This window comes from Aedes albopictus, chromosome 3 (genome assembly GCF_035046485.1).
Source record: "Aedes albopictus strain Foshan chromosome 3, AalbF5, whole genome shotgun sequence".
NCBI lineage: Eukaryota > Metazoa > Arthropoda > Insecta > Diptera > Culicidae > Aedes > Aedes albopictus.
This window is the reverse complement of record NC_085138.1, coordinates 229,258,595-229,330,683: the sequence shown is the minus strand read 5'-3', so window position 1 is coordinate 229,330,683 and position 72,089 is coordinate 229,258,595. Positions and strand designations below refer to the sequence as shown.

General features: G+C 39.9%; 1 protein-coding gene across 1 annotated transcript; it reads right to left on the bottom strand.

The window, feature by feature from the left end:
• Positions 1–32,523: 32,523 nt before the first annotated feature.
• On the bottom strand, positions 32,524–49,970 carry LOC109405767 (trypsin-7-like). Its single transcript, XM_062857820.1, has 4 exons — positions 49,893–49,970; positions 38,952–39,139; positions 32,755–33,151; positions 32,524–32,698 (listed from the first exon to the last, which is right to left on the bottom strand). The coding sequence occupies exons 1-4, from the start codon at positions 49,968–49,970 to the stop codon at positions 32,552–32,554; spliced, it is 810 nt and encodes a 269-aa protein (XP_062713804.1). The 3' UTR covers positions 32,524–32,551.
• Positions 49,971–72,089: the final 22,119 nt, after the last annotated feature.

The following is a 72,089-nucleotide window of genomic DNA, read 5'->3' as shown; positions in this document are numbered from 1 at the left end:
TGGTCGCGTGGTTGGCCACTACTGTCAGCACCAGGCTAATGCTGAGTCCAAAAAGCGAGCTTTTTTTCCTATTGAAATCCCAGCAGAGCGGACACAGATCAACCACCGGATAAAATGCCGTCCCGGGATTCTCGTGATAACGAAAAAAGATAAGTCACAGTTTTCGATCTACGGACAACGTTTATTCTCGTCAAAAGACTAGTATGGACTAAGGCATCAAAACAATAACAAACATTCAATACTCATCAGCAGTTATGCGTATGCGTCTGAGACCTTTACTTTATTCGGCAAACTTTTAGATTAAACTACAGTCTAAAAGTCCTTCAAACATCATTTCTTGATAGCATCCCGAGCAGAAGGGCATACCTTACAAATACCATGCGAAGAGCAACATGTGCTCTAATACCTACCTTGTTATTGCTGCGTTATTGTACGAAATGTTATGAACATCACAATGACAGTTGGAGGTTTTTGAGCAGAGTTTGGTATTGATGTAGTATTTGTTAGTTTAGCAGTGAGAATAACCGAAGAACAAGATTGAAATTTTAGGTATGCATTCATTATTGAAATAACAAGACTTGTTATTTATACAAAATTTTAGTATTCATTTTTGTTATTTTGCCTCTTATTACCACCTAATAAAGGGCATATCAAGGTATGGTAGTATTTAAGATAAATACCTTGATATGTTATTCACTTGTTATTTTCTTCTGCTCGGGATGCTTCTGGACTGAGATAGAAGCAAGTGAGTATAACTTTTCTCTAGTGATATTCCCAACACTGCATATAGAACCATCGCTCTTATTGGCGATGTGTACCTAGTGCATTCGGTGTGTGGATGATGTTTTCTAGACCACAGCTTCTTTGGTGCATTCACCACCAGCCCGAATTTTGCTGCTGCGCGTTTCAGGCAGGTCCATGTCATCCGCAAAGCACACCAATTGACCGGATTTTGTGGAAATCATACTCCGGCTGTTGAGCCCGGCTCGTCGCATTACACATTCCAGAGTGATGTTGAAGAGCAGACATGAGAGCCCGTCACATTGTCGCAGTCCCCTGCGAGATTCGAATGAGCAGGATAGTTCGCCCGAATCCCTTACGCAGTTTTGTACGCCCTCCATCGTTGCTTTCATCAGTCTGGTCAGCTTCCCAGAAAACTCATTTACGTCCATGATTTTCCAAAGCTCTGTACGGTATCGACCGTATGCCGCCTTGAAGTCGATGAACATGTGATGCGTTGGAACCTGCTATTCACGGCATTTTTAGAGGATTTGCCGTACGGTAAAGATCTTGTCAGCTGTCGACCGGCCGTCGATGAAGTCGGCTTGATAACTTGAAGATGATCTGGGATAGCACTTTGTAGGCAGCACTCAAAACTAGTCTTCGCTCTGAAGTTCTCACACACCAAATTGTCGCCTTTCTTGTGAATGGGGTAGATTACCCCTTCCTTCCACTCCTCCGGTAGCTGTTCGGTTTCCAAGATCCTGACTATCAGCCGGTGCAGACAAGTGCCTAACTTTTCTGGACCCATCTTTATGAGTTTAGCTACGATACCATCCTTACCAGCTGCTTTGTTGGATTCGACGATTCCAAAAGTAGACTTTACAAATATTGTCTAAGTGAGAGAAAGACAAATTGGAGTGAAATTTGCGGTAAAGTTACTCGTCCTCTCGGTAAGACTCGAACTCACGACTCCTACTCACCAGACAGGTGCGTTACTTAGTAGTTTAAATTTTATGCAGGAACCGGGAAATTCTAGGTTTGTCCTCAATAGAGTTCATAATTTCTAAAAGAGTTCAGCTATATTTGTTCGCGAACATACGCTCCCAAGACGGGCAGCAGCATCCACAGCTGCGCAATCCACTCCAACCATCGCATCGGAACCGTCACCAAGCATCGTCACGAGGCACGCACACTCACCCGAGCCGACGGGACAGCTGCGACTAACAGCGAGAGAGTGAGCGCCGTGAGATCCTGCCGTGAGTGCAGTAGCGAACCCCACCGCCGCAGCCGTCGTCATCGTCATCATCATCATAGACTCTCGTCGTCGTTGCCTTGCAGGTAGCGTGCTGATGATGGTTGTTCCACACATGTCGCGTGGGTTCTACGCGCGTGTAGAACTTTCCACGTGGTTCTGGAATACCACTTTTTTGGTATATATATGCGACCCGTTCCTAGAGGCGAGTCAGTTGCAATTTTGATGTCAATAAGTGATAAGCGTTCGCGTGGCTTAAAACAACGCGAAGTGAAAGAGTGTAAATAGTAACAGAGAAAGAGAATAAAGTATTAAGTGTAGTGTAAAAGTGACCCAGTGTGTAATCCCTCCCAGTCCGAAATTCCCGTTCTCTTTCCGCTGTGCTATACCCATTACAGTCCAGTGTTCTGCGCCTAAAACTCTTGTGTTCATTGCCGAACACAAATTGGTCCTTCGAGCCGGATCGAGATCCGGTAGTGTGTGAAAGCGTGCCGCGTGGCTTGAACAACGCGGTAGTGTGTCGTTTAAAAAGCGTACCGCGTGGCTTCGACAGCGCGGCAGTGCGTAGTTTAGAAGCGTGCACGTGGCTTCAACAACGTGCTGTGCAGTGAAGAGCGTGGACGTGGCTTCGACAACGTCCGTATCCGTGTCGGTCCGCGAGTGTAAACCGCGTCGTCGCGTAGTGACTTCATCCGTCGTTCCGGAATTCGTGTGGTGCCGATTCCATCCGGTCCGACAAGCGCGTCGATTTTCGTAGTAGCCCGAGTGAGTCCGCCGTCGCGTAGTGCTAGCTTCCGTCACTCCGGACATTCTATGATAGTGTTCCACCCGTTGTGACAAGCGCGTCGGTTCCCAGCCAATAGCTGATTGATTCCATCGTCGCGTAGTGTTTTGTGTCCGTCGCTTCGGAATCTTCAAGTGTTTTTTTTTTCATCCGTGGCGACACACGCATCGATTTTGACGATCGTATCCGGTGAAGCGAAGTTTCCTGTTTGTCACCGTAGTGTTGAGTGTTGCTGCCACCGCTTCGGATTCCGTGTGCTACCTCCCATCCATTGCAACAAAAGCGACGAAATTCCTGTCCACATCCCCGTGTTACTGACCCGTGAAGGATTACATCAGGATGCCACCCAAACGAACACCGGTGAAGAAGGTGCCTGATTCTGCCGAGTGTGAAGACCAGCTTGGGGCGCTAGTCCACAACCGTGGATTAGCTCAACGCAACGTGAACCGAATCCTAACCACCCTCAAGCAGGCCGAAGAGGAAAAAAGAGAGCCAACCCCAGCCCAAGTTAAAGTGTTTCAACGGAGTGTTGAGACCGAAAAAGCCGAGTACATCAGGTTGCACCAGGAAATTGTGGCCCAGTCCCCAGCCGACAAGCGCGATGAGCAAGACGATCCCTACCTGCAATTCATGCACCTGTACGAGGAGGTGTCTGTGCTGCTCGAGAGCTGGAACGAGAAGCTAACTGTGCCGCCAACTCAGCAGCCACCATGTGTCACCACTCCCCAGCCTATCATCGTGCAATCACAATCCTTTGGTGCTCCATTGCCTACCTTCGATGGCCGTTATGAAGCATGGCCACGCTTCAAGGCCATGTTTCAGGATCTGATGCAGCGCTCAACAGATTCGGACGCGGTGAAGCTATACCACCTGGAAAACTCGTTGATGGGAGACGCCACCGGCGTAATCGACCTCGAAACGTTGCAGGATAACGACTACCAGCGCGCATGGGATATCCTGGAGCAGAGGTTTGGCAATAAGCGGCTAATCCTGGAGTCTCACATTTTGGGCCTCCTAAACATGAAAAAGATGACTAAGAAGTCGTCGAAGGACCTCCGCAGGCTCATCGATGAATGCACCCGCCACGTGGAGAACCTCTGCAAGCTTGGTCAACCGCTTTCAGGAATGTCGGAGCTGCTCGTGGTGACCGTACTCACTCACGCATTGGATGACCAGACCCGTGAGTTGTGGGAAGCTTCAATTGACCAAACGGAGCTTCCAGAGTACGAGCAGACTATCAAATTCCTGAAGCATCGCTGTGTCATCCAGGAGAGATGCGAGGAGAGTGCAACCACCACATCCACAAGCACCAAGGTCTCCAACCAGAAGCCGCCTGCATCTAAGTTCGTGCCTTCCATGACGTCAAATGCAGCGTTAGTGTCGTCGTTGTATATGTGCGACTTTTGTGCCGGACAGCATCAAAACTTCAAGTGTTCTATGTTCCAGAAGCTGTCCGTGAATCAGCGCCATGCCAGAGTCAAGCAGCTAAACCTATGTTTTAATTGTTTAAGAAAGGGCCATCGTTGCATAGCGTGTTCCAGTAGCAAGTCGTGCAAGAAGTGTTCAAAGAGGCATCACACGTTGCTGCACTTCGAACGCAGGGGGAATCCAGTAAAGCGTGCGAATACAAGGAAGCCTTCTGAAGCCATTCCAGTATGTACCACCCTAGTAAGCAGTTTAGCAGGCAAGGACTTCCAACCAGTGCGGAAGTTAGTGAAAAACATCGACGATTATCCACCGAAGGGTAGGCGGATAAGCAGCTTCATCCAGAATCCTGAGCAAGTTTACCGGTCGCGAGTAAGGCCACCGCCTTCCTTTGAGGGACAGCAGCAGCCAACAACCAGTGGAATTGGAACTGCATTCCAACGGGCGGGAGTATGTTCGCGAACATACGCTCCCAAGAAGGGCAGCAGCATCCACAGCTGCGCAATCCACTCCAACCATCGCATCGGAACCGTCACCAAGCATCGTCACGAGGCACGCACACTCACCCGAGCCGACGGGACAGCTGCGACTAACAGCGAGAGAGTGAGCGCCGTGAGATCCTGCCGTGAGTGCAGTAGCGAACCCCACCGCCGCAGCCGTCGTCATCGTCATCATCATCATAGACTCTCGTCGTCGTTGCCTTGCAGGTAGCGTGCTGATGATGGTTGTTCCACACATGTCGCGTGGGTTCTACGCGCGTGTAGAACTTTCCACGTGGTTCTGGAATACCACTTTTTTGGTATATATATGCGACCCGCTCCTAGAGGCGAGTCAGTTGCAATTTTGATGTCAATAAGTGATAAGCGTTCGCGTGGCTTAAAACAACGCGAAGTGAAAGAGTGTAAATAGTAACAGAGAAAGAGAATAAAGTATTAAGTGTAGTGTAAAAGTGACCCAGTGTGTAATCCCTCCCAGTCCGAAATTCCCGTTCTCTTTCCGCTGTGCTATACCCATTACAGTCCAGTGTTCTGCGCCTAAAACTCTTGTGTTCATTGCCGAACAATATTTTCTTATGAATGTTTTGTAGATATTATTTTAAAAAAAAAACAAAACAAAATAACGCACGCCTAAGTAAAAATTCTTAATCTTCCAGAAATTTGTCACCGTTACCAGCACCACGTTGGTTATGTAGATTAGGCGACCTATTTTTAACGTATTGTGTACAATACATAACCTCGGAATTTTTAGTTGAACCTGAATTTAGGCAAACCACTGCATCTTCAAGTCTTCTCATGGTGTAGCCATCTTTCACAACTTTATCTCTCTTTCGGCTCTTAGATGCCAATCTCCCGCACTCTCGCGGCCTACGAACAACAAGTGTGCGCGTATTGTTTTTAGAATGTTGATATTGACGGACCCGGTTTAGGGTGGTGTTTCGAATCCAGTTTGACTTTCTATGCTGCAGAGTTGTAACTTGTTCGGTAGGTTAGTTGGTTAAGGCGCCGGACTAGCAATAACGGAGTCGTGGGTTCGAATCCCACCAAAACAAGTGGTAAATTTTTTCACCAATTTATCTCTCAATTTGCCAATTAAACGTACTTTGCCTAAAAATACTTCAAGTTTGTACGTTCTGGAGAATTTCCTGGAGGATTTTTTTTTATTTTTATGTCTGTGCATTTTAGCTACTGCTAATTGGCTTCTTTAGCGGTGTTGAGATTTTTCCATGTTCTGAATCTGCATGCAAACTGAGCCGAAATCCAAATTTTCATGAATGTTGGTGCCCGGGAACCTATTTAAAAATCAGTTTGAAGTTTGTATGGGAGCGATTTGTCGAATCACCCCTAGTCGCATTTTGTACTGGGCAGAGCTGTCAAGCAGTTGCCCAGCTGTCAAAAGGTGATTTCGAAAAATCTTTTCGAAATTGATTGATACCAAAACAAAGTTCTAAGAATCTGAAAAAAATCATAGTGGTTCAGTAAAAGGTGCTCTTTCGTATAGAATCAAAAAATCAATACATTTTTCTTAAATTAAAAACAAAATTCTACACTATTTCCCGGAGAAGTTCCTGGAGGAATTTTTGTAGGAGTTCTCGCAACAATTTCTGGATGATTTTTTTGGGGGAATCTCTAGAGGAACTCTGAGGGAAATTCCTGACAAAATACCCTGAGAAATTCTTGGAGGAATTTCCGGAGAAATTTTTTAGAGGAATTTCCGGAGAAATCCTCGAAAAAAATTCTGAAGAAATCCCTGGGGAAATCCTTGGAAAAAATCGTGCAGAAATCCCTGAAAAAATCTTTGAAGAAGTTTCTGGAGAATTTTTTTAACGGAATTCCTAGAGGAATCCCTGCTGCAATACTTGGAGGAATTCCTCAAAAAAATCTAGAACGTATTCCTAGAGAAAATCCTGGAAGAACTTTTTAAGGATTTTCTGGAGAAATTCCTGGATTCAATGCTCACATAATTTATGATGAAATTCCTTGATCTAATCCAGGTGAAATTACTGGAGGAATCACTGGAGAAATTCCTGGAGAAATTCCTAAAGAAATTCCTGAAGGAATACCTGAAGAAATTCCTGGAGGAAATCCTCGAGGAGACTCTGGAAAAATTCCTGGATGAAATCCTGGAGGAATTCCTGCATGATTTCTGAAGGTATCCCAGGAAGGATTCCTGAAGCAATCCCAGGAGAAACTCCTGGATGAGTCCCTGAAGCAATTATTGGAGGAATATCTGGTAGAATTCCTGGAGAAATCGCTGAAAAAGTCCTGGATAAATCTCTGCAAGAATCCAAGAAGGAATCCCTGGAAAATTTTCTAGAAGAATGCCTAGGAGAATTCCTGGTGGAATCCTGGGAGAATTCCCTTGAAGTAATTCCTTGAGAAATCATTGGAGGAATTCCTGGAGAAATCTGGAAAAAAATCCCTTGGAGATTTGCTGGACAAATTTATGAAGGAATTCCTGATGGAATTCTTGAAAGAATCCCGGACAAATTTACTGGAGTAATACCTGGAGGAAGCCCTCAAAGAATGCATTGAGATACCCCTGGAAGATGGCTTGGAGGAATCTCTGAAAAATATCTTGTAAGAATTGTTGAAAGGATCCCTGGAAAATATCCTAGATGAATTTCTAAATAAATTCGTGGACGAATCTCTTAAGGGTTTCGTAGAGGACTACCAGGAATAATTCCTGAGGAAATCGCAGATGGAATTTTCTGAGAAATTCTAGAGGAATCCTTAGAAAAGTTCCTGGAGAAACTCCAAAAGGAATCCCGGAAGCAATTTCAAGAGGAATTCCTGAGGTTATCCCTAAACATTTCCTGAAGGAAGTACTGTATTAATTCTTGAAGGAGTTCCTTAAAGAATGCAAAGAAGAATTCCTGAAGGAATCCCAAGAAGAGTTCGTGGAAGAATCTTTGGAAGAATATTTAAAATAAGTTTTTCCAGAAAGAATCACAGAAGGAATTTCCGAGTTAGGTCCTGAAAAAAATCTTGGACGAATCCCAGGAGGATATCCTAGAGAAATGCATGTAGGGATTAATTGAGGAATCTCTAGAAATACTCCTGGAGGAATCTCTAGAGGCATTTTTGGACGAATTATTGTTGGAATCTTTGGATGGATTCCCAAAAAATGTTTTGTACAATGTCTTAAGGAATTCCTGGATTAATTTCTAGCTTATATCTGGAAAAATTCCCTGTAAGGGTTTCTGGAAGATACTCCTATTGAAACATTTCGAATTATTCCATATAGAATTGTAGGAGCAATCTCTAGTGGAATTCTTGAAGGAATATATGGAGTAATCCCTGAAGAAATCTCTGAAGGAACACTTGCAGAAATACCTAAAAAAAATCTTTTGACATTCCTTTGGGAATCCCTAGAGAAATTCCTGGAAGAATCCTCGAAAAAAAAAAGATCTGGAACAATCACTGGAGGCGGCCAGGGAGGGCCACGCCAACCTCACCTGACCACCGGTCAACCAACTTCAGGTCTTCAAAATTTCTGCTCTACAAGTTTATTATAAAAACGTAGTCCTGAATGTTATAAAGAGTCTTTTCATTGTTGACATAGTTTTGTCGATGGCCACTGCAGGATTACAATTCCACAAAATTGATTACAAAATTACCTAATAAAGCTGGAACCTCCATCCTGGAAATAAAACTTGGAATTGAGCACTAAAACCTTAATATCAAGGGGCACATTAGAATTCAAGACCTCAATTATTTTAGGCCGAAAATTTAAACACAAAATTTAAAAAAAAAGCAAATCTTAGTATATTGCCGAATTAAATAACAATTAATATACCAACTGAATAACATGCTCTTCCTACATATGGTGACGTAATAGTTATCATCTCCCTCGTTCTTAAATTAAAATTTGTATTAAACATCCTCTAATTACAGCTTACAGATAACAAAGACAATTTTATTCTGTCTACCATCCAAGTAATGGTAAGCCTCTTTTTGCTCATAGTCATACAACCGCAAACAATAGAGTCATTTGAATGTGTCACCGAAAGCTTTCTCATCTGTTTATTGTTTCCACTTTCTGCGGTTCGGAGTACCCCAGAAAGGCGAATAATTGTCATCCTTTTCGCTGCCGAAACCAGCAACCGAAACCCACTCGCGAAAAACCTCATCCTGAGCTGCGAGGTCCCCCAACAGAGGCAACGAAAGTGACTTGCCATGCCATGCCATCCTGTCCTGGAAACTGACGACGTAAATGGCGCGAAAACGGGGAACGTGCGCGTTTGTGTGAGTATGTGAGCGTTGAAAGCAAAACCAATTATTCAGTTGGCAGTTTTCGGTTAGATTGCAAACTTTATAGTAAATTGGAATTTTATTGCGAATCCGCTCCCCGTCGCGAGACATACAATCCAACTGAATCGCATTTTGAATATGGGGAGCTTGTTCAAAAACTGTCCCAAACAGAAGAATGTGTTGCGATGTTACTCAACAAAATGTAAAAAACAGACATTTCAAAAAAATACTACTCTACAAAATAACTTAAAGTAAATTTAAAGAGTTTAATTTACTAGCATTTTATAGCTCTTTATTATTGATATTTTTCGGAGAACGAATAAGATAGAGATATACTAGTTAACGGTGATTAAATCCAACAAGTTACAAGCTTTTTGGAAAATATCATAAAATTATTAATGAAAAATATTATAAACTGTACTAAATAATGCTTTCAATAATAAAATGTTAATAGATACACTAAGGTCTTTTTTTACACGGGGGATACGTCCCGTGTAAAAAAAAACCGTGTAAAAAAAAACCGTGTTAATTCGCGAATCCGTGTAAAAAAAAACCGTGTTAATTCGCGAAACCGTGTAAAAAAATACCGTGCTAATTCGGGAATCCGTGTAAAAAAAAACTGAGGGAAATCTGAAAGTATTTGAAATGTCCTCACCTTCAGATATCCGAGGTTTGTTTTAGAGAGTAATAAGAAAAGGGGGGGGGGGGTAGTAGTAAGGGTTGAATCTAGGGGTTAGTGAGGAAGGGGACAAGGGATGGGCTATGGGGAGCAGAGTGCATACTGTTTCCAAGAAAGATCGTAGAGGATATTTTGATAAGGACTGTCTAGACGGACGAAACGAAGGATCAAGGAGACTGTCAACACTCTACAGGTCCACGGAGCTAGGTGGTGTAGAGAAAGATGTTCCAGGACACTCAGGAACTTTCGCGAGTAAAGGCTTTGATATCTACGAGCGTAATCGATTGATTGTTGTTACATCGCTGATACTGTTCTACATCCTACAGGTATACGGAGCATTGTTCTGTAAATAAATCATTTTCAAACATGACCTCCAATTTTGATCTCCAAGAACTTCCGCGAGTAAAGGCCAGAAGATCCACAAACATAGCCAATATTTTCTTGCTACATGCGTTGTAACATCCCAAAGGTCCATTGAGCGTTGTACTGAAGAGTATTCATTTCTAAAGACATACTAGGTCTTCCTTGAACTTCCGCGAGTTAAGGCCTTAAGATCTACAAGCGTACTCAATGAATTGTTGTTACATTTCTAATACGTTGTTACATGCTACAGGTCCAAGAACAATTTTTCTGTAAGGAACTAATTGTCATAGATGTTCTAGGTCCCCCAAGAACTTCCACGAGTAAAGTCCTGAAGATCTACAAGCGTTGTCAATGGTTTGTTGTCACATTACTGATACAGTGTAGCGTCCTACAGGTCCAGGGAGCATAGTTGTGTAGAGAAATAATTTCCACAGATGATCTAGGACCTCCAAGAACTTCCGCGAGTAAAGGCCTTAAGATCTACAAGCGTTATCAATGGTTTGTTGCCACATTACTGATATAGTGTAGCGTCCTACAGGTCCAGGGAGCATAGTTCTGTAGAGAAATAATTTCCACAGATGATCTAGGACCTCCAAGAACTTCCGCGAGTGAAGGCCTTAAGATCTACAAGCGTAATCAATGGATTGTTGTTACATTTCTAATACGTTGTAACATGCTACAGGTCCATGAACCATTTTTCTGTATAGAAATAATTTCCACAGATGTTCTAGGTCCTCCAAGAACTTCCATGAGTAAAGACCTGAATATCTACAAGCGTTATTAATGGTTTGTTGTCACAATACTAATACATTGTAGCGTCCTACAGGTCCAGGGAGCCTAGTTCTGTAGAGAAATAATTTCCAATGATAATCTAGGACCTCCAAGAACTTCCGCGAGTAAAGGCCTTAAGATCTACAAACGTTATCAATGGTGTGTTGCCACATTACTGTTACAGTGTAGCGTCCTACAGGTCCAGGGAGCATAGTTCTGTAGAGAAATAAATTCCAAAGATAATCTAGAAGCTCCAAGAACTTCCGCGAGTAAAGGCCTTAAGATCTACAAGCGTAATCAATGGATTGTTGTTACATTTCTTATACGTTGTAACATGCTACAGGTCCATGAACCATTTTTCTGTATAGAAATAATTTCCACAGATGTTCTAGGTCCTCCAAGAACTTCCATGAGTAAAGACCTAAGATTTATAAGCGCAATCAATACAAGTTCCCAAGAACTTCCGCGAGTTTAGACCTGAAGATCTACAAGCGTTATCAATGGTTTGTTGTCACATTACTGATACAGTATAGCGTCCTAAGGGTCCAGGGAGCATAGTTCTGTTGAGAAATAATTGTCAAACATCTTCTAGGTACTCCAAGAACTTCCATGAGCCGCAAGAGTACTTGGAAGACATAAAGCATTCTTGGAAATCAAGACTCTACAGAACTGTCTTCCATGGACCTGTAGGATGTTGCACCGCATCAGTAATGCAACAGAAGGCCATTGATAATGCTTATTGATCTTAAGGCCTTAACTCGTGAAAGATCTTGGATTAACTAGAAAATCTTTGAAAATAACTTCTCTATAGAACCGTGATCCATAAATCTGTATAACATCATATAAGTAATGTAAAAGCAATTGAATAATTACGCTAGTAGATTCAGGCCTTTACTTGTGGAAGTTCTGGATGACCTAGAACACGTTAACGGAATCTTGCGCCAAGGACCTGTAGTAGACGTGTGCGCCGAAGCAATTTTCACCGGCGGCGGCGTGTATAGTAATTCGAGGCAGCGGCGGCGCACGCCGTTCGTCCTATACGGCGGCGGCGGCGGCGGCGTAATCGGCGTGACCAAAATTTTAAATTATTTTTTTTTGTGAAGAGCAAATTCTAGTCATTAAAAAACGTCAATACAGAACAATTTCTTTCTTGTATCTAAATTACAATTTTCATCTATTTTGTGTAAACGGTTTAAACGTATGTCAATCAGAGGTTTCAATAAAAACTATCCTCATAAGAACTATGCTATAAATTTCAGATAGTACCCTTGAGGACGTTTACCAGGAAATTTATAAAGGATTCCTCTAGATAGAAATTCACAACGTCGCACGTCTCGTCTAAGGATATTCTTTAATAAAACTCATTTTAGACCAGTATAGTCATGGTAAAATTCGAAATGTTTGTAGATCTTAAGGGGCTGTCCATTAATTACGTAAGGGTTTATAGGGGGAGGGGGGGTTTGAAAAATCTTACGAGCCATATAAAAATTTTGGGATCTCATACAAAAAATCTTACAAGGGGGGGTGGGGGTGTCGGAAAATCGTAAAAAATCCCTTACGTAATTAATGGACAGCCCCTAAGGCCACTACTCGCGGAAATTCTTGGATGCCCTAAGATATCCTTGAAAATTGCTTATCTTCAGAACTATGTTCCATGGACCTGTAGGATGTTACACCGTATCAGTAATTTTACAAAAATCCATTTATTACGGTTGTAGATCTTGAATTCTTTATTCGCGGAAATTGCTTGGATGACCTAGAGCATATTTGAGGAGTTTTTTTTCTACAGAATTATGCTCCATGGATCTGTAGGATAAAACACCGCATCAATAATATAGCAAAAATAATTTATTACGCTCGTAGATTTTCAGGCCTGTATTCTCGGAAGTTCTTGGAGGTCCTAGAATATCTTTGAAAACTACGTCTCTACAGAACTATACTCTAAGGACCTGTAGAATGTTGCACCGTATTAGTAATATGACTACAATCCATCGATTACGCTTGTAGATCTTAAGGTCTTATTCGCGGAAGTTCTTGGATGCCCTAGAATATCCTTGAAAACAACATCTCTTCAGAACTATGCTGCATAGACATGTAGGATGTTACACCGTATCAGTAATGTAACTGCAATCCATAGATTACGCTTGTAGATCTTAAGGCCACTACTCGCGGAAGTTCTTAGATGCCCTAAGATGTTCTTGGAAATAACTTCTCTGCAGAACTATGCTCCATGGACCTGTAGGATGTTACACCGTATCAGTAATTTAACAAAAATCCATTCATTACGGTTGTAGATCTTGAATTCTTTATTCGTGGAAATTCTTGGATGACCTAGAGCATATTTGGGAAGTTTCTTTTCCACAGAACTATGCTCCATGGATCAGTAGGATATTACACCGCATCAATAATATAGCAAAAATAATTGATTACGCTCGTAGATTTTCAGGCCTGAACTTTCGGAAGTTCTTGGAGGTCCTAGAATATCTTTGAAAACTACGTATCTATAGAACTATGCTCTAAGGACCTGTAAGATGTCGCACCGTATTAGTAATGTGACTACAGTCCAACGATTACGCTTGTAGATCTTAAGGTCTTTATTCGCGGAAGTTCTTGGATGCCCAAGAACATCCTTGAAAACAACATCTCTTCAGAACTGTGCTGCATAGACATGTAGGATGTTACACCGTATCAGTAATGTAACTGCAATCCATAGATTACGCCTGTAGATCTTAAGGCCACTACTCGCGGAAGTTCTTGGATGCCCTAAGATATCCTTGAAAATAACTTCTCTTCAGAACTATACTCCATGGACCTGTAGGATGTTATACCGTATCAGTAATTTAACAAAACCCCTATTTTTTTGCGGTTGTAGATCTTGAATTCTTTATTCGTGGAAATTCTTGGATGACCTAGAGCATATTTGGGAAGTTTCTTTTCCACAGAACTATGCTCCATGGATCTGTAGGATATTATACCGCATCAATAATATAGCAAAAATAATTGATTACGCTCGTAGATTTTCAGGCCTGAACTTTCGGAAGTTCTTGAAGGTCTTAGAATATCTTTGAAAACTACGTCTCTACAGAACTATGCTCTAAGGACCTGTAAGATGTTGCACCGTATTAGTAATGTGACTACAGTCCAACGATTACGCTTGTAGATCTTAAGGTATTTATTCGCGGAAGTTCTTGGATGCCCTAGAATATCCTTGAAAACAACATCTCTTCCGAACTATGCTGCAAGGACATGTAGGATGTTACACCGTATCAGTAATGTAACTACAATCCATCGAATACGCTTGTAGATCTTAAGGCCACTACTCGCGGAAGTTCTTGGATGCCCTAAGATATCCTTGAAAATAACTTCTCTTCAGAACTATACTCCATGGACCTGTAGGATGTTACACCGTATCAGTAATTTAACAAAAACCCATTTTTTTGCGGTTGTAGATCTTGAATTCTTTATTCGTGGAAATTCTTGGATGACCTAGAGCATATTTGGGAAGTTTCTTTTCCACAGAACTATGCTCCATGGATCTGTAGGATATTATACCGCATCAATAATATAGCAAAAATAATTGATTACGCTCGTAGATTTTCAGGCCTGAACTTTCGGAAGTTCTTGGAGGTCTTAGAATATCTTTGAAAACTACGTCTCTACAGAACTATGCTCTAAGGACCTGTAAGATGTTGCACCGTATTAGTAATGTGACTACAGTCCAACGATTACGCTTGTAGATCTTAAGGTATTTATTCGCGGAAGTTCTTGGATGCCCTAGAATATCCTTGAAAACAACATCTCTTCAGAACTATGCTGCATGGACATGTAGGATGTTACACCGTATCAGTAATGTAACTACAATCCATCGATTACGCTTGTAGATCTTAAGGCCACTACTCGCGGAAGTTCTTAGATGCCCTAAGATATCCTTGGAAATAACTTCTCTTCAGAATTATGCTCCATGGACCTGTAGGATGTTACACCCCATCAATAATATAGCAAAAATTAATTGATAACGCTCGTAGATTTTCAGGCCTGAACTCTCGGAAGTTCTTGGAGGTCCTAGAATATCTTTAAAAACTACGTCTCTACAGAACTAGACTCTAAAGACCTGTATGATGTTGCACCGTATCAGTAATATAACTAATTACGCTTGTAGATCTGAAGGCCTTTATTCGCGGAAGTTCTTGGATGCCCTAGAATATCCTTGAAAACAATATCTCTTCAGAACTATGCTCCATGGACATGTAGGATGTTGCACCGTATCAGTAATGTGACTACAATCCATCGATTACGCTTGTAGATCTTAAGGTCTTTATTCGCGAAAGTTCTTGGATGCCCTAGAATATCCTTGAAAACAACACCTCTTCAGAACTATGCTGCATGGACCTGTAGGGTGTTACACCGCATCAATAATATAGAAACAATTAATTGATTACGCTCGTAGATTTCAGGCCTGAACTCTCGGAAGTTCTAGGAGGTCCTAGAATATCTTTGAAAACTACGTCTCTACAGAACTTTGCTCTGATGACCTTTAGGATGTTGCACCGTATCAGTAATGTGACTACAACCCATCCATTACGCTTATAGATCTTAAGGCCTTTATTCGCGGAAGTTCTTGGATGCCCTAGAATATCCTTGAATAAAATTACTTCTCTTCAGAACTATGCTCCATGGACCTGTAGGACGCTGAACCATACTCCAAAAATCACCTTTAGGAAACCCCCCATTTAACCCCTCCTAGCCCCCCATATATTAAACCCCCCCCCCCTACCTACAAGAAACAGACCCCCCACACATCCCTTTCCTGCAGACCTCTTACATCATCATCCGCCTTCACCTCATACCACTTTTCAACTCCCTTGCAACCCTTTCCCATAAATCCCATTTCTTCCTTATAGTAAAAGTTCCCTTCTAGACACTTAGCGCGAGAAAGTTGAAAAAACCGTGTTAATTCGCGAATCCGTGTAAAAAAAACCGTGTTAATTCGCGAAACCGTGTAAAAAAAGCCGTGTAAAAAAAACCGTGTAAAAAAAAACCGTGTAAAAAAAGACCTTAGTGTACCTGCTTAAAAATAGGAATAAAACGGAAAAGATAAACATCTCTAGCTTCACCGTTTGCTTGGAACTCAATGTGGCTTCTGGCAGAGGGTAGCAATTTCCCGTTGCTAAACCAGGGGTAAAAGCGTTATCCTCGGTCGAGCAGTCTCGCTAAATTCCCGGCAATCAACAGCATAAACAATTGACAGAACAGTGAACGGGTTAGTGTGCGCTTATCATGCTGCACGAAGAAAGGAACTGCTGATATCAAGCACACCAGACCAGCAGCGCAGACAAGCGTCTGGTTGTTAATTTACACGATTTGTCGGAAGCGCTCTTTCTACATTTCCATACACGGAGGAAGGATTTTCAGTGAGACAGATTTTCCGTTTACTCCCCTTCCCCAAGTAGACACACGAACCCACTCCCACGCTTCTAATTCACACCGTACAGAAGAATGCAATTATCTCGTAATTTAAACTGACGGAGGAGCGTGTGCAAATTGGATAACCAAAACTTTTTTGATTAAACTGTGAGGAGCTTTGGCGGGATGGCATCAAGAAGTTAGTGTTCTGCTAGTAACGAGATCTCTTGCAGGAATTAATTATCATTACCGATTTCCCCCCATCAAGTGGTGAGTGATCGCTACTAGACATATGTATGTGTAGTCATGGGTATAGGTAATATATTTTCCCTCGGTTAGATCTTGAATGAATGACATATCACTCAATCACTGTACGTTTCCAGTAGATCAACTTCAATCATTATAGGGGCCGTTCATAAACCACGTGAACTTTTTGGGAGGGGGGGAGGTCTAGTCAAAGTCTACGCTCCATACAAATTTTAAAATTTTTGTATGGGCAAAAGTCTACAAGGGGGGAGGGAGGGTCTGAGATGGCCAAATTTTGGTCTACGTGGTTTATGAACAGCCCGTAATTCAAATTGATGATTAGCCATCTGTAACTCGCCTTTTACCAAAAGAAATCCAAAATACCCCTTTGTCTTTTCTGCTTCACGTGCTGAAAGGTTCTTCACAAGGCCGGATTTACAATTGCGAGGGCCTGGGCCACATTATTGGGGTAACCCCTTTCTAGAAGCTGCACATACTTGCTAATATAGAAAGGAAATAAATCGATTAACATTATTCATCACTATTACAAAAAGTATCATTGTGGAAGAATTTAGAATGAATTTCAGAACTCACTAAATTTATGTTATAACGTGGAATAAAAATACATGTAGATTCAAGACCCATAGTGAAATCTTTAAAATTCTAAAGGAAAATGTAGAATTGTTTTGCGGAAATCCACGATAATTGCCCAATGGCATTTCTGGCATCATTTCAGATCATATTTCCTCTGAAGTTTATTAATTTTTTTTGACAGAAATCCCAGGCAAATTTATGGTCAATTTTTACAAGTTTTTTTTTCTCTTATATCATTAAATACTCTCATGATCTATTACAGGGGATAGACAAAATGATCGGGACAGGCAAAACTTTCACTTTTCAAAAAATGTTCAACTAGCTGTAACTTTTCGAAAAGTGCATCAAATATTCTCAAATGTTTACTGTAAGTTGATCAACTAGTGGTTAACATTTGAAAATGTTCGGGCTATTCTGCACAAAGTTATAAAGATTCTAGAAAAAGGTAGAATTATTCGATGGCCATTTTTGAGCTGTTATATCGCCGGATTCAATGAACCGAATGCATTGAAATTTTTACCATTTATGACTAATATAATGAGCTCTGAAAAACGTTTGAATTAACTTGAAATTATTAACAAGAGAAAAAGTTATAGCAATTTCATTTCTTTTTAGATTTTTTAGTAAATTGATCTATTTTTATTCATCCCATGACTTTTTCAATTTATTGCCGGCAATGTTGTTACTTTCCTTCAAAACATATTTATATAGAAGTTAATTAGAGGGAATTGAAATGAACTAATAAGCATCTTGAATTTTGAAACGATGTTGAAATTTTGGATAATTTGGTGTTTTATTAGAAAAATAATCCAATCGTTATAATTTTCCTCCGTGTTAAGAATTTAAAGTTATTTCAAAAGTTTTTAATAGCTCATTATATAAGTCATAAATGCTCAAAATTTCATTGCATTCAGTTCATTGATTCCGGAGATATAACAGCTCAGAGTTGGCTATCGGTTAATTCTACCTATTTCTAGAATCTTTTTAACTTCGTACGGAATAGCTCGATCTGTTCCAAATATTGACCACTGATACACAACTAGTTGATCAACTTACAGTAAAAATTTGAGAACATTTGATGCACTTTTCCAAAAGTTACAGCTTCTTGGGCATTTTTTGAGAAGTGAAAATTTTGCCTGTCCCGATCATTTTGTCTATCCCCTGTATGATTTCTCCGCGAATTTCTTCTGCAATATCCATGGATTGATAATATTCCATATTACATGTAGAAAATCTCTCGAAATCTCAACCGTATCGCCTAAACTCTAATTCTAAAATTACCTGATTCTTGCTCCACTATAAAATGCTTCCGCAATCTTACTAATAAGGTTTATATACTCCCGTTCAACAGTTTGGGGTCACCTCCTCAAAAACATATCATTTTTTTAGGCCCATATCTCCGCCAATTTGCGTCCGATTTCAAAACGCTAGGTTTCATTCAAAAGATAATAAAGTCAAAGAAACTTTGAACATGATTTAAAAGAAACTTTTTTAATAAATTTTGTATGTTAACTTAACCCAAAGTTACCAAATTTTCTAAAAAATGAATATAAACTTACGGCAGTGTCGCTGGCAATTGGGTCGACCAAATTTTAAGATGAGAGCGGTAATATGACCCATTTTCTATTAGCTTTCAACTGCTTTTTACAGAACTTAGCTAAAAATCTAGAAAAAAAAGTTATTAAGTAAATTAACTCTTCATGTCATCGACCAAAAGTTTGGGGTCACCCCTCAATATGACGTATCAGCCAAAAGTTTGGGGTCACTTTCGTAAAACATGGAAAAGTGATTTGTTGATATCATTGGCATCTTTCATTCAATTTTAATCTTTCTTGGCTTATTTGAAACAAAATGAATGATGCTTACTGCATAGACATTGAACCACACATATTTGTTGAGATTTACATACTAAAACTTAACGTAAAGTTGCCTCATTTTTTGAAGCGTGGTAAAATGTGCTAACTTTACATAACATTTTTATATACAAAAATCGTTAAATACGTTAAGTTGAAGACATCAAACGTAAATTTAGTTAATTATCTTTGAAATGAGCCAAAAATAATTAAAATTGAACTATAGATGACGAAGATATCACCAAATCACTTTTCCATGTTTTACGAAAGTGACCCCAAACTTTTGGCCGATACATCATATTGAGGGGTGACCCCAAACTTTTGGTCGATAACATCAAGGATTAATTTACTTGATAACTTTTTTTTCTAGATTTTTTAGCTAAGTTCTGTAAAAAGCAGTTGAAAGCTAATAGAAAAGGGGTCATATTACCGCTCTCATCTTAAAATTTGGTCGACCCAACTTCCAGCGACACTGCCGTAAGTTTAAATTCTTTTTTTTAGAAAATTTGGCAACTTTGGGTTAAGTTTACACACAAAATTTTTTGAAAAAGTTTCTTTTAAATCATGTTCAAAGTTTCTTTGACTTATTATCTTTTGAACGAAACCTAGGGTTTTGAAATCGGACGCAAATTGGCGGAAATATGGGCCTAAAAAAATGACATGTTTTTGAGGGGGTGACCCCAAACTTTTGAATGGGAGTGTAGGTGCTACCAATTGATGTGTACCAGCCGGCTGCCGACCGCTTTTGGAAGTATTGAAAATCTACGACAACTCAGGCAGAACCGGAATGACCTCAGGGCAAGGCAAAGCTCGATGCGCGGGAGTATCCAGTAGATGATCAAATGTAGGGGAAGGTGGGGTAATATGCACCCCCTAAGCTAACGTGTCCCTATAACTAAAATAATGATGATTTTATGGGTGTCTTGCGTTTTGAAAGTTAGTTTACTTATTTGACTAAGAGACGCCAACTTTTGGTCCACGTGATATCAATTTTACCGAATCAAATTAACAATTTAAAAATGTGTTACGTTTTGGGTGCTGAAAAACTGTTGGGGGCGAAACGCATCTTGAGGTGGGGCAATACTACCTCTGGCATTTCCCGCTTTGAATTCTAATGAAATACCGGCCGTCTCCATCTTACTATTCAAGGCAGCAAATGGAAGGTGTAGGAGGCGGATGGTAGTTAATGGGTTGATTCCATATAATCAGTGCGCAATCGCTTAAATTGCGCGCGCTTCAAATTAGCAAATCTTTGCAAATGTGGAAAATCATCGTTTTCCACGCTTTTTATTCAAATATTTTTGTCATTCTTGGGCTTGTTCGGCTCAATTATACGTCTAGTTTGCTTGTACCGGACGGAACTTCTCTCATATATTGAAATAGCGTGAGGACGTTTTGCCCCGAGGATGCGTATTACCCCAGGTTACCCTATCCAATCTGATGTAGCACTTGCACATACGAAGTCACTGGAGGATTGTCCAGCACATGAGGCCATTCTAGTTCTCTAGTGCCGAGGATTTTCAAATACTTCCCAACAAGCGGCACAGGAATCGGTGTTAAAAATGTAACTATCATGATAAGAGCATAATTACGGCGAAAACTCTGATGATCAAAGCTTTTTTCTATTTTTGACAGCTAGAAACACGCACGGGTTAATGTTTACATTTTACTTTAACGAAAGCTCAGTAAAAACGAAACCGACGCAGAAAAGTCAGTACAGTTTTTTACTGATATTTGACTGAACTCAGTAAATCTTCAACTCGACACAAACTATAACCGTGTTCAGTAAAATGTCAAAAAATATAACTGAACGTCAGTTACGTTGTACGAAAATGCTGAAAATTTTTGTATTGTACGGTTCAAAACCCGTAAAATAAATTAGCGAACAGAGAAATCGAAATTGAGTGTGTAGGTCTCACTTGCCCCAGACATTGAAACGCATTGGGGCAAGTGAGAGTAGTAAACTAAAGGTAATAATTGAAAATAATAGGTATACTGCTTTTTTGCTTGAAACCATTTGCAAGAGCTCCAAATATTATCCTGCAACTGAAAAAGTATGATTACTATACAGGGTGTTAGGTTCCTGAGTGCAAACTTTTTAAAGGGTGATAGAGTACCATAAATGGTGAAAAAAAAAATTGTTCTACGCATATGGTCAAATTGGAACTTCCCGGCCCATATAGCCGAGGCGGTAAACGCACGGGTATTCAGCATGACCATGCTGAGGGTGACGGGTTCGATTCCCGGTCGGTCCAGGATCTTTTCGTAAAGGAAATTTCCTTGACTTCCTTGGGCATAGAGTATCTTCGTGCCTGCCACACGATATACACATGCAAAATGGTCATTGGCAGAGGAAGCTCTCAGTTAATAACTGTGGAAGTGCTCATAGAACACTAAGCTGAGAAGCAGGCTTTGTCCCAGTGAGGACGTTACGCCAAGAAGAGAGAGAGAGATGTTTTTGACTCTCTTTGCCTTAACTGGGTGAAAATGGCCAAACTTACCGCAATTTTGTTACACTTATTGGAAAGATTATTGAATTTTCTATCAAATGGCATCTTTTAATCGATTGGTTTAGTTAAATAACTAAGTTTTCTAGAGCAAAATAGCTCAAAATAGTGTGTTTTAATTTGTTTTTATCGATTATCTTTGAAACATGCGTAATAAATCAAAATTCGTTCTTTGGCAAAGTTGTGGCCACTGTTCGACTCTACAATTCGTTCTTTGACACCAAACTTCTAGCTCTTATCGTTTTCTTGCAAATTCAGAAATTTTTGGCATGACAAAACCAAATTAGCACTTTTTTAGGTCCCACTTGCCCCGGGCTACCTTACTTATCATTCAAAATGTTATCTTTGTGCAGCATTACATTTGCTAGATAGGTACATGATAGGTTTTACAACACGACTCCTGATAATCGAGCCCGAACTGAATATCACAACTTCCATTACTGCAACTATGCATTTATCTTTTATAATGTTCTTGCATCCAAAACTTTTAAATACAAATTATGATAACCCGCGAATAAACTGTAAACCACGACAAAACCGACAAACACTTGTGAAAACTTTTAGATTTAATTAATGCTGCTGAGATTACGAGAATTAAAACAAAACAAAAAACTTCTTCGCACAAAAACAGCTCGTGTACAACGAGTTATAAAAAGCAAGCACAAATTTAATAATAACAACATTTTATCAAGCCTGGGCACAAGACCAAACAAAAGCAAAAAGTGAGACGACGAGGCTCGGCACCCAAGGTGAAGAACAGCGAACCATGCTTTATGGAGTGCTAGTGAGCTTCAACCTTCGCTCAAGATGAAAATTTAATTTTCACCCTCACAAACCACCGCCGCCACCATGTGGCCTTGGCCGGTTGGTATACAGAACAGTACAAAGATAGCAAGTCCACAAAGCTCAGAGTGAGTGTTGGCACTCTCATAACCGGTGGTTTTTCCGGTGCGAGAAAGGAACTCTGTCTACGGTTTGGTTGAAGTGGAAAACGCAAAAATCACTTGGCACACAACCGACTATTCAGTATCATCCACACCAGCAAAGGAAAAAGGATAAACTGAGGGTTCTAGACTGATCCGTGGAAATGTGGTCAAGAATCTTTATAGTGAGGAATAAGTATATTTTTTGTCAATTTTCGACACCTTTTGATCCCTCGTAACATGTTTCCTGATACCTTATCAATTCACCTAATAATTTCAGAGACACCCCCTCGCTCCTGAAACGCTACGCCATTCATTGATGGTTTCTAAAATGTATGCAGGTAAACATTCCGCTAATCTAGAGTTGATTAATGTAGCAGCGTCATAGTCAAATCGCCTCGAGAATTTATTTTTTTTATTATTTCAGATACGTCTAATTTAGAGTCAAGCACGGGTTACAGGATATAGACGGTGAACGAAGCATGAAAATCGAGCAATTTTTATAAGTTGCACTACAGCTGGCCAACCCGCCACACCAACTTAAGATGAATAAGTGTCACAGGCGTGCACGGTAGAGAAAAGAAACTCTAAACTTTTCTGATTTCATGAAGGTGAGCGTGCTTAGTAATGTCTCTTAGAATTTGTGCTTTTCCTCGTTGGGAAGTCAAGGATGCTGAGAACGACAAGCAGCGCAATGTCAAAGGGGAGGGAGCAAATGAGCTCTGGTACCGCTAGTGTCTACGCCATTATTGGAACGTTCGTCGTTTCCAATGATAAACAATCCTAGGGTAAGTGTACCAATTATGGCTATGGTACCAATCATTCACCATAGTCGATTTTCACCATTTAACGATATATGTCAACAATAATAAAAATGTGAACAACAGATCACGTTCACAAAAGATGGTTGCACACATTTAAAGTCCACATTTTGCTCAAATTATGGTAGAAATAAATCATTTTCCTTAAAATTTCGGCTTCCTTGCACCCTTTATCGCCATAGTGTACCAATTATGGCTAATCCCATAAGAAATGCATGCAAATAGTGCGAAAAGGAACCGAAGTTAAAATGGTAGCCATAACTGGTACATGGTTCCTATCATTGGTACACGCTGTAATAAATACTAAAAGTAGTTTTGGCTCCGTTTTTATATTTTTCCTGTAAAGTATGGAAACTAAACTATCTTTTAACTTATTGGTGACATTCGTTGGTCTTCTCGTTATTTTTGTACAAATAGTTATCCTTAGGTAGTGCCATAATTGGTACAGGCACCCTATTTAATAGAAATTCGATATGTGAACCAGAGTTGCTCTCTGTCACTATCAATGGTAGGCAAATCACCGATTTTGATAGGTTGACTGCGATTCAAGTCAGCGTGTGCTCTGTTGAGTCACGATTCACCGTCACTTTTCTTTTCCCATCACAACTGCACTGATTGCGAAGGCGGGTAGATATCACTGATTGGCCAACTTCAAAATTAGTTTAAAAATCAAAATAAACACATAAAGTGATAAAATTTGAATATGTGGTACGGAATTACAAGTTTTGTATGTTGGTCATTAAACATTTTGAGTTTTATTTAAAATAGCCAAAATATCAGTTCAGTTGCTATGATAGTCCTCTGGAGTGCGGGTCACTATCAAGTCGTTGCCGGTCACTATCGTTTATTGATATTGATCGTCCTACAGTGATAAATACAGCAAAATCAGTAGTCAACTGACATGACTGATATTTTGCAGCTCTGATGTGAACAGCAAAATGCAGAATGTCATTTCTTATGGTATGGCCATAATGTAGGCATTAACTGCCATGATTCACAATCTTCTTGAAAACACATGGACGATAACAACATCATCAGAAGCCCTCAAGCAAACAAGAAAAACTGGAAGTTGACAATTCACATTGCGAAATCTGTAGAATCATGTAGGTAGGTCCGCCTGCTAGGCTTCTAGAATGATGCCTCATGTAGGTGAACATGGTCTAAAATGCACTGGCGGGGTAAAATGACGTAACACATAAGACGCTGTCCATAAACTAGGTAGACTCGTTTTTGGCAGCCTCAGACCAAACCCCTATTAAAGGTTTGTCTGATTATGTTTTCAGTGAAGGACTACATACATACATTAATTTGTTCTACATCACATTTAAGACAAGACATAATCAACAATAGTACGCCACAATACTCGGTTTGTGGCTGCCGCTCTCCATCCTCGGTCGCGCCCAATCAGTTGTAAACACCAGCTTTGCAGGGTTGTTGTCCGGCATTCTTGCAACATGCCCTACCCACCGTATCCTTCCGGCTTTGGCCACCTTCTGGATGCTGGGTTCGCCGTAAAGTGCAGCGAGCTCGTGGTTCATTCTTCTCCGCCACACACTGTTCTATTGCACACCACCGAAGATCGTCCTTAGCACGCGTCGCTCGAAAACTCCAAATGCTTGCAGGTCCTCCTCGAGCATGGTCCATGTCTCGTGCCCGTAGAGGACCACCGGTCTTATTAGCGTTTTGTACATGATGCATTTGGTGTGTAGGTGAATCTTTTTTGACCGCAGTTTCTTCTGGAGCCCGTGGTAGGCCCGACTTCCGCTGATGATGCGCCTCCGAATTTCACGCCTCACGTTGTTTTCAGCCGTCAGTAAGGGTCCGAGGTAGACGAATTCCTCCACCACCTGCCACCGTTCCAAATGTTCTGGCAATAATGTCCATGTCGTCCGTAAAGCACACAAATTGACCGGATTTTGTGAAAATCGTTCCCCGGCTGTTGAGCTCGGCTCGTCGCATCACACCTTCCAGAGCGATGTTGAAGAGTAGGCATGAGAGTTCGTCACCTTGTCACAGTCCACGGCGAGATTCGAATGAACTGGGTAGTTCACCCGAAACCCTTACGCAGTTTTGCACACCGTTCATCGTTGCTTTAATCAGTCTAATCAGCTTCCCAGGAAAGCCGTTTTCGTCCATGATTCTCCATAGCTCTGCGCGGTCGATACTGTCGTATGCCGCTTTGAAGTCGATGAACAGGTGATGCATTGGGACCTGGTATTCACGGCATTTCTGGAGGATTTGTCGTACGGTAAAGATCTGGTTCGTTGTCGACCGGCCGTCGATGAAGCGGGAACCAGCGCACCTTATCTTTATATTTTAAGCTTATTGCAAGTGAGCAAGAACAGAATAATGATAGTGCTTTCTGAAGTTTGCATCTTGAGATTTGTGCGTCTGAAGTTCTGATGCACAGCTCAAGCGGGATTTCAAGACGTTTTTCTTTAAGTCATCGTTTCACTACGGAACCATACGTTTCCTGGTAGTCGTAGCCTTGTCGTTGGGAGCATCCTTTGGCCACAAGCCGAGCTTTGTACCTGTCAATTTTGCCGTCACCACCGTATTTAATTTTGAATACCCACTTGCAGGAAACCGGTCGAACTTGAAGACAAACTTACCATATCTTCTAGCAAACGCCTTGCTCGTTTCCAGTCTGTCCCCGTTGTACTGCCACTTCGCGTCCTCACAGAACAGCCTTGACTTGACGAATTCCGAGCACTGCTCGATCGTTAACGTCTGCAGTACCATGATCAGCTGCAGCTGCCATGGTCGTACGATTTTGGCATAAACTGGACCAGAAAAAAACAAATCCAGTTTTCGGATCGGTTTTTCGAAGCCCAGAATGTACCACTCCATCGGTCGTCGTTCATCGTACTTCATTCCGGCGAGCTGTTTGAGTAGGTAGACTACGCCCGAAACTCCTTTCCGCTCAAACGGGTGCTACAACATGCTCCAGACCGCCCTCGGGGGCGTCTTACCGCGGGTATATTCCAATTAAGAATCCACAAACTTATGGTTCAGGATCGATTTGCATTTGGCGTCTTCTTGCGGGCCATGTGGAAGGCCCGCTTGTCCTTCTTTCCTTCTTCACCGCTGCCGTATGCTCAGGAACCATCGAGAAAAATCTTGAAGTAAACCCAACTCTTCCAGGTACGACCAGCGGCGTCATGGTAGCGAATTTTTCCACAGTCAAGTTTGCAGATTGTGGAAGTATTCGACTACCTGAATGGCTGACAAAAACGCATTATCAGCGAAAGTCGTGCCTACTAGGTATGTGTTCCAAAAGAAGTTGCGGTCAAAAAAGCTTCGCCTCCCGCTTCGCCAAATGTACCATGTATAAGACGCCAATAAAACCGATGGTCCGTCATGGACATGATACTTGATACTTGATGGGCTACAACTCGTAGCGGTAAGTATCCGCCTCCACTGACCTCGGTCCTGGGCCAATCGCTTCCAGTCGCCCCGAAAGATTAGAGTCCTTAGGTCCTCCTCAACTGCAAAAAGCCACCGTGTGCGCGGCCTTCCACGAAGCTGACGACCCCTTCCTGGTTCTCTGCTGAATATAATTTTAGCTTGTCGTTCCTCCGGCATACGAGCTACGTGTCCAGCCCACCGCAGCCTGCCGTGTTGTATTCGCTTCACTATATACATCTCTTTATATACCTGGTACAATTCGTAGTTCATGCGACGCCATCAGATGCCGTCCTCCAGTGTACCGCCAAGTATTGTTCGCAGCACTTAACGTTCAAAGACTCCAAAGGCTCTCCGATCAACTTCTTTTAACGTCCACGTTTCATGACCGTATAAAGCGACCGGGAGAATCAGAGACTTGTACAACGCGAGTTTTGTCTTCGTTTGCAGCCTGCGGGACCTCAGCTGGTTTCGCAGGCCGAAAAAGTCCCGATTTGCAGCCGCAATCCATTTTTTTACCTCACGGGTAACATCATTATCGCACGTCACTAGAGTACCAAGATAAACAAATTCATCCACAACTTCAAACTTTTCCTCATTTAGCACCACTTCGTCACCACTACCACGGCCGGACCGACGTTGAACACCAGCAATCATGTATTTAGTCTTTGTGGTGTTGATCGTAAGTCCAATCCTTGCAGTCTCCCTCTTAAAAGGTACGAACGCCTCTTCCACGGCCCGTCGGTCGATTACGATGATGTCGATATCGTCCGCGAAGCCCAGGAGCATATGCGACTTCGTGACAATAGTTCCGCTCCTGTGCACACCAGCTGTCCTTATCGCTCCTTCCAGTGCTATGTTGAACAGTAAGTTAGAAAGAGCATCGCCCTGCTTCAGTCCGTCAAAGGTTACGAACGATGACGAAATTTCGTCCGCAACCCGTACACTTGGTTTCGATCCATCAAGCGTCGCACGAATCAGTCTAATCAGTTTCGCCGGAAAACCATGTTCGATCATAATCTGCCATAACTCGTTTCTCTTCACTGAATCGTACGCCGCCTTGAAATCAATAAACAGATGATGGGTCTGCAAGTTGTACTCCCGAAATTTATCGAGAACCTGACGCAGGGTGAACATCTGGTCCATCGTTGATCGGCCCTCACGAAATCCTGCCTGATATTCGCCGACGAAGGACTCCTCAATCGGCCTCAGCCTGTGGAACAGAACTCCGGACAAAATGTTGTACGCTGAATTGAGGAGTGTTATTCCTCTGTAATTCGCGCACTCCAGTCGATGCCCTTTCTTGAAAAGAGGGCAAATGAGACCATCCAACCAACTAGCAGGCAGTTCTTCCTCCTCCCATATCTTCATTATAATACGGTGTAAGAGTTGATACAGCTGCTCACTACCGTGCTTGAGAAGCTCGGCCGAGAGTTCGTCCTTCCCAGCAGCCTTGTTGTTCTTCAGTCCCCTAATGGCTGTCTTGACCTCGTCTAGCGTTGGAGGTTCCACAGCTTGTCTGTCGTCGTCGATTCGAGTTCTGTCCGTCGCTCTTCCACTCCCACCGTTCAACAATACCTCGAAGTGCTCTCTCCACCTGGCAGCCACCATTGTCTTGTCTTTCAGCAAGTTTCCATTACAGTCGTTGCACATGACGGGATAAGGCGCTGTTTTTCTCCGCACGCCATTGACAGTTTCGTAAAATCTCCGCATATCATTCTGTTCCATACTCTCTTGCGCCTGTCTTGAGTAGTACCTATCACCTCCCGCGCTACTGTACTCATCGCTCCGTGGATAGACTCCCACAGAGTGTTGAGATTATCGCTCTCGTTGATCTCACTTATCCACTCGTCCAGCTTCTGGTGATAGTTAGCTACCGTACCGTCTGCTGAAAACCGCTGGATGTTGAAACGCATCGATCGCTGGTTCCTAGAGTCCGACACGGTTGATAACCGAGCTCGAATCTTACTAACTACGAGATAGTGATCTGAGTCGGGAGTGAGGGACCTCGAAAAGTTCTAACATCAATTACGTCCGAGAAATGTCGGCCATCTTCCAGCACATGGTCGGTTTGGTTGCAAGTCTCGGCGTTTGGGTGTCTCCAGGTGTGCTTGCGGATATCCTTTCGTGCAAAGTAGGTGCTACTAATGGCCATCCCCCTGGCGGCAGCAAAGTTGACTAATCTCAGGCCGTTGTCATTAGTGACGGAGTGAAGGTTCTCCGTACCGATGATTGGACGGAAAAAGTCCTCTCTTCCGACATGTTCATTGGCGTCACCGATGACAATCTTAACGTCGTGTTTTGGGCATTCTCCGTAGGTCTTGTCAAGACATTCATATAACGCATCCTTCACATCATCGGTTTTCTCGTTTGTCGGCGCATAGACATTGATCAGGCTGTAGTTAAAGAATTTGCCCCGGATCCTCAATACGCAGATCCGCTCGTTGATCGGCTTCCACCTCATAACTCGCTTCATCTGTTTCCCGATCACTATGAATCCGACCCCATGTTCTGCCTTATCGCAGCCGCTGTGGTAGATGTTATTTTTGAACGATGTGTTGGCGACGGGAATTCACGTTCACCAGTTTTGGGCCACCGCACTTCCTGTATAGCAGCCACGCACACATTAACTTTCTGCAATTCACGAGCCAAAAGGCTCACTCGTCCAGGTTCATTTAAGGTCCTGACGTTCCAGGTATCGAGTTTCCAATCATAGTCCTTATTTCGTTGCCGGGTCGGTTTCCGAGAGTATCTTTCGCAGACGCTCGGGACGTACCTCCTCAATCTAGCTGAAGTCAGAAGGACAACAGTGCCCAGGCTGCACTACCAGCTAAGCACACAACTCTTAGCTGGCGGTCTTTGTCATCGTTTGACCCGTGGAAGCATGAGGTAGGAACTTGTGAGGAACAGAGCTATGTTGGACGCTCTCCTTATCGACTCACCGTTTTGCAGCCCCATGGACATGAGACTTCTCTAATAAACCAACACCATGCACGGACCGTACTGTAGACGGTTAAACAATATCCCATACTGTTGGAACTTTATCCGGAATGGGTGGTTAAGCAAGTCTTATAAATGAATATCGTTTATGCGGGCTGGGTCATGCTCGAGTTGGATTTGCTTTGTACTGTTCAAGTTATGACACACTCTACGGCAAAACCCGGCATCCAGAAGATTGCCAAAGCTGGAAGAATACAGTGGGCAGGGCATTTTGTAGGAATGCCGGATAGCAACTCTTCAATGATTGTGTTTACAAGACATCAACAAGTCAAGAGTGAAAAGTACGCAAAAGCTACATAAAACGACGTGAAGAAGAAGAGTCTTATCTATGCATAGATTTTGTAATAAATTAAATGAACCCATTTGAGTAACAAGATATATTATGTTTTGTGCTGTATGTGTTAATTTGTGATGCCCAATTTTACGTTGTTATTCGTAACAACGAATAACAACGAAGGGGCGTCATTCTGGAAAGCACGCCGCTGAACACCGGCACCCATACATCATCACAGCCGCATTTTGTTCCAGCAAACGACTTTTCGCTTTCTTATTAGAAGAAACAAGAGTGGCTATAGAGTTTCCAACCCAAATCGGCTGGCTGGCGTATTTTTTTTTTCTCGTGTCGGAATCGTCAGACTCCGTGATGGTGGTGGCGGAAGAAGTAGATTCCCTTCGTTTATTTTTTACACTTGAGCCACTCTATCTTTTATAATAAATTCTCGTCTGGGAAATTGGTTGTACCGGGACAATCTCCAAAGGAATTGGTGATGGATATTTCCTGCAAGTTGAGTTGCGAGGAAACTAGAGACCAGTGAAATGGGAAATGATGAAGTTATTTTAAAACTTTTGCGGTTAAGCAAGGCGATGATAATTTGTATGGTTGGTTATCGGATGGATGATTTGAGTGAACGTAAGGATTGCTTCAAGTAACCATGCTGTTGAAGTTTTATGTATTGTGCGTCAAGCACATGGGGTTGGAGTCTCCAGTTAGCCTAGTGGTTAAGGCTGTGGATGGCCAATCCGGAGACGGCGTATTCGATTCCCGTTCCAGTCGGGAGAATTTTCTCGACTCCCTGGGCATAGTGTATCATTGTGCTTGCCTCACAATTATACAAATTCATGCAATGGCAGGCAAAGAAAGCCCTTCAATTAATAACTGTAGAAGTGCTCAAAAAACACTAAGTTGAAGCGAGGCAGGCTAAGTCCAAGTGGGGACGTAGAGCAAAGAAGAAGAAGAAGACGTAAAGCACATATATTGACATGCATTACTCTATATGTACATATAAACTATTAGGGTTGAATTAAAGTGAGATGTGGCGTCAGTTGCTGAATTACGATTATGCTGTTATATACAACAATATTAGTTCCATCTCCCACGTTTATTTAACAGTAGCTGTTTATATTGGGCAAATTATGTCCATATATGCATGCGTTTTATGGAGAATACGCGCAATCGTACAGCTTCAACAAAATGTTCACTTGGGAAGAAATAAACTTGTCTATGAATCGCATTAGGATTGCAATTTAGTAATCAAGTAAATTCATTTCAATTTTTTTTCAACTTCTGCTTTAGAGCAATGTAATCCGGCTTAAGGATGGTACTAGGGATGGTATGTCATCTGGCTTGGCTTGTTGTTGCAAGGGCAATTTTACGTACTGATTGAAACATTGGCAAAAAATATAATATTAATGGAGAACCCTCCTTCAATTGTTACATCGTCTAATGTTCATCATATTTGGAGAATATGTTTCCCGTCCATGCCAGTTTTCGTACACCATTCGCTTTGTATATGCAAATGCTACAAACAGAGCTCGGCTTATAAACTGCTTTTCAAACTTCACAATACAGCAGGTTGTTCATGCCCTTGCAGTTTCACTAGGGCCAAAATGCTTGCGGTTGAACGCTTTGTAGTACATTCATAGCATAAGCGACAGGGGTTTTTCGTCGAAAAAGGAAGGCAGGAGAAACAAAACTCGCCAAACCTCGTCGCTAGACGGGCAATTTTATACTTACCTATCGCTCGATTTTTTTTTTGTCTACTCAACGAAGCGCAGGATGGAAACAGTTGAGCAAAGCGGCAAAAGCCCGCCATCGACCGAGGTAACCACGCTTGAAAGTGTGATGAAAGGCGTTATAGCAACTTGAAGCGGGCAAAAAGTGCCGGATAAGTACCCAGCCCGCACCCTTTGAACCGGTTCAGCAGACGTCTGCAGCTGCAGTGTTCTACATCACATTATGATTAAGCTATAGGTATAGAGGACTACGTGCCAGTTCTGTGGTTTCAGTTTGGAGCTGCTGCAGTAAAGCCAGACCCAACGAACGGATTTTATTCCTTCAGCGAAGTGTGAATGATGTGACCGCAACTGAACGGAAGCAACTTGTGAGAGTTGTAGCCAAGCACAAAGGCAGACGAACGACTGTGAATTGTAATTGCAATTTTAAGCCGATTGCAGTGGTTCCGGTGCTGTTGATGTGAAAATCGTGAAAATTAAGCCGAAGCTTATCATTAGGCTCATGGTTTTCGTTACATTTGAAACGTTTTTCTATGGCGTTATCCTTTTGCTCCTCTTCAAAACATTAGCTATCTTTATATCAGGCTGATACAAATTTCGATTTTCTCTTATGTCAACCCCCCCCCCCCCCCCCCATTTTTTTTTTTCGGAATTCAATATTTTAAGGGGGGACACAAATAAATTATTTAAAAATTTTCAAGTGAATTTAGAATCGTCGAGAATTTTTTAACAAATCCGATTAGTTTTTCGATTTTGCCTAATTGTTTTAGAAAATTTTTCATCAAACACATTTATTATTTATCCTTCCCCACCCCTTCAACGAGCAAAGTGACAAAAGAAGAAAATGAGATTTGTTCCGGCCTAATTGCTGATGACTTTTGAAAATTATTCTCGTCAGAAAAGTATCATATTTCGCGAAGAAATTGTTTATTGCGCAGAGGCCACTTTATATTCTATTTTTAAAGTTTCGAAAAAAACATTCAACTCGTACCTGTTGATAAATTCAATTTATTAATAATTAAGTCAACATTTCTTCACCTACACTCCTGTTTTACTTCGTATCCAACTCCGAACCGGTGTGATATAACTGTATACCCCATAAAAGCCTTTCTCAGCACATCCTTCTGCCCAGGATGTTATACCTGTCAGAATCCCTCTGCATATGAATGGTCCACCAGAGTCACCCTGGAGAAAAAAAAGTATACTTTTAACAAATGGCTTGACTCGTGATTCGTACAAACCTCACAAGCATCCTTCTCCCCCGAGCTATATCCTGCACACAGCATCCGCGGTGTAATTGTGTCCACCGAACGGTACGCCAACCGACATATGCTCTGTTTTACAATTGGCACCGAAATCGACAACAATCTCCTGCTATCGTCCGAGTGACTGGTTTTGCCCCAACCCATCACCTGACACAGCTGACCCGGTGGGAACCGTTTGGGGCCCTTTTTGAGATGCGCTACGACAGCTCTTTCGAATGATTTCTTCAATCGAATCAGTCCATAGTCATAATCTTTACTGTATTCGGGATTGAATTTCGCATGTTTGATAATTTCTGCTACTCGGAGCAATACTCCTCCACTGTCGTGGAACGATGACTCCGCTCGGATAACCAATCCTTTCGCTGTTTCATCCCTGAAAATTAATGGGTACTAGTTAACAAAGTTAATCTCTTACAATGATAATCAGGTATAAACAATAACTACATTTTGCAAGTGATATCACTCTATATAGAGTGAGTTACTAAATTATTTGGAACGTATCTAAATTGATATGCATTGAAGCTATCCAAACAAAATGAATGATACTTACTGCATAGACATTGAACCACACATATTTGTTGAAATTAACATACTAAAACTTAACGTAAAGTTGCCTCATTTTTTGAAGTGTGATGAAATGTGTTAACTTGTCATAACATTTTTGTATACAAAAATTGATAAATACGTTAAGTTAAAGACATCAAACGTAAATTTAGTTAATTATCTTTGAAATGAGCCAAAAAGAATTAAAATTGAACTATACATGACGAAGATACCACCAAATCACTTTTCCATGTTTTACGAAAGTGACCCCAAACTTTTGGTCGATGACATGAAGAGTTAATTTCCTTAAAAACTTTTTTTCTAGATTTTTTAGCTAAGTTCTGTAAAAAGCAGTTGAAAGCTAATAGAAAATGGGTTATATTACCGCTCTCATCTTAAAATTTGGTCGACCCAATTTCCAGCGACACTGCCGTAAGTTTATATTCATTTTTTAGAAAATTTGGCAACTTTGGTTTAAGTTTACATACAAAATATTATGAAAAAGTTTCTTTTAAATCATGTTCAAAGTTTCTTTGACTTATTATCTTTTGAATGAAACCTAGGGCTTTGAAATCGGACGAAAATTGGCGGGGGCCTGAAAAAATTACATGTTTTTGAGGGGATGAACCCAAACTTTTGACAAGAGTGTATGTAAATGGACCACAATACCAAAAGAGCTGAACCATGATATCCTAGTTACGCTTCAAGATAACAATGTTGCAACTCTCAATGATGCATTCTACCGTGACGTTACAACGTTTCGACGCATTCATGGTCAGATTTTCCTCTATAAGTAACTCATACAATAAGTGTAAACCTCACATTCACGATTTCCTTGTTTTCAGATCCAGATTCCTTCTAGAATTTCCAATGGATTTGATCTATTGAACAATAATCAATAATCTTTAGAATGTAATCAAGTACTAACAGTTAATTTGCTATTAGACGCGCAATTCCTTCACTGAACGACACTTTTAACATAGCATAGCATAGCATAGCCGACCGTACACATCCTGGGGTGGCTGTCGATAGAGACATTAAATGCGCCGGAAAAGTAGCCTGGGACTTGACAAACCTTTCATTGAACGACCTCTATGTTCGACACCTGGTCAGGTCCTTACGATCTACTCAGAATATTGCGTTGCGTTGCGTGGTGACGGAGTAATTCGTAGATTGCCTACTGAAAGTTGTCATGTAAAACTTTAATACTCTTATTCTCTTATAATTGCTTATGGAATGCTATAGGATCGATTTCCGCTGATGATGTGCCTTCGAATTTCACGACTCACGTTATTGTCAGCCGTCAGTAAGGATCCGAGGTAGACGAATTCCTCTACCACCACGAAGGTATCCCCGTCTATCGTAACATTACTACCCAGCCGGATCCGGTCGTGTTCGTTTCCGCATACCAGCATATACTTTGTTTTTGAGGCATTCACCACCAGTTCGACCTTTGCTGCTTCGCATTTCAGGCGGGTGCACAGCTCTGCCATCGTTCCAAATGTTCTGGCGATAATGTCCATGTCGTCCGCAAAGCACAAAAATCATTCCCCGGCTGTTGAGCCCGGCTCGACGCATCACACCAGAGCAATATTGGAGAGTAGGCATGAGAGTCCATCACCTTGTCGCAGTCTCCGGCGAGATTCGAATGAACTGGATAGTTCACTCTAGTTGCACACCGTCCATCGTTGCTTTAATCAGTCTAGTCAGCTTCCCAGGAAAGCCGTTTTCGTCCATGATTTTCAATAGCTCTGCGCGGTCGTATGCCACTTCGAAGTCGATGAACAGGTGATGCGTTGGGACCTGGTATTCACGGCATTTCCTGAGGATTTGCCGTACGGTGAAGATCTGATCCGTTGTCGACCGGCCGTCGATTAAGCCAGCTTGATAACTTCCCACGAACACGTATGCTGAGCGACATCCGGTTGGTTTTAGCCGCTCTAGGTTGTACCGTGGCGGTCATCGTTACCGTACATTGTTGATGACAGGAAGTTTTGGGCGCAGTTTAACCATCACCAGATAATAATTGGAGTCGATATTCGCCACGATGGTCCTGACGTCGATAATGTCGGAGTAGTGCCGTCCGTCAGTCAGAACGTGGTCGATTTGAAATTCCTCACGTTCGAGATGCGCGTAAAATGCGTCCTTGTCATCATCAGTGTGGGATCTGCACGTTTATTATGCTGAAGTTAAAGAATGAGTATCAAGGGCCTGTACATTCTTTCGTCGATCGGTCACCAACCGATCACGCGCCTCTGCATATCACCCATCACGATGAAAGCTGTTACCAGTTCGCGTGTGTTGTCGCAGCTTTGGTAGATGGTATGATTACCTCTAAACGTTCGCACCATGGATCTTGTCCAACACACCTCCTGCAGCGCTACGACGATGCCGAACCCGCGGTCCTTCAGTAGATCGGCGAGTATGCGGATTCTCCCAATGAAGTTGAGAGATCGGCAGTTCCACGTTCCGAGTTTCCATATCGCAAGTCCTTTTTGTTCGCGGGGGTCGTTGCCGTTGGTCTCGGTTCGTATTATTCTGTTGCTGATTTTCCGTTACAATGGGTTTTACGGCTGGCTCGTAGGGCCTGACACCAACCTCCTACTTTCCGGAGGACCATAGTACACAGTTTGGCTTAGAGTCCTTCCCTGGCACTCGGACGTTGATCAGCCGCCCCTAACATGGGGATCAAACGCTGTTGTAAGCCGCTCCTCCTGAAGAACAGACGCTCAGGTTTACAGAAGCAAACCACCCCCTTGTAAGCCTACGACCAAAGTTCCCACCGGGGTTAGTTACCCGCTCTCCCCTAAGGTTGCTCGTAGTTGCCGGCCGGTACCACGCGGAGGTAGGGATAGCAGTTGATGTGCAGAGGCTTGTGGATTACAATGGGATCATTATTGCGCAGCATACCCAGCCTTTACCGTGCCAACTCTATTATCTCAAGATCTTTCTAAATTGTAAAGTTGTTGTCTCTGAGGGAGTTGTTTGATAAGACATGTGTGTATTGATCTGTAAATCTACCAATCTACAATGGAAAACCTATAACTTTTGTACCTCAGAATCCTGATAAATCCAAAAATTGCAGCATTCAGCAAATGCATTCCTGATATAATATTTAAAAACAAATGTATGCTCACTAGCGTTGCCTATTGGATGAGTACTTAATCAAGCGAATCGGAACTATAAGTCATGACCTAAAAAACTCACTTATGTACAGTGTCGGACAAAACAATAAGATCACCGGTTCTATTTCATACAAAATGGCCAAGTTTGACGGTATGGTACTCGGTTTCTAGTAAACCAATTTGGCTAAAATTTTGACAGCCGACTTAGAATTACTGGAATTTTGATTTGTATCAAATTGATTGAGTTCTGTTCACTCCTTCCAAAGTTAAAGATATACGGTGCGACAAAATTCTAACACCAGATTTTCATGATGGTTATTTATTGTCGAATCAATAACAATGTCCTCAAATTTAAACGGCATCCTTAATTTTAGAAAAATGGCTGGTGGTCTTATTGTTTTGTCCGACACTTGTATGTCATCTAGTGGCAAAGTACCAAATCAAACAAACTATTGATTGTAAGTTCATATACTATTCTACCAAACAACTTTTCCAAAAACAACAGCTCTCAAGGTAACAGCATTATAACATTGGCCATGAGCTATCACAATTTTTCAAACAGCATCCGAAATTTTCGCATTTCGAAACACTTGCTTGGAAATCTCATATGGTACATGTATGTAGTAGGATTCATATATGTAGGGAAGTGAAACCATCTCGGCAGGCAGGCCTGGATTTAAGGGGGGGGCAAAGGGGGCAAGTGCCCCGGGCCCCCCGATCAGAGGGGCCCCCCAAGAATCCTGAAGCACTATATATTTTCTTCATCAAAACATAAAATGCCCTACAAGAGACGATTGTATTTTATACATGTCCTAGTGTAGTTATAATTGAGTTCTTTAACGGTATCCAGATTATTTCATATCTGAATTTTCACTTGAAAATCCAAAGTTTCATAATTTTTTATATCTTCACATCAAAAACCTTAGTTTCGTATTTTTTTGGTGCCAAAATATGTTGCTCTTTCGATTAAGTTAAAAAAACACATTATTTGAATTGCTAAGCAATTCAACCGTAGAATTGAAGTGTATTTCCCAGAATGACTTATTTGAGGGATCGGTTTTAATGCTTGGTTGCAGCAAACGCATATCTAGATAGGTATAACAGTATTCAATAATCAGGTAAAATGAAGTACGCGAGTCTACGCGAGTTTCTATAAAACCCCATGGAGTTCTTGTTGAATTCAATTGAAAAACTGTTTTAAGACTTAACATTACAACAAAAAAGCATCTCTATCAAATAACTGCTTAGTACCCATCTGCATTAGTTCGTTGAGGACAGATGTTATCAAGGGAAAGAGTAAATAACGATTCCTGGAGAAGTTCAAGAAATTTTGGGCAGTTTTGGAAACCTAGTTTTTAAAAACATCTCAGAACAATGTTTTTACAGTGTTATTGCTACAGTTACCCCCTACAATCCTGACTTTGTTCACTCGTAGAATTTTGCAGTTCGAACTGAACGCTAATTTGTAAAATTGTCATAATTCTTTTAAATTCGGATGAAAGTTTAACATATATCTACGATCTGAATAAGATTACATTTACACATTACACTGTAAACCTGTATGCGGAATCTTGACATTTTAGCATTAATGTTAGAATGCTTGTTCGTAACATGTTTTTCATTTGTTAGAATCATCGGTCGATATTTTGGAGAATTGCAACTGAAGGTTTTCAATATTTCATCATAAAAAAATGAAAAATAAATGAAACATTCATCATTCGAATGAACAAAACAGTTGAGTGACATAGTTTCTTCCTAAACCACAAAAATCAGCAAAAAAAACTAATAATAAACAATATTGAAAAGAAAAAGTTAATGTACGGTATACATATTCAAAATCTTGTTTTTGGGGGCCCACTTCATACGGTTTGCCCCGGGCCCCCGAAGCCTAAATCCGGCACTGTCGGCAGGGGTCCTATTTTGGGCACTTTTCTGCTATAACTCAGCCAATTCTGAACGAATTGACACAATTTTTGGTACGGTTGATTTATCTAATAAGCACTCAAACTTTGCCTAAAAGTACTGCGCTAGATATTTTAAAACTTAGTTCATGACAGAAAGTAATGCAAAGTATTGTTTGCCGTGGGGTGAGATGCCATTTAACATGGATAAAATAAATAGCCATCAACGAACATGCGCCTCCATGTGTTTCTCAACCTGCTGATAAAAAAAAATCACCAAAAACCCTAATGACTAAGCAAGAAAAACCGGGAGTTGTCCATTTGCATTGGGAAATTAAAAAAATGATCACATAGGGTCATGTGCCAGGCTTCTAGAATTTCTTATGTAAGCATATTTTGGCATCGTTTACTAATGATTCTCCGATCTTGTCACTTTCGGGAATTATATTTTGTGTAGGGCCCTTAAAACTCACCAATGAATTTTAAACCATGATCCTCTAAATTAAGGACATTTGATTCCGTATGAGTATAAAATAATGTTTAATATTTCCAGTGCACTGCCTATTCTCCGGGTTATAATTATACAGTGATAACAGTTACCTACTGTAGACAATGAGCTGCTGTTAGAATCCAATTTTGACTGATGAAAGCTCCACCGCAAATATGCTTCTTTTGGCCTCCAGAGTTTCGCTGTACGGACACTAGATACGGGAACTGTGTGATGGCTGCATTCGTTCCATTGATAATGCGATACGTACCTGCCTGATATCGTTGTTCGCTGATTTGGACATGCTAAACTTTTCGATGCGTTTTACGTACACCAATTATTATACAACAGCAACATTAGAAGGGTTCCGTTTAGATAAGCTATTGATTGCAGGATTTATACCTACATACAGGAGCCAGAGGATTATGCACGACGTCAAAAGTTCGCAGTTGAAACGAAATCTACCACCCATTGAATTCGAAGACTAGTGAAAATATGAAGTATATTCGTATCATATAAGCAATGTATTGATGTAAAACTGATAGAGCCCTCAATCAATAAATGTGATAGTGCACGGATAACAACAAGCTTACGGAAAATCCCTATAGGGGCATTATAATGTCCGCCAATGTCCCGGAACGTCCTGAGACACTCTACTGCGACACGAATGAATCATTTTGATGTACAACATTTGGGTACGCACCATCAAGGCAGCATCCATTTATTACGTAAGGTTAAAAATGACAAAATCAACCGCGTTCGCTATTGTCTCGTGTGAAAACGAAACTAATAGGCGCGTGGATGTTTCGTTTTTAGTTTTGTGTTGTTCCTTATTGTACTTGCGAGTGCCGGAAAATAGTGTAACATCATCGTAGGTATCGTTTTTAGCGCTAGGTCGATCGGAGCTCGAATGAATGATTGATGATCGGTGAGCTTGTTCCTTGTTTTTCGCAGTACCTATATGTGTCTATCAGTTTAAAATCATGCTTCATATGTTTACTCAACAAGAACTGAAAAGTTCGCCACTTTAATGTCGGCCCATTTTTTCATAAATTATGGTTTATTTTAATTAAATTCTCCTGTATTTTCGTACAGTCCGCCACCTTACAGTGCTGGTCATACTGAATTGAAACGTAATTATGCGTCAGTATTTCTTCTTAAGGACAAGGTATTTGGAGTACATTGCTCAAAATTTGTAGAGCACCGTTTTTTAGAACCGTTGAACGGATTTGGATTAAAATGCATCACGCTGTTGACAACCACTGAACAATTAGCGTGATGCATTTCCATCCAAATCTGTTCAACGGTTCTAAAAAACGGTGCTTTAGAAATTTTTAGCTATGTACTCCAAATACCTTGTCCTTAAGTTTAAGCGGCTCGTCACTGTTAGTGTCCCGAGCAACACACTTGGGCGTTAATAAGTTCCTATAATTATTTTACAACAATATTGAAAGTTTTAAACGGCATAACAATCGTCTTAATAATGACTAAATTACAACGAAAAAAGCGCAAGAGGCGGAGCTTCTAGAATTTCTTATGTAAGCATATTTTGGCATCGTTTACTAATGATTCTCCGATCTTGTCACTTTCGGGAATTATATTTTGTGTAGGGCCCTTAAAACTCACCAATGAATTTTAAACCATGATCCTCTAAATTAAGGACATTTGATTCCGTATGAGTATAAAATAATGTTTAATATTTCCAGTGCACTGCCTATTCTCCGGGTTATAATTATACAGTGATAACAGTTACCTACTGTAGACAATGAGCTGCTGTTAGAATCCAATTTTGACTGATGAAAGCTCCACCGCAAATATGCTTCTTTTGGCCTCCAGAGTTTCGCTGTACGGACACTAGATACGGGAACTGTGTGATGGCTGCATTCGTTCCATTGATAATGCGATACGTACCTGCCTGATATCGTTGTTCGCTGATTTGGACATGCTAAACTTTTCGATGCGTTTTACGTACACCAATTATTATACAACAGCAACATTAGAAGGGTTCCGTTTAGATAAGCTATTGATTGCAGGATTTATACCTACATACAGGAGCCAGAGGATTATGCACGACGTCAAAAGTTCGCAGTTGAAACGAAATCTACCACCCATTGAATTCGAAGACTAGTGAAAATAAAGCCAAACTGAACGAACGAAGCGCTGGAATACAATAGGAGCACTGAACTCCCATATTCTAGATTTGAACATTTCGTTCGTCTAATGTTTCACACGTAAGCTTGGTTCAGTGGGGTTGAATGATATTTTCCTAGGTCGGCTCCATTCAATGACTGCTATGAATTACCACTAATGACCATAGTAGGTAGTTCTTCAATTCAATTCTCGCACAAATATACGATTATTGTGTTCAAAATCACGCCCTTCAAAGCAATAGCGGAATGTGGTGTCCTCTAATGTTGGGCATAGAAACATAGAAGTATATTCGTATCATATAAGCAATGTATTGATGTAAAACTGATAGAGCCCTCAATCAATAAATGTGATAGTGCACGGATAACAACAAGCTTACGGAAAATCCCTATAGGGGCATTATAATGTCCGCCAATGTCCCGGAACGTCCTGAGACACTCTACTGCGACACGAATGAATCATTTTGATGTACAACATTTGGGTACGCACCATCAAGGCAGCATCCATTTATTACGTAAGGTTAAAAATGACAAAATCAACCGCGTTCGCTATTGTCTCGTGTGAAAACGAAACTAATAGGCGCGTGGATGTTTCGTTTTTAGTTTTGTGTTGTTCCTTATTGTACTTGCGAGTGCCGGAAAATAGTGTAACATCATCGTAGGTATCGTTTTTAGCGCTAGGTCGATCGGAGCTCGAATGAATGATTGATGATCGGTGAGCTTGTTCCTTGTTTTTCGCAGTACCTATATGTGTCTATCAGTTTAAAATCATGCTTCATATGTTTACTCAACAAGAACTGAAAAGTTCGCCACTTTAATGTCGGCCCATTTTTTCATAAATTATGGTTTATTTTAATTAAATTCTCCTGTATTTTCGTACAGTCCGCCACCTTACAGTGCTGGTCATACTGAATTGAAACGTAATTATGCGTCAGTATTTCTTCTTAAGGACAAGGTATTTGGAGTACATTGCTCAAAATTTGTAGAGCACCGTTTTTTAGAACCGTTGAACGGATTTGGATTAAAATGCATCACGCTGTTGACAACCACTGAACAATTAGCGTGATGCATTTCCATCCAAATCTGTTCAACGGTTCTAAAAAACGGTGCTTTAGAAATTTTTAGCTATGTACTCCAAATACCTTGTCCTTAAGTTTAAGCGGCTCGTCACTGTTAGTGTCCCGAGCAACACACTTGGGCGTTAATAAGTTCCTATAATTATTTTACAACAATATTGAAAGTTTTAAACGGCATAACAATCGTCTTAATAATGACTAAATTACAACGAAAAAAGCGCAAGAGGCGGAGTCAATATGAAACATCTATTCGTGTTATGAACTGTTTCAATATGCAATCAATTTATAACTAAGATACAACTAACAATTGGTTCACAAATTGTGACCGATTCGATGACTAACCAGCTAGTCATCGCATTCGTCATAGCAAGTGACTATGCGTCAGTAGCTTTGTTTCAGTACTTTATATTTATGTCCCCAAATATATCGAAATTCGGGCTTAAACAGAACTTCAATTGGAATGCGGCTTCTGATTTACTGTGGAAGTTCAGAGCGTTAATGATTAATCATAAATTTAATCATGATTAATGATTAATGATTAAGATCAATCAAAATCATTAATCATAATCACAAAAAAATCTCATTTAATCATTAATCATTAATCTTAATCACACCGTTTTTACAATCTAATCATTAATCAGTAATCATAATCATAAGAGAAAATATTAATCAATCATTAATCATTCATCACCAAAAATGATTCATCATATAAAATATATGATCCAATTTAAATTGGTTAAAATGCTGTTCTCAATAAAATAATTTATGATACTTTTTTCAACAATCTGCTGGACAGAGTTACCTTTTACTTTTAAACTTCAAAAACATATTAATTTACATGTTTCAATTTTTTGTGATTGATTAATCATGATCAATCATGATTTTTAATCAATGAGCCATTTTTTATCATTAATCATAATCAATAATCACAGATAAAACCAATTTTAATCATTAATCATAATCAATAATCACCAAAATTGGAATTTTTTATCATCAATATTAATCGTGATTAAAATTTTTGTTAATCATGAACGCTCTGGGAAGTATGCATTCTGATTCCATATTTCCCACGCGCCTCCGTGTGTACATGACATGTTGCAAGTGCAAATCTAGCAAACTTGTGATGAAAATGTACACCATGTTGCTCTGATTGAGCACATTTTGGTTGCCTATTTAATGCTCTCATAGAAAGTTGAAAATGTAGCTTATGAAACAACAACCTATAAAATGCATACCTAGTTTCTTCCATAATTAAATCTGAATGTTATACAGTTTCTTAGCGATTTTGGCAACATGAGGTAAATTATATGTTGCTAAAAAGGGGTGATGCCGAAATCGACAAAAAAGATTTTTTTAATTTTATGCGTTTTTTTGGGTTAGGGTCTGGGGCCATTTGAGCAGGAGCACCTATTTTGGGCACTTGCTGCTATAACTCAGTCAATTTCAAAACAATTGACTTGAATCTACTGTGCATATCTGATCGTGTCTCAAAAATCAAGTCAATCGGTTCAAAATTGACCGAGTCATAGCAGCAAGTGCCTGAAATAGGTGCCTCTGCCCAAATGGTGTCAGGCCCTACATTATAAATGTGGACTGTTCGAAAGTTATAAATTTTGATACCCTTAAGAAAAGTTAGACTAAACATATTTATTTAAGGCATTTTATCGGCATTTTTTGTCAAAGGTCTACATAGCCTAGGGCTAAAAATCTCGTTAAAACAGATAAAAAAAAATGTTATGATTTTTAATCGGTTGTAACTGGGATTGGTTGAAACAAGCAGATATATCTCAGTTATAAATTCGTCCCGCTAGTTTCTACTATCGATGACGTTTGTTTTGATCTCGTCAGTTGTTATAAACATGTTTCAACTGAGTGTGGCATGACATGTTTTTAATATGTTTTAATATTGTTTCCCATATTTTTGCTTTCTGAACTCGACATTCATAATCAGATTATAACTATTTAATAACTCCCCAAGCAACACACATGTCATATAATAGTTACGGCAGCGCAAGTTTTGGTTGTATATAAGTAAATTCAACGTAATTTTAATATAATGTTAAAATGACGTCATAATAACATTTATACAACCAAAACTTGCGCTGTCGTAACTTTAATATGACATGCTTGGGTTTTTGTTTCATCAAAACTCAGTTGTAACTTGTTTGCAACGATGATTATTTCTGGTTAAGTTGCAGGTGCTACTTGGGTGTCAGCATAAAGCTTTGTTTCAATATATCGATTTCATGGCAAATAGTAATGCATATTGATTCACCAGTTCTCTCATTTGCGAGGTGACGCAAAATCTTTTTCATTCCATAGATTTCATTTAGAATTTTTATGATACCACCATTTTTGTGTATATTGTATGGTTGCATGGATCGCATCGCTTACCAAAGTTAATCCTTGATCTATGCAACTATCGATCCCTCCCTACTAACAAAACTCTTTTCCGTGACAACTGTGGAGGGTCCAGTAGTACATACAGGGGATGCCCAAAATGTTTGGGATAGGCAACTTTTTTTCTCCCACAAAAAAATTCAACATGCTGTAACTTTTCATAGAGTGCATCAAAAAATCTCAAATTTTGACTGTTTGTCAATCTATTATGTGTGCATCATTGGTACAAATTTGGGCTCGATTGATTAATTTTTCGCGAAGTTAGAACCGTTCGCGTAAAACACTATTTTTTAGACAACTCATTTTTGAGCTGTCATAACTCGGAAACCAGTGAACCAAATTGAATGATTTTTTTAACGTTTATCAACAATATATTTATACTCAATACGACGTTATAAAATGTAATATTTTCTCACGGCGAATTAAGTTATATCGGGTTGAAATTTCTATGTAAGTATCTATGTTTTAATAGTTTGTGAAGCATTTACATATTGTTAGTGTACGTTCAAAATTTCATTCAATTCGGTTTACTGGTTTCCGAGATATGACAGCTCAAAAATGCGTTATCTAAAAAAAGGTGTTTTACCCGAACGGTTCTAACTTTGTGAAATATTAATCAATCAAGCCCAAATTTGTTCCAATGATGCACATATAATAGGTTGACAAACAATCAAAATTTGAGATTTTTTGATGCGCTCTATGAAAAGTTATAGCATGCTGAACTTTTTTGTGAGAGAAAAAAAAGTTGTCTATCCCAAACATTTTGGCCATCCCCTGTACCACTTCTAACAGCAACGGTTGTCGAACTAACATTCCTTCCCATACCCGATTGATCGTAAGGACGTGGCCGGCGCCGTTATTGACCCAATAAAGTTTGAAATGGGGTCTCCAGTTAGTCTAGTGGTTAAGGCTATGGATCGCCAATCCGGAGACGGCGGGTTCGATTCCCGTTCCGGTCGGGCGGGAAAATATTCTCGACTCCTTGGGCATACTGTATCATTGTACTTGCCTTACAACATACAAATCTGTGCAATGGCAGGCAAAAAAAGCCCTTCTATTAATAACTGTGTAAGTGATTGTAAGAACACTAAGTTGAAGCGAGGCATTCCAAGTCCCAGTGCGGACGTAGAGTCAAAAAAAGAAGAAGAAGAGAAAGTTTGAGCTCTCGAAACGTGTACATTGAGGATTGTGGCAAATCCCAAGCTTATTGATTCACTGTGTAATTTCGCTAGCTCATGTCAATCACGTTCTAGCAACTACGAAGTGTACGGTTACCAATGCTCATGCTCATGCCCATGCTCTCATCGCAGATTTAATACCTTCCAAAGCGATGTTGAACAGTAGGCATGAGAGTCCATCATCTTGTGGCAGTCCTCTGCGAGATTCGAATGAACTGAATAGTCCACCCGAAATCATTACGCAGCTTTGCACACCATCCATCCTTGCTTTGTTCAGTCTGGTCAGCTTACCAAGAAGGCTTTTTTCGTCCATGATTTTCCATAGCTCTGTAATGTCAATATTGCCATTGCCGCAAGGTATTCGATGAACAGAAGACGTGTTAGGGCATGGTATAAACGACATTTCTGGAGGATTTACCGTACGGTTGAGATCTGTTCTCCGTAGTCCGTTGTCGACTGGCGTCGTAAAAGCCGGCTTAATGACTTCCAAATAAACCAATTCGTTATAGGTGGCAGATGATCTGGGATAGCACTAGGTGATGATCGACGAATGCCATTTCCCCGTAGGTGTTTTCCTCGAATATACCATTTTTTTTCTTTTGAAAAATTGATTAAATGTGCCATTCTTTTGTGCATTAGCTGACGCTTAGCATGCTGTTGTACAACACGCTCAGCGTGTCTTTCTGGGTCAGAATGACCCCATTGTACGATCTGGGGGGATCCACTCATTAGGCCGAAGTACGTTAGCATTAGCATTAAGTGAGTCGCACAAATTCGTAGGTGGTACAGACCGCTGTTATGAGGATTGCCTCCTTCCCGTCCGAACCAAAGCACAAAGATTTGGGATGAATCTCTGACTCTTAGACAATACTGACGCAATCCGCCAATGGTTGACAACTGTCCTGGCTACGTCCTTGCGACTGAGAAATGGGATCTCTCAGGCCTTGGTGTCACAGGAATTTGGGTGTTGTTAGTGGAAGGGTAATTTCCAAAAGATACGTTTGGTAAACGTTCAGGCGCACAAAATATTATTTGGTTGTGTTGAGACAGCTGCCTGCATTAATCATCTTGTTTATTTTTCCCTCTTATGCGCTGCAAAACTGGTTGCCGAAAATCTGGAATAGAAAACGGTATTAAATATTTCATTGAATAAGCTATTTGTGATACGCTTTCAACGGATACATACCATACGATAATTCCTGCATCATTTGAAAAACTGACATGAATCCTCCCGATACAAAATGTTCATTATCAGTAATTACTTAACACACAAACAGAAACACAGAAAAAAAATACATCATCTTGATCCTGGAATGTTCCTAATTGGACGATAACTAGAAGCTTCGGCAGGATTTTTGTCAGGCTTCAAAATTGGAACAACTTTAGCATTTTTCCATTTTTCAGGAAAATATGCTAACTGAAAACTTTTGTTAAATATAGGGTATGTGTTCCATCATTAATCTCACGCTCCCATATTCATCCTATTCGAAAACAAGCGATTACGACACCGATTGATTCCGTTCTTTTTGTTTTCATGGGTGCTCACTTCTAACAAAAAAATACAAAAATAAGAAACAAAACAAACAGCGCTTCAATCCATTGTTTTTCGTACGATGAAAATGGGAGCCACGTGCTTAAGAAGGGAACCAATACCCTAAAAATGATAAGCAACTTTCTGGAAGTTTTTTGATGAGAATATAGATAAATCCGTCATCACCCAGAGCTTTCATATTCTTAAACTTCTTTAAAATAGATCTCACTTCGTCCAAATCAGTGCCCAATGAATTGTCGAAAATGTTCTCATGATTGAGAATGTTTTCGAATTCGCGGGCAACCTGATGTTCTATTGGACTAGTGAGACCTATACTGAAATTATGTGCACTTTCAAACTGTTTGGCAAGTTTTTGTGCTTTTTCAGAATTATTTAATTTGTTTTGAAAATATTTTCTTCTTATTGTAAATCATATTAAAATTCAGATCGGTGGGCACTGAAACATAACCACTATGTTAAGCTCGTGAAATGCCGGCACCGCCGTGTTCTCAGAAAACACATATACTGAAATCTCGGCGTTTGTTAGCTGAATTTCGGCAAAACGTTTCCTGAACTTCAGCAAACAAGCAACACGACTGCTGATATCTCATCGAACAACCAGTTTGTTGAGTGCTCGGCGGTTCCATTCTCGATGAAAAGCAAAGAAAATTGCCGGGATTCGGCGAAAAAAGTGGGTAGTTTTCCAGATCGAGTTGAAAATTAACAATTACGTTAACAATTGTTTTTTTTTTCTTGTTTTTCTAAACGTGTATTTTTGATTTTATTGATTGATTGATTGATTGATTGATTGATTGATTAACCCGTAGGCTACAGGCTACAGGCTACTAGAAATTTTCAAACCACTGGTAAAGGTACAAAAATTGATGTTTTTCAATGAAATTTAGAGGTTTACTTCATTGTTAGTTGTAGTTTCAATTATGGTGGGAATCTAGAAAAATTATTTCGGTGGACGTCTGGGAAAAATTGGATGGAATTTGCATAACCTTCCTTTAAGTCTCAGTCTTAGTCGAACCACCTTTGAGTTCGGACGTGCGTAACAGCGCGCTTGTAAATATTTTTAAAACATAACTTATTATTTAATTTTTTGACCCCGGGTCCGTTCGCGCGCGAACCTGTGTTAGTGTTTTTTTTTTCCTCTCTACTTTTCGCCTCACGCGAATTGTCTTACCCATCGACGTCGCCGCCGTGTGTGACTTTTTTTATTTAACCCACCGCGTGTGCCATGAAGTGTGGAATTGTGAATTGTACGCAAAATGACAATCGCTTTCTGTGGCGTTGCCACGGTACCTGCAAGCGGGCATATCATGCTGCATGCATTGGTGTCCAACGGAACCATGAAGAGGTACTTAGCAAATTTATGCTGCCTCTATGTCATGACTGCCAGGAGCAGTTCCTCACGGAACTTGACTTAAAACATCTTTCTGTCTCCCTCCGGGGCATGACAGAAAATATAGGACACACGTTGGCTGCTAATCATCAACTGCAGGCCAACTTCAAAAGTCCCAGCTCCACGCATGACAATATACTCGAGCAAATTGAAACTATGTTCAAGGAAATAAAACAAAATATTTCCAGCGTCAGCAGCAGCAACAAAAAGTGTGCCACCGACTTAAAAACTACAATGGGTGCGCTCTTCGACACATCTTTCGCAGACAGCAGTATGGCGATAGAAAAGGCCGCTAAACTGGCAGCAACAGCAGCAGTAGAAACAAAAATAACAACAACAACAACAACCGCAACAACAGCAGCAGCATCAATAGCAGAATCAATTGACTGTTCGCTGCCTAAACTAATTAATGAGTTAAGGGACGACCTAGTGGATGCGAATTCCACTCTAGCATTCACCGTAAAGGCGCAAATGGAAGAAATGGCGAAGGCACTGTCTGCGCCAAAACCATGCAGCTCAGATCCGATTGCTATGAACTGCTTAACTGCGAACCAGTTCCCAGCTGGCGTATGCTTGGCAGCAAACGAATATGGAAACGCGATTGGTCAGAGTACGACGCTAAAATGCGCTCTCGCCGCCACCAGGAAAAAAATGAAGAAAAGGCGAGTCGAAGGCGTAAGCGACGCAGAACACTTCACAATGAATGCAACAGCAAACGTATTGGATCTGACAAACAGCTTCTAGCCAATGCCAAGGTTCAATTTTCTAAGCCACCCTCCAACACAGACCACCCCATCGCAGCCCTCTCCGTTCCCAAATTCATCGATTTCAAGAAGGGAGAAACCATTAATCCATACCGAGCCGAAACGCTTAGGCAGCCTACCGACACCGCGCCAACAGAAATACACCAAAGTGCATCATCATCACTGCACGAACAGCAACAGCAATGGCAACAAGCTCGAGCTGCGACGCCACCACCACAACAACAACAACAACAACAACAACAGCAACAATTCTCGGATACTTATTCAAAACGACGTATCAACATAGGATTTGCGTGTATTATACGTCGTTTTGAAAAAGTATCCGAGAATTGGACCCAATGCGTCCGCCAATAGTTCGACTTACTGAACAATCTGCAGCCGGTGACCAGCGCTTCTTGAAAGCACGACTCCGGGATCCCAAAATTATGGATCTTGTGCGCACATATCTATCATATTTACACGACCAACCACCTTCAGTATGTATTCGCGGAATCACCAAATCCAGTGCAGCTGTAATGCTAGCGGCCGAAGGCTTACCAGCGGACATTTTTCACCTGCGCGAGGTTTTCCTGAGCGTTCACGAAGAGCTCGGCATCCCACGGGACGACGTAATGGCAGACCTGCAGTCTCATCGAGCGTTCCTTTCTAGTGAACGCATTCAACGTCTTCAAAACGCAAGGGACGCGGCACATAAATTCTCTCAACCGATAAATTTTCAACGCCGCTGACAGACTTCGATGAAGTAGCTGCAATTGACGACGAAAATATTTCTAAGCAGAATAGTATTGTAAGTATGACTAATCTTCCAAATACTTCTCCGTCTTCACAACAGAATGCGACTGAAATTCTGATCTATTGTCAAAATTTCAATCGTATGAAAAGCCCAGCCAAAATGAAGGAAATTTATAAAAACATTTTAAGCTCTTCCTTTTCGGCTATTCTAGCAACTGAAACTAGCTGGGATGAAAGCGTACGAAGTGAAGAAGTTTTTGGAAGTGCATTTAACGTTTTCAGAGAAGACAGAAATTTTCTGGAGTCCCAAAAGAAGTCTGGTGGAGGAGTATTAATTGCAATTTCGAATAATTTCAATTCAGAAATTATTTCAGCACCTAAATGCAAAGACTTTGAGCATGTTTGGGTGAAATCTTGCATTTCTGGCAAAACTCACGTGTTTGCCTCCGTATACTTTCCCCCAGATCACGCTCATAAAACTACTTACGATACAGCTGAACAAATTTTATCGCAATTTCCTCCCGAGGTTAAAGTTCACATCTATGGTGACTTTAACCAACGCCAAGCAGACTTCATTCAGGACTCTGAAAATGAATGTATCTTACTCCCAGTCGTTGGAGACAATGAAACACTGCAGTTCATTTTTGACAAAACTGCTAATTTAGGCCTCAATCAAATAAATCATGTCAAAAACCAACAAAATTGTTATTTGGATTTCTTGTTCACTAATATTTACGAAGATTTTTGCGTGAGCGAATCATTGAACCCCTTGTGGAAAAATTAAGCTTTTCACACAGCAATCGAATTATCCATATTTATTCATGGACACCAAAATCCCAACGACTTTGAGTACGAAGAAGTCTTTGAATATCAAAAAGCTAACTATGTCAATATAAAGCGTAGACTAGACAATATAAACTGGCAATCAACACTACGGAATGAAGGAAATGTCGATAATGCTGTAAATCTTTTTTACAACATTATTTTCAAAATTATTCATGACAAAGTCCCTAAAAAGAAAAAAAGACGTAATGTCAATTTTAAATATCCCGTTTGGTATAATAAACAAATAAAAAATTTGAAAAATCGCAAACAGAAAGCGCATAAAACTCAAAATTTGGAAAAATATTTAGACATTCCTAATCAACTAAATTTTGCCATTGACACCGCATTTGAAGAGTACAATGCCAAAACTGAAAATGAAATAAAGTCTTGCCCTAAGAATTTCTTCAATTACGTAAAAACTAATCTTAAATCTGACAATTTTCCATCTTCTATGAATCTTGATGAACACGTAGGCAACAATCCAGACGAAATATGCAACCTATTTGCATCATTTTTCCAAGAAATTTACACCACCTTTTCAGATCATGACCGTGACCGAGACTTTTTTGAATATATCCCTGAATTTCCTGTGGATATAACTCACAATGAAGTGACGGCACACGAAATCTTGAACGCACTTAAAAATTTATATGCTTCTAAAGGTGCTGGACCCGACGTATTTTGACCCCAGTATTTTTGAAGAATCTAGCTATGGAGCTCACCACGCCACTATTTTGGCTATTTAAAAAATCTCTCGAAACAGGTATCTTCCCCAAATCATGGAAAAGCTCTTTTTTGGTACCTATTTTCAAATCTGGCAAAAAATCTGACATACGTAATCACCGTGGAATTGCCATTATCTCGTGCATTCCTAAATTATTCGAAGCAATAATCAATAAAAATATATTTGCTCAAATTAAGAATAGAATAACGCACATGCAACATGGATTCTATAAAGGGCGCTCAACCGCTACAAATTTATTGGAATTCATTAACTTTTCATTGACTGCAATGGATAATGGCAATCACGTAGAAGCTCTTTACACTGACTTTAGCAAGGCATTCGACCGCATTGATATTCCAATGCTACTCTTCAAATTGCAAAAAATGGGTATAGAACCCCGACTTCTTAAATGGCTTGAATCGTACCTTACAAACCGCCAACAAATAATAAAAGTCAAAGGAAAAACATCACATCCCATTCAAGTCACTTCAGGAGTGCCTCAAGGTTCCCATCTGGGCCCTCTTTTATTTATTCTTTACATTAACGACATTTTCTTCATCCTGAAGAAAACAAAAGTGCTTATTTATGCCGACGATATGAAACTATACATGGAAATAAGGAATCAAGAAGACATCAACATATTTCAGAATGAAATTCGCATATTCCACACATGGTGTTCGAAAAAATCTACTACAATTAAACATCAAAAAGTGTAATTTAATATCATTCAGCAGAAAACGAAACACACCAAACATATCAATTTCCTTAGGAGATCAGTATGTGGAAAAATGTAGTAGAGTTAGGGATTTAGGCGTAATCTTAGATTCTAAACTTAATTTCAATGACCACCACAATACCATTATACATAGGGCAAATAACATGCTTGGCTTCATAAAACGCTTTAGCTTTAATTTTGACGACCCCTACACAATAAAAACATTATATGTTGCCTATGTTAGGTCAATTCTGGAATATTGTAACATTGTCTGGTCCCCATTTCAAAGTAAGCATATCGATCGAATAGAATCAGTACAAAAGCAATTTCTATTATATGCTCTTCGAAAGTTAGGTTGGACTACATTTCGTCTTCCATCTTATGAAGCGCGCTGTAGGCTTATCAATATTCAAACACTGAAACAGCGTCGTGAAACTGCAATGGTTTTATTTGTTAACGACATCGTTTCGCAGCGAATTGATTCAACTGAAATCTTATCAAAATTAAACTTTTACATACCCTCACGGCAATTGCGAAATCGACACTTGTTTAAAACTACCCATAGTCGCACAAACTATGCCAAAAATGAACCTTTGAACCAAATCATGAACATTTATAATCAACACTGTGAAACTATTGACTTAACTATGTCGCGGCATAATTTAAAGAAATATTTTAACACTATAAGAAATAACATCAGTAGTAGTACTTAAAATATTTAAAAAGCACAAATTATACACACATCCACCAGCATACACTATTCATATATTTTCTTATATGTATTTTATTAACAATATGTACTATAGCTTTAAGAAATGAAACAAAAACTGTATGTATATGTACTAGTCTACGTTGTTTGACGAAACTGAATAAATAACTAAATAACTTAAGGCCCCATTAATTGGAATTTTAATAATCTCACTTGGAAAGTGGTTATTTTTTTTTTGTATTATTGTATATTACGTCCCAGGGATGCCAAATGAAATCTGTACCGTATTTTTCAAAAATCTGTATCCCATACAAAATTTGGGTGAAAAATCTGTATCCCATACAAAAAAATAAATAGCCCAGCTAGCTCAAAAATCTGTATTTCATATAAAACGAAATCTGAACGGATGCCAAAAAATCTGTATAATACAGATAAATCTGTATATATGGCATCCTTGGTACGGGGGGTTTGGTAGTGTATATTCAGCGTATTTTTTTAAAGGCCTCCAAAACATTTTCAAGTTGGAGTCTGCGTATGTAAAAGGTTTCAAAGCACGTTAGGTGTAAATTGTTTGGTCCTAAATATCCACACGAGATTTAGAAAGCAGCTGAGTAACTTTTAGGAAATTTGCAGATATTCAAGGTCCTCCGAAAAAAAAAACCTGATATTAAGACTTCATGATCTACATGCTCTACAGTGGTCAGTATTCATCCTACTTTTGTAATGCCCACCCCAGTTTTATCCATAGACTTTCGGAATGCAACGGGAAGTGATCTACGACGCATATTGTTATTTGTAAAATCGTCAGAACATCCTGAAGTCGAAGTTGGCAACGTTTTTAAAAGTCGTGTATAATTTACATTTAAGGTTTGTCAGACTATTTTCTCTGAATACATACATGACTGTTTTCAAAAAATATGATGATAGTGCATCTGAATTAAGTTTTCAAATTTTCATAACTCCTGTATTTCATAAATAAATAATCAAATAAGGTTCAGTTATTTACAGAGACCCACAATAAACGCAACTTTTGTCAAAATTATCTGACATTCGTTTAAAATATGATTTTTCAAACAAAAACGATATGTTACCCTTAAGTTTTACTCAAAGTGAAATTCAATATCCTTGAGACTTAGTTTACAAGCGCACAGAAATTGGATTCAAACTTGAAAATGATTTGAAGGCCTTTTAAAAATTCAATGCTAGTTATATACTACTTAACCCCTGGACATGTTGTAATATACAATAATACATGAAAATAGACACTTTTGACGGATTTCGCGCCAACTCGAACAAATGTTGGCAGCACCCTCTCAGATTACAATTAAACTTTCTGAGTGTGTAGACCTTGACTAGATAAGCCACTTTGCATACTTAGTTTCTTCAAAAATTATCTAGACTATCTTTTGAAAAGGGCTAAACTTATTTTACCGATTTTTTTCAAATATTTTTAATAAAAAAATGACTACTCCTACAAGAAAGTGTTGTATGGGCAATTGTCACTAAATACGTCAAGATTCAAGAAAAAATATTAAAAAAAAATTCCAAATTGAGCCCTACACTGAAAAAAATTTCGTTTTTAAAAATTCAAAGTCGATTTACAAAAAAAACACCATCTTCGATTTCGATGAAATTTTGTCTCCAGATAGGTAAATATGTACCCTACCAACCGTCCATACACTAGAAGATGGGCACTTTTAAGGAAAAAAGTTTGCCTCAAATAAAAAAAATGTGTTTTTGTTTTTGAACCGACTTTGAATTTTAAAAATGACTTTTTTCAGTCTAGGGTTCAATTTGGATTTTTCCAATATTTTTTCTTAAAACTTGTTACTAATTTCTAATAGTTTTTGTAATAGTAGTCATTTTTTTACTAAACGCATTTGCAAAAGTTAGCCCTTTTTAAAAGACAGTCTAGATGAGTTTTGATGAAACTAAGTATGCAAAGTGGCTTATCTAGTCAAGGTTTACATATTCAGATAGTTTCATTGTAATCTGAGAGTGAGCTGCTAACTCCAAATACGATTTATGACGAAATTCGCAATTTCTAAGAGAAACCATTTGTATTAAAGTATTTATTTAAATATAAAAATTGAATTGATTGAATGAATAATACAAAATCTCCTTGAATAAATGAGACAAAATCTCTTATCAAATTGTGTTTCATTGGATTCTGAGATGATTATGACCTTCACTGGTTTAGTTTTTGGTAACAAAAGACACTGAAAAAAATCGTTTGGACATGAAAATGTTTTTTGTTAGAAAAACTTTTTTTCCTCAAAAGTGCCTATCTGGACGGTTGGTAGGGAACATAATTACCTATCTTGAGACAAAATTTCATCGAAATCGAAGATAGTATTTTTTGTAAATCGACTTTGAAATTTTTTAAAACAATATTTTTTAATGTAGGACTCAATTTGGATTTTTTCAATATTTTTTTCTTGAAACTTGACGTATTTAGTGCCATACAAAACTTTCTTTTAGGAGTAGTCATTTTTTTATTAACCATATTTGAAAAAAAAATCGGTATAAAAAAGTTTAGCCCTTATCAAAAGATAGTCCAGATAATTTTTGAAGAAACTAAGTGTGCAAAGTGGCTTATCTAGTCAAGATCACCGGAATAAAACTGTCCACGTGGCTCCAATTTTTTTTAGGTTTTCACCATTATTGAAACTACAGCTCATAATGAGGTAAACATCAACATTTCATTAAAAACATAATTTTTTGTGCATTTTTTTAGTAAGCCTCGTAGCTCTTAACCAACTTTAGACAGCATCATAGCCAATTGGTATATTACACTAATTTTGACTCTCATCAGCTCCCTGTAACACTCAAACGTAATGTTAAAGTGTCAATAATGCCTCGAAACACATTTAGATTTAGACGGTGCCCTCGAAATTTGACGATGATCCGAAACTTCTGATTTGTTTAAATCTGGAAAATATTCTCTTTTTATTACCGTCTACGTTATAAGTCAGAACAAGTCTCCAGCACGCCTTAGTCATAAAGCTACGAAAATGGTAGACAAACTCAGGCAGCACATTTTGTTCTGCAAGAATGTGCAAACCACAGAATCTTGTTTGACTGCCTAGCCAACTTCTAAATGGCAAAGAACTGACGAACACAAATATAGTTGGGCATCAGTACACGGAAAGATCGATGTACACAGAGAAAGGAGTAACTTTCACGCAGCGATCTAAAAGACAAAAGATTTCATGCAAACTTGTGTGAAAATTCACGCAAATTTGTGTAACACCGGATCAGCACATTTTTTGTGCTGATCCAGTCGTACGCAAATATGAGTGAAAAATCCTTTGTCTTTTCGCAAGTTACTCATTCGCTGTGTACTTTCGTTTAAGGGTGTAGGACAGGTGAAACTGAGTGAGCTCTGAAAACTCTGCTAGCTACCTATAAGTTTTATTAAGCCCTGTTTCACCCATCCGTGACCCAGCAACACGGGACCTTCGTTCTTACCGACCACCACTTTACATCCCCCATTGATCGACACGCTACGTGCAGCTGGTCGCCGATGAACGTGGTCAGTCACGCTCCTAAAAGAGTTTACGAGAGAGCGACCTTCAAGATAGACGCAGAAACTAACCGGGCACAGGAGAAAAACAGTTGCTTGGTTAGGCATGCGATCGGAAGAGGTGGACCATCCAGTAATGAGTCAACTTGGATAATTTGCTTGCTTTAGAGATTTGAGAGAATGATTTCAATTTATACAAAAAAAAAGTAAATAATATACACAAAACATAAACTAAACGTATACATGAAACATAAAGAAATAAATTGGAAAAAAGTATTTCGGACCCTAATTGGATTCTTTGAAAATAACGTTCTATAGCTTTACTCTCCACCATTTACGATTGACTGAGTAGCTCGCGTAAATGTACTAAAACGGTACAGATTAAGTTCTAGTGTAGCCTAAGCAATAAGCATCTTATCCATTTAATAGAGAAAATGTAAATGTGAAATGTAAATATCAACCTGTCAACGATTTCATATCAAGTGATAATTTTTATATCATAAATCCTACCAAGGAAGTAAACTTTTGAAGAAAAGAAATTATAATCACTTTTTCATAAATAAAAACAAGCAGATGATAATAGGTTGTTTCACCCTACGCCTTATAATGTTCCTCAAGAATCTAGAGGCGTATGACTGACTAACTACTGCAGTGACTGCGGTGCGCAGTTTCCGCCGCGTTGAAGTCTCACGCGCAGGCCTAAATACGTCTGTACCTACATTGCATTGGAAATTGTGCAATATTCGTCTAACGCTGACGGCGATGTAAGCCAAACAAGCTAGGCAGGCATAGATCTTGCCTACTTTGGAAGGCTGCTGCACTCGGCGCGACGTTTACGTTACATCTAGGTTACACAGGGGAATATACCGGCAATTCATAATGCCTCTCTTTTTTTTTCTCTGTAAGCCAGCAGCCCGCCACACGGTTACAGAAGTTACACAGATTTGTGTACTACTAGATCAGCCTCACCGCTGTGTCAAATGTACACAGATACTTTTCCGGCTCCAGCACTGGCATGAAAACAAAATTAACAATTATTTTTGCATTGATCGATTCCTGATAATGCATGTCATCGATCAGAGAAAATTAGTTACGAACTTTGCTCCCATACCAGCGCTAGAGCCAGAAAAGTGACTGTGTACATTTGACACAGGGGTGGAGGCTGATCTAGTAGTACACAAATCTGTGTACATTGTACACAAGCCTGTGTTGTTTTCGAACTCAATGAATTAAAGCTTCGGCTGTTTTCCTGCTTACCGCATAGACCAATATGGCATTATTTTCTATTTGTGTATTTTAACCTGAAGCTAATTCTACACTTCTGCTTATTCTCGCTTAATGATCTAATGACTGCCCTTTGAGGCAACAAAAGTCACGAACGGCTGAACCGATCAGAATGAATCTTGCATGGTTAGATTCGTATTCATGGTGGCTGTGTTTATATGTAAAAAAAGTAAGGAAAAACAACTAAAATAGTAAGAAAATTGAAAAATTACTGATTTTGCATGAACTGGGAAGAATATGGACACGATCGAAATGAAACCGATCTAGAGTGCGGTGCAGCGATAACCTCAACAGTTGTCAAACCACCACATCTTGGCAAGACAAAGTTTGCCGGGACAGCTAGTCTATCTATATATATAAAAATGAGTTTGAAGTCCCTTTGAGGCAACAAAACTCAAGAACGGCTGAACCGATCAGGATGACTCTTGCATGGTTAGATTCGTATTCATGGTGGCTGTGTTTATATGTAAAAAAAAGTTAGGAAAATGAACTAAAATGTAAGAAAATAGACAAAATGCTGATTTTTCATGAGCTGGGAAGAAAATCAACACTATCGAAACGAAACCGATCTAGAGTGCGGTGCTAATTTGAGCTCAACAGTTGTCAAACCACGGGACTTGGTGAAGGCGAATGAACCACGAGCTGCATCAACTGCTGAGAGAACCAACCATCGTCCATACCGCGAAAATCGGGAGGCTACGGTGGGCGGGTCACGTCATCAGGATGTCGGATAGCAACCCGACTAAAATGGTTCTCGAGAGTCATCCGACCGGTACAAGAAGACGTGGAGCGCAGCGAGCTAGGTGGGTCGACCAAGTGGAGGACGATCTGCGGACCCTACGCAGAGTGCGGAACTGGAGACAAACTGCCATGGACCGAGTGGAATGGAGGAGGCTACTATGTACAGCAGAGGCCTCCCCGGCCTTAGCCTGATTGGTAAGGTAAGTAAGTTGTCAAACCACCACAAGACGGCAAAACAAAGTTTGCGGGGACAGCTAGTTAACATATAATAACAATAATTAAATGAAACATTTCTTTGACAATGTTTTTATTGCATTCGTTTGAAAGGTACAAAGATATAAAAATATAACCATAAGACCATAATTGTTTTCAATACAAAATAATCCTGCTTGACGATATAATGCATGGTTTCTTCGGTTGAGTTCTATTCACTACATCAAAAGTTACAGAAATAAGATACGACAAAACAATAAGATCTCCTTTTCGTTGGATATTTGTGGTCAATTTAGTAGAAGCATACAGGAAATAGACAAAATGATCGGGACAGGTAAAAATTTTACTACCGTCGATGGGGGTCAGATTGGGTCAAAACGGAGAAACATAAAATTGGAAATAGCTCATTAACTAACGCTAATTTATAATGATAACTTTATATTATTTCAAAGAGAAGATGTTTTTACACATCATTATGCAGAATAAGATGTTAAGCAATAATTGTTTTTTTGTTAAATTTGTGGCTAAACTTATATGATGAAACTACTAGTAAATCACTCTGAAAAAATTTCTCCTTCGTAATGTTTCACACAAGTACCCAACCATAAATTTTCTTAAAAGTGGTTAGCTGTAGGTATTACCTGGTTGATGCAATGAAAAAAGCGGGCTGTCAATGCACTTTCTACTCAAAAATTCAATATTTTCGACCCTATGTCCAAATATTAAGAATGGGGGTGAGATTGGGTCAAGCAAGTTATCGAGTGCACATAGCCTTAACTAAAAAATCAATTTGTTATCCAGTCTCCATTTGACGTTAGAGTGGTGCCATGTTTACCGTATCTTCATAAAAGCAAGATTTTTTCGAAAATATGTCGAGGAAGTGTCAAGCGAGTGTGTTCATACGTTTAATGCCTAAAATCATTTATAACAATAAACCCATGTGTTTGGACAGCTCCTCTGATCATCAGCTAATCTTTAGTGTACTGAAATATCGTAAGCTCACAAAATAGACTTGATAGCGTTTTTCTTCTCCACTCTTTTTTTTTTAATTTTAAGGAAATATCGTGAAACTACCAGATGGTAGTGGTCTCCAGGAAATACCGGGGCCATAAAACCGGTAACATGACAAAATTTTGGATGACGAATGAACGTCGAAAAATATCAGATTTTTTTTTCAATAAATCTTTAAATGCGTTCAGGCGGTAGTTCGGCAGCAGCAAAGTTTCGCGCGCTCGCTTTGCTAGATTTTTGCGATTTTCTTTCCCCTTCTCTCTGCGGGGCTCCGACGACGGGACGCCAAGCAGTCAGTAGTGTGCGGTAGTTCGGCAGCAGCAAAGTTTCGCGCGCTCGCTTTGCTAGATTTTTGCGAGAGTGAGTTTTTGGAGGCAAAGTGTACAGGCCGCGTTTTCATTCGGTCGTCGTCGTCGTCTATTTGACTGCTCATCTTCGTACGGGGCGATTTATGATACGTTAAATGCAACAAACAACATTTTTTGCGATTTTAGTCAACAGACACTGAAATGTTCGTCACGTCAAGTGTCGGCCCAAGTTCCAAAGCCACGTTGGTTCAAATCACTTTATTTTCTCTTTCGTTAATTTTCGCACTTCGAAAACTATCTGAATGGTTCGTCATCTTCGATGTCGGCATGTGTTTTGTTTTAGTCCAAATGAAAATAAGTGGTTTGATATTAATAGGGTTGCATGAATCACTCCACTTACCAAAGTGAACTCATATCATGCGCCCTTTCCCCTCCCCACTAACAAAAAGTCCTTCCCATGACAGACGTGGAGACGCAGAGGTGATCTCGGTCTTTAGTAAGCAACGCACGTCATAATAACATTCCTTTCCTTCCTCGATGACCGTAAGGACGTGGCCGGCGCCGTTATTGACCTAATAAAGTTTGGAATTCTCGAAGATGCACATTGAGGACGGTAAGCTACTCCCAAGCTCCGTCTGTTGGTTCCTTGTGCAACTTCGATTGTTCTGGTCAATCACGGAGTAGCAACTACGAATAGTACGGTCATCTATGCTCATGCTCATGCTCAATAAATCTTTAAATGCGTTCTCCCTCATTGTAATCCCCCTCCTTTCATAGAAGTTGAAACAGGAAATTGAGTATGATTATGGTGGCTAAAATGGGGATACAACATACAAACTTTATTTTATCAAATTTCAACCATTTTTTCGGTTGTATTAGCCCTTTTAGATGGATTAAGCATCTTTAAAAATTACCTAAGTTTTTAATCGTCATGGTTGCATTGCATTTTAAGTAGGTTTACTAGATATGATCAATTAAATTAACTTATATTCTCAGATAGGTGACTTCGAATACTTTGACCCATTCTCACCCCCTCTAAGGGGTGAGATTGGGTCAATTTTCAATCATTTGTAGTTCAGTAGACAATTCATATAATGTGATACTTTCTTGCTAAACTATCATTACCATAGAGTATACATACCAAATAAAAAGTTATTCCGACTTCAACTGAATTAGTTATTTAACAAACAATCTTTGAGTATCCTTTTTTGACCCATTCTCACCCCCAACGACGGTATTCAAAAAAATATTCAACTAGCTGTAACTTTTCAAAATCTTACTTACTTTCAGTGCTGAGCACCCATGGTGCTGTACAGGTGTAGTAGAACCACCCCACTCACTTTCAAAATTGTAACCGAACTTGGCTTCCTGTAATTCGAACTGGTTTCTTATAAGATATGTCATCATCTATAAAATTCACCAACACTTCTTAAAACTACACTAATTTATTTTCCGAATAAAAATATTTTAACTTTCACAATGCACGGAATTAGAAATTAACATCTACAAATGAAACAAATTAACTGACTATCTAAACCACTGAAATGAATCACTAACTGCCTGAACTGAACTACTTTTTCTCAAGTTTAAATGGGAAAAACCTAAGCAAACTGGTCTCAACTATTTTTTTCCAAGTTAAGATGGAGTACAAGAGTTGTCGATTTGCCAGAAATGGCGTCGAGCTCAAGCTTCAAACTTAACAATGGAAAAATTCTAAACACAAACTGACTTCGATCCTTGGATCTGCTACCCCTTATATAAGGGTCCTCTCCCTAACCATCAACTCTTATTCTTCTGATCATAATTATGATCCGATCAAAAAAATTCTCCAGGACTCTCCCCGAGACCAGAGGGAAATTTATCTCCCGATGCCCCACACGGTTACAGAAGTTACACAGATTTGTGTACTACTAGATCAGCCTCACCGCTGTGTCAAATGTACACAGATACTTTTCCGGCTCCAGCACTGGCATGAAAACAAAATTAACAATTATTTTTGCATTGATCGATTCCTGATAATGCATGTCATCGATCAGAGAAAATTAGTTACGAACTTTGCTCCCATACCAGCGCTAGAGCCAGAAAAGTGACTGTGTACATTTGACACAGGGGTGGAGGCTGATCTAGTAGTACACAAATCTGTGTACATTGTACACAAGCCTGTGTTGTTTCGTTTTAGGGTGCATGCATAATTGATTATTAATTACGCTCTTTTCTAATCTTTGCATCTCCCACATCCGTGAGAGCAATTCTAAGCTCTTCCCTACACGAATGGTCGATTTTCCCCATGCCTCCCATTTCGCCATCTCACATCCGCGAGATTAATTGAGTCTCCAGAACGAATGGCCAATTTATTCTCACCTCTGAGATTCGAGCCTCCCAAAAACTCTCCCTTAAACAAAATTCTGAGGGGAGCGAAAGTACTCGCGAATTCAATCTCAAAATTTCTTCCCTTAGTAGCTGAGTCATCAAGGGCCACATCCGAACTTGATTTTTCACGAACGCACCGGGCGATCATAAATTTATGGTGCTTATCTTTCATCGATTCAAAACATAATTTTACGATCCATTTATGATCGTCGTCTGTGATTACCTTTCTTTTCGGGGAAGGTTATGCATTGCCAAGCTTTTTTTTTTTTTGTTGCCAAAAACAATCCAGATCATTCTTCTCAACCCAACGATCGTAATGATTTGCTGTAAAAGTTTCTACTTCGTGGACTTCTGGAAACCATGGTCGTATATTTTAAAGCATTGAACTTAAATAAACTAAAATTGGACGCCAAAAACTGCGAAAGGTGATCAATTTCACCCGAAATCGCGGTACCTCACTTTGGTATGCTGCAGTTATATGGCAGTTAATCGTTCCTACTCGGGTAACATAAATTGACTTCAATTTTTGTAAGTACATGGCTAGAAACTTCACGTATAACACTGCGTCTCAAAAATCAAGTCAATTGGTTCAAAATACACAATCGGTGAAGTACTACAACAAACTATTTTCCAAAGTTTTGCTCAAGCAGCATCAAATTAGGCAAGGAGTCATAATACCTACGCTTTTTGCGCCCTTTTATTGCGGAAACGAAGAATTTAGCTTCTCACCATACAGAAATTCAGCTCATTACTACAAATCTATTACTTCACTGAATGTGTCCTATTCAGTGAAGAGAATTGTCAGACAAAAGTGGCACAAAACAAGCAACAAAGAAGGCGCGACGATAACTCTTTTTCCCTACTGGTAACAGATAATGACATGTTCTCGAAAATTTTTGTTGCAGACAAAACGGAAGCTGAATTTGTTGCGTACTTTTCAACTAGTGAATAACACCGTTCAACACTAAATTTTGTTATGGGATGAGAAAAGAATAACAGGGGTTTGGGACCCTAGAAGTGTCATAGTGAAAGAATTTTTGAAAAATATTGAAACGGGCTTTCACAGTTCAAAACCGAAGTTTGTATGGAGAACTTGTGGTGTTCAATTGATATGTGCATTAGAACGCGCTGTGCATATATTTAGGCGTTAGGCAATAACGAAACCAACCCAAACACCAAAAACGCCTAAAAATATGCACGACACGTTCTAATGCACATATCAATTGAACACCCCAAGTTCTCCATACAAACTTCGGTTTTAAACTGTGAAAGCCCGTTTCAATATTTTTCAAAAATTCTTTCACTATGACACTTCTAGGGTCCCAAACCCCTGTTATTCTTTTCTCATCCCATAACACCAAATTTTGTAAAATTTTGTCGAGCAGTGTAATCAATTATTCACCCAAAGTTAAAACTGTTTGATGATAGATCTTCAGCAGAGTTGCAGTGTTTGCCGACTCGAAGTTACCGTTCGAAAATCGCAATGCAAGGCTTAAAAATCACCAAACTCGTGGTGTACGATGTTTATCCTATTATTCTCAAGTTGTCGCATTAGGTGGATTGTCGCAACAAATACACGTTGCGACATTGTCATTATTGTTGCGCGATGGCAGAATTTTGATTCACTGGTCCTATTGACTGAGTGATAGTAGCAAGTGCCTACAATAGGCCCCCCTGCCCAAATGGTCCCAGAGTCTATATGTATTTCCCATGGTTTTTTCGAAACAAACAGTTGAGAAGTGATCAACTTTCGCTTCGCACTGTAACATCCACAATAGAAAAAATATAATACAACGTGCTTAACAACCCTTTCAGGCTATCATCTTGGCAGTGGCTTAATTTCCCCAACAGGGGAGGGAGAAAAAAAATCATCTTGATCATAGACGGAATGATACAATCATTCACCCAATCGACAGTATATAATACATTTTTATTAGGGATTTTAGCCATCAAGATACACCTTACTACCCTTAGTGCGCTCCGGAACGCTTCCGAGCGCGACCCCGCAAGAGCTAAGAAAACGTTCGTTCGCTCGTTCAACCCCAGCGTGGTGGTGCGACTTAAGCCATCAGCGTCGGATGGCTTCAGTCTCTGTTAGCACCTTGGATCCGACCCAGTGTTAGCTAGTGAGAGCGCGCGAGACGAACAGCCTCAGCATGCCGCTGCTGAAGAGGAACATCACCGACACCAGTTTCGTCATCAGCATCGAAAGTGGCGTCGAGGAGATCCAGGAAGAAGAGGTTCGAATATCTATACCCTTTTCGTTCGGGAGTTTGCCATATCGCTCTTAGGGTAAATTTGTGCATAAATTTGCGCATTCGGGAAAGCCACAACGTGACATTAGATCATCGCGTTCTTGTGCATAAATAATTCTAGAGATCGTGATCGTGTGTTTAAAAAACAATATCATTGCTGAAGAAGAGATGCAACCGGATTTAGAAGAATCTTGAAGATACTCGTTCGAGTGGTATAATGGGTTTCAAGGATTTCTTCTTTTGAAGATGACATGAAAGGGGCTTCAAGTAAAATAGTAGTTGCCTTTGAAAATCAAGCTGAACCATGATGTTCATCAACGTAATCAGAGGTGCGAATTAGTGTGATCCAATAGTTAATTCAATATTTGTTTGTGAAACTGCAGCGCAATCCGATCCAAAAGAGAAGATAACTACATGTAGGATTTATCTCGAAATTTGGTTCCCAACAGAAACCGGTATGCTGCCAAATTTGATAAGTTCCTACTTCCTACATGGTGAATTGCATGAATATTCATTCGCGGCAAAAAAATGCCATCGAAAAACAAACTAACAAATCCTTCAGTGAGTCACCGACCATACCGGCATTCTATAGTACCACGAACGGCAGTGTCGTACAGGGAAGTGTTATGTTGTTGTCTTCCGTATTAAAACCTTGAAACTTTAGAGTGACAATCACTCAAGAAGAGGCTTAATTGGAGCCAGTCATCGAACTAGAACCAACCCGCATGGTTCCGAAGTCAAAGTGACAGGCTTAAACCACTGGAAGCTGATACAATATACCTAATTACCGTAATCTGGGGGGTAGTTAACCAGCGGGATGAAGTTGATCGCAATGGGATCCAAGTCCTTCAACCACTGAGGATGCTACAATTATGTTCAGTGGAAAAACTTTTGACGTGAATCAATTGTGTGAATATATTTGAAGAATTTTTGAAAGTTTTTATGCCAATTGTGTAAGATTTTACATAAAAAAAATATCGACTTTTTTAGATGTGTCTTTCAAATAATCAATGCTTTGTATATCAGAAGACTCTCAAAACACTTTTATTTATTCATGGTAGGCTTATTGGACAGAGCTTTCAGTTTAAATTGATGTTAACAACATTGAAGTTTTAGGGTATGTGTGCCATCAGTAATCTCATGCTCCCATATTCATCCTATTTGAAAACAAGCGCTTACGGCACCGATTGATTCCGTTCCTTTTGTTTCCATGGGTGCTCACTTCTAACAAAAAATACAAAAATAAGAAACAAAACAAACAGCGCTTCAATCCTTTGTTTTTCGTAGGATGAAAATGGGAGCCACATGCTTAATAAGGGAACCAATACCCTATTTGAAAATGGCATATTTTTGCGAAAGATTTTTAAGAAAATTGCCTAATGTGGGTTATTCCGTAACTTACTAAACTTTATTCTATTTTAACATATAAAATACACCAGTTGTAAGAAATACAAAAAAAAAATCAGATTCGGCATCGTCAAATTTAGTTTGCTCAAAAATTTCCAATCTTAAAATGTATGTCATTGATTGATCAACTTTCTCCCAAAACTAAAACTCAATGAAGGTGTGTGTAGGAATTTATATTTTATTGTGGCACTAGGTTTCGCTAAAGGGTCTCAGAATTTAATGATCTTCCTACAAGCAGAGTTTAGGTCAGTGCGTGGTGCTCAGACCGAAGCATATTGCGGGTCGAATCGAGATTTTTCATCTAATCCGCAGAGAAAAAGTCAACATTTGAATAAAGATTTAATGTCGTTTCCAACACAAGAAAGTTAAAGCTCTTCTTATATCAAAAGAAATCATTTTTTACACCTTGATTGCAGTTTGGAGTTTAGAATTTTAAAAAATTGAACTATGTATTTTGTTACATAAAATCGATTTCAATGAGATTTTTTGATACATGAATCGTGCTCAATTTGATCGCTTCAAAACAACTTTTGTGGATAACATTAGTATCTATTCAAACGTTGCCAAGAGAATTTCCGCAAAATAAGTACCGGGTGGATCTCTATAAAACACGTGATTGAATTTAGTTCAATTTGTTTTACAGTTAACTAAATGTTAAATGTCACGAAATTTATCAGCATACAATGGAATATCGATAAGAAGGCTCCCGTGCCTACGTTCTCCACGCCGTTCAGGTGCTGATCGAAGTGCTGCTTCCACCTTTCGATCACCTCACGTCCGTCCGTCAAGAGGCCTCCGTCTTTATCCCTGCATATTTCGGCTCGCAGCACGAAGCCGTTGCGGGATGCGTTGAGCTACTGATAGCATTTCCGTGTTTCTTGGGAACGGCACAGCAGTTCCGTTTCTTCACACTCCGCTTCTTCCAGGCGGCGCTTTTTCTCCCGAAAGAGGCGGGTCTGCTGTTTCCGCTTCTGTTTATAACGTTCCACGTTCTGTCGAGTCCTTTGCTGCAGCATTACCGCCCTCGCTGCATTCTTCTCCTCCAAAACCGTTCTGTTGTTGTTGATGACGGAGAGTTTTGGGCGCAGTTTGACCATCACCATATGGTCAACGGAGTCGATGTTGGCGCCACGATAGGTCTTGACGTCGATAATGTCGGAGAAGTGCTGTCCGTCAATCAGAACGTGGTCGATTAGAAATTCCGTCTGCTGTGGTGATCTCCAGGTGTAACGATAAGGGAGGCTGTGTTGGAAAAAAGTGCTACGTATGGCCATATTTTTTGGAGGCGGCGAAATCAATGAGTCGTAGGCCGTCTTCGTTCGTCTGCTGGTGGGCGCTGAACTTACCAATCGTCGGTCTGAATTCCTTCTCCTGGCCTACCTGAGCGTTCAAATTTCCTATGATGTACTCGCGTTCGAGCTGCGCGTAAAATGCGTCCTTGTCATCATCAGTACTTCCGGAGTGTGGGCTGTGCACGTTTATTATGCTGATATTGAAGAATCGGCCCTTGATCCTCAACCTGCACATTCTTTCGTCGATCGGCCACCAACCGATCACGCGCCTCTGCATCACGATGAAAGCTGTTCCCAGCACGCGTGTGTTGCCGCAGCTCTGGTAGATGGTATGATTACCTCTAAACGTTCGCACCATGGATCCTGTCCAACACACCTTCTGCAGCGCTACGATGCCGAAGCCGTGGTCCTTCAGTAGATCGGCGAGTATGCGGGTGCTCCCAATGAAGTTGAGAGATCGGCAGTTCCACGTACCGAGTTTCCAATCGCAAGTCCTTTTTGTTCGCTGGGGTCGTTTTCCGTTACAATGGTTTTTTACGGCTGACTCGTAGGGCCTGACACCAACCCCCTACTTTCCGGAGGACCATAGTGCACAGTTGAACTTAGAGTCCTTCCCTGGCACTCGGATGTAGATCAGCCGCCCCTAACATGGGGATCAGACGCTGTTGTGAGCCGCTCCTGCTGGAGAACAGACGCTCAGGTTTGCCGAAGCAAACCCCCCCCCCCACCTTCACTGTAAGCCTACGACCAAAGTTCCCACCGGGGTTGGTTACCCGATCTTCCCTAAGGTTGCTTATAGTTTGCAGCCGGTACCGCGTGGAAGTAGGGATAGGAGTTGCTGGGCAGAGGCTAGTGGATCACAATGGGATCTGAATTGCGCAGCATACCCAGCCTTTACCGTGCCTGTAGGTGACTATATGCCAAACAACTTTGTCGAAGATTGCAAGGTGATCCGACGGCCAGGAAAAAAGTTATACCCTAGGCAAAGTGAGGCAAAGTATTGAGATTTCATTATTGATATTATTCCTTTACATGTATTGGAAAAACAACAATAAAGTTTATCCTCACTTTACCTAGGGTATAACTTTTTCACAGACGTTGGATCACTTTGCGGTTTTCGACAAAGTTGATTGGTATATAGTTACCTACAATAATACCAAACACAATCTAAATCACAAACAAATCAAATTCTTCGAATTGATTTTTTTGGTCGAATGTTTGCTGTAGTAGGCCTAGTACGAAAAAAAAAATCAAAATTATTGTGCTGGTTTTAGTGAGATGTTAGAAATGCATCATTCGTTCGAACTTGTACTACTAAAAGAAATAAATTTTGGAAAATTTTTGAGCGACTTCCATTGAAATATCTAAAGAAAAACATGAATGAAAATCCAACTTAAAGAAAAAACTTTGAGAAAAAATAAATAACTGCAAACTTTTGCAAATTAACAATGTCCAATTGTCGTGGGACGCGCTACGGCTCTGAACAACCTATGAAAAGTTTAATTTATTGGAATAAATATATCGGAACTACAATCCAACAGTTTGTATTAAATATATGAAAGTCAACGGTGAACATGCAGGATGCTTACTTTGCCCCACTTGCTCAAAAAGTCCCACCTACCCTAATAACGTTTCTCTTCAATTATACAGTTATCGATAAAAACAGATAAAATTCGAGTGAAACATGGCGCAAACAGTTACAGTCAATTATATAACGAATAGTTCGCTTCAGTGCTCGCATTAACTATAGAATGCAATGTTTTTACCCCGACTGTCATAGTTGGCAAGCATTATCAACGTCAACACTAATTAGACCTCCCCATCTCTTCCGCCCCACCTCACTCACAGCATCCAACACCAGCCACCAACGAAGATTGTGATTTTCTCGTGAATTTCATCACCGGCCAAGAATCACTGTCGGCCAGCTTTTGCTGCAAGCTTTTCTACACGATATTCCGTCTCTGCTTCGCGGGCGACGAGAGCGCCGGGGATCGATTGCGGAAGGCGATGAAGAAACGGTCCACCGCTCATACCATTTGAATACCATATATTCGAACCTCCTCTTAGCCTAGCCAGCCAGTGATGTTGCCACACACCGCCTGATGCTGCCTGCACCAGCAGGCCCACGTGGATGAAGGCTCGAAGGTCGTCGTCGTCGTCGTCGATGGCAACGAGCGCATTAGCATCGAAGCAAGCCAAAAAATGCATACCAACTCTCTGAGAAGCAATGCTCACGTTATGAATGGGTGAACAGCGTGTGAGATGATGAGTTTTTTTTTATCTTAGTGCAATAGGAGCCCTTTTAGATATCTAGGTATAGTTAGACCTAACGAATGATGCGGTTGTAAACCTGTTGGAGATTTAAATTTCGTGAACTGGTTTTCAACTTCCAGCGTCTCTGTTCAACCATGCGGTTTTGTTGCACGTGAGACTACCTACAAGTATAGTAAAGCAATAAACTGTAACTGCTGACTTAAAAACATAAAACCCAGTCGGTCTTGATTGAACTCCTCGTACTCGTAAGAATTGTAAATACTTTTTTTTATTATAAGTGAACGGTAAGCGCGAATGATCAATATTGTGTAACGATACAGTTTTTAGCAAGTTTGTGAATAAATCTTCAAAAAACCTCCCGAATCGCCATCTAGATGTTTCAATTCACTTGGTTCGAAATCGCCTTATGATGACTGGATGAAACTGCAATTACGCTCTGGTGCGCTCACTTGGGGAACGAACGTCGGTCGCCATGGCCTTGTATGCTTGAGTGTGCGGTTAAAAGTAAACTCAGATTTTCTTATTTACTGGCACACAACATGGAGCGCGGCCGGTCCATAGGTAATGAACTTTTACGCTCAATGCGATGTGGGTACTTGAAGGCATGCAAGTTAGGTACATACCTATACCGATTGTTGCTGCGGCTTATTGAACACCGTTGTCCTTGATCTTTTTCGCGGTGAAACGAAAGAAAACAAAAGACGAAACGAAAGACGCCACAACAACTGAGGTAAGTATGGGATCGTTTAGCAGCAGTTCTTAAGTCAAGGTTCAATTTATGTATAATTTTTTAACATAATCTTTATTAGTATCTCAATCAATTTTTACATTCTTCAACTTAATCTAGGTGTTCTGTGTATTATTAGACACTATCATCCTAATTTAATAAAAGAAATGTAAGCTATTTATTATCAATTCTAATTCATAACATGTTACATTTCATTTGCTGTACCAGTTAAGATTTTTTGCAGGTTTTATTTTTCACCTGCGTATCAGAAATACATTTTTTTAACTTATCCTAAACCTAACCTAACTAATTATACAAAGAACTAATCGTAGCAATAGAAGACTGCAACGGTGCAAAACGGTGAGTCGATAAGGAGAGCGTCCAATATAGCTCTGGTCCTCACAAGTTCCTCCCTCATGCTTCCACGGGTCAAGCGATGACAAAGACCGCCAGCTAAGAGTTGTGTGCTTAGCTAGTAGAGCAGCCTGGGCACTGTTGTCCTCCTGACTTCAGCTAGATTGAGGAGGTACGATCCCAGCGTCTGTTCACCAAGGAGGTGCGGCTCAAACAGCGTATCGTAAAGTAGTTGAAAATGTTTAAAATAGCCAAAAAAAATAGTTTAATACAACTTTTGAGTAATTTTATTTTTGGAGATACTGTTTAAATCCTTGAAAAAAAAAATGGCTTTTATGATTTTCTAAAAATGTTCTTTTAACTGGGTTTTTAACCTAGATTACTGAACGAATGTTTTTAAATTTTTGCACACCTTCTAAAAAATTTAAATTGCGAAAAAAGTTCGATAATGTTCGAAAATTGTTAACTTTTTTGTGCAAATATAATAAGCTCTAGATTCCTCATGATATAGGCAAATTATTGTTTTCAAGAAAAATCTCCACTGCATTTAAGCGTAATTCTTAAAAATGAAAAAAGGCCATTTTTGAGAAACCCCTTTTTTTAATCCTCCAAATCATGTTTACGCAAATATAAAATACATAAAATAAAAAATTCGCATTTTTTAAATAGGGTATGTTTTTTTAATTTATGGACGAGTAAGTTAGAGCAAATATAGAATTTTATAAACTTTTAAAATATTGAAAGCAGAACTTCAAAGTTAGATAAAAAAATAGACGTTTTTTTGGAGTAGACCATTTCATAGATATAGGAGATTTTTCTGTCGAAAACATGAATTTTGAAAGTCGGTGTTGAATGATATGTTACGTGTACATAACTGTTAACAAGCATCAATATTTTCCAGATTTTTTATCGTACAAATTTTACTCGCTACAGATTTTTCAAATGTTGAAAAATCTTAACAAAATTGCATTTTGTGCAGATTTTTATTTTGTGAGGTGTATTCATTTCACCATATTTTCAATAATACAAAACATTTTCCAAATTTTTCCAAGGTATTCTAAACTTAACTATATTGTGAAGATTTCATAGAAGAACCGAAATGAAAAGACCAACCCAGCTTCGAGATAGAACATTCTGAACATTTTCAACTACTTTCCGATACACTCCTTAAGGACTACGATTGGAAACTTGGAACATGGAATTGCAAGTCACTAGGTTTCGCAGGATGTGACAGGATAATCTACGACGAACTGCATCCCCACAACTTCGACATCGTGGCGTTGC

Bases quoted from the DNA above. Each gene is read 5' to 3' on its own strand.
- LOC109405767 (XM_062857820.1), bottom strand. From the start codon at position 49,970: ATGAGACTGCAGGTCTGCCATTACGTCGTCCCGTGGGATGCCGAGCTC. The intron at 33,152-38,951 runs GTAGGTAACTGT...ATTAATTTTCAG, and splicing joins ACAGCAGCTCATTGTCTACA to GGATGAAACAGCGAAAGGAT. The intron at 32,699-32,754 runs GTTTGTACGAAT...TTTTTTCTCCAG, and splicing joins GGGAGAAGGATGCTTGTGAG to GGTGACTCTGGTGGACCATT.